Here is a 72,089-nt window from a genome sequence, read left to right on the forward strand (position 1 = left end):
TATCATAAATGTGGAATGAAAGCACACTACAATATCAGTGTGCACATAAGTGTTGTACGCATGCTGGCAAGCGTTGTTTTCCTCTTATATTTGATGTGTTTCCCTTAGTTTTAGTGTGTTATCCGGATTTGTTTCTTCTCAATCGATTTATGACTTTCGAACAGCGGTATAGTATTGTTGCCTTTATTTTTCGTTTTTGTAGAATTTTATATAATTTTGTTAATTAATACTACTCTTAACTGTGTGATCATAAACGTTTTAGAATGATTGTTTAAAAGACGCGAACACTGTTTAAACTTAAGAACTTTTGGTCCACAATGCTCTTAAACTTCGTACTTTTATTTACCTTTTTCCTTTTTTTTATTCTGGCGTCACTGATGAGTTTTTACAAAATTTCAATCCTGGTATCTTTGATGAATTTATTTGCTACCCTTTTCACTTGTTTTACCCCGAAAAGACTGACTATCATTATTGCATGAAGATTGGTTTTATGTTTGAATAATATAAAAAAAATACATGAATGTAAAATAATTAATCATAAGTATATAGTGCACCGTGATTAAAAATCTGATGTAGGTAAAACTGTTCCTTAATTTCGTTTTAAACAAATGATCATACTTTATATTAGTTAAGTCATTTATCTCTTTCTATCTCAAAGACCTACCTTGCAGTTTAAGATGTGTAAAATGGTATTCTTAAGTTGTTATATTTAGGTCATGTGAGTTTATTAAACCTTGACCAATGTGAGCTTTTTGTTCTTCATTATAAAAAAAAATCAGGAGTGATAGATAGACACAAACGGTTCAAGATCATTTCCTCTACAATTTATCACTATTCAACATTTTTGTTTTACTGAAAAGGTCATTTTAGGTCATTCGAAATACTAAGGATTTTCTTATCTCAGTCATAGATTACCTTAGTCGTTTTTGGCAAAACCTTTTGGAATTTTTGGTCCTAAATGCTTTTCAACTTTGTACTTGTTTGGCTTTCTAACTATTTTGATGAAGACGAAACACGTGTTTGGTTAACTAAATTATAAGACAGGTACCATGATTATTATTTACAGTATAGTTCTAAATTAGGATCAGTCTAAATAAACTCATCATAGATTCCAGGACTAAGTTTTATATATACGCCAGACGCGCATTTCGTCTACAAAAGACTCATCAGTGACGCTCGAATCCAAAAAAATGAAAAAAACCAAATAAAGTACGAAGTTGAAGAGCATTGAGATCCAAAATTCAAAAAATCCAAAAAGAGAGGCAAAATATACCAAAGGGATAATCAAGCTCGTATGTCGGAGACAAAGCTGTATATTTTCTTTTACTTTTTCCATTAGATGTTCTGTCTTTACATTTTAGTCACAAATATGATACTTGAAACGCAGTATAAGCAGAACTCCTCCAGTGAAATTCCTATGACATACTTTTAATTTATGTTGATATTTCTGAACTTTTTCATATTTGCCAACAATATACAAATCATATTAAACTCCTAGGTTATCCTTTAAATGTATAGTTGTTAATAAGCTTTTTTTGGCATCGCTTACATGATTCACTAGACATTTGAAAGCAAGAGTCAACATTGTTCTATAGAGATGACCTACTGAAAAACAAATGTTTTGTAAAAGACAAAACTTATTCTCACAAAAAATTCTCTAAAATGAGATCATAAAGATATTTGATTAATTTCAATAGGGTTTCAAATAAGCACCAACTGTTGTGTTGTTCACATGCATGTTCACACTATACGGGCTTCATTTGAACTTTGAATTTTTGAAATACGTATAAGGCTTTTCTATCTCAGGGCTAGATCCCCTTAGCTGTATTTTGCAAACTTTTAAGAATCTTTTGTCATCAATGCTCTTCAACTTTGTACTTTATTTGGGCTAATTTACGTGTCTGTCGTATATACTAAATTTAGTTCTGGTATCTATGATGAGTGTATTTACAACCACTGGGTCGATGCCACTGCTGGTGGAGATTTATTTCCCCGAGGGTATCACAAGCCCAGTAGTCAGCACTTTTTGTGCTGACATGAATTGTCATTGATATGGTTATATTTATAAATTTACTGTTTACAAATTTTTGATTTTGTTTTGAAATACTAAGGCTTTTCTACCTCAGGCATAGATTACCTTAGCTGTATTTGGCAAAACTTTTAGAAATTTTGGTCCTCAATGCTCTTCCACATCGTACTTTATTTGGCCTTTTTAACTTTTTTGGATTCGAGCGTCACTGATGAGTCTTTTGTAGACGAAACGCGCGTCTGGCGTATATACTAAATTTAGTCCTGGTATCTATGATGAGTTTATTTACTTATTTTGATTCGAAAGCCATGGATGAGTCTTTTGTAGACGAAAATACAAAAATACCCCACCAAAGTAATGAGGAAGAACGACTGGAATCGACACTACATAGGTTGCATGGTCGCAATAACGAATTGTTTGACCAATACGATATATATTTATTCGTAAACTCAATTGCGACATGTTTAAGCAGTTCTAGATCTTTAGATACTAGAATTTTATTATTTGTATTCCACCTAGTGTATCCTATTCCCGATTGCGATATTTGACTGAGTGAGGATTCACATTTTGGGGTATGTACGAATAGCAGGAAACACGTACTATGTCCACACACCCAGTATCGACCCTTCTTGACTATTCACTCTGTTTTGTTTATAGCTTTGGTTTGTCTTTTACTTTTGTTATTTTTTTACGTTTGTCCGGCATATTCAGTTGTAATCCTGGTATGTATGATGAGTTTATTAGTTCCTGTAACATCTGAACAATATAGAATTTTAAAAATAGGGTTTTTTATTTTTTATTCTGAGATGTTAGTGTACAAATAATCTTATCCTTGAAAAAATGAATTGTCAAACTAATGACAACAGATTCAACTGAGACATGTTCTTATTGTGAGTCACCTACGGGATTGGTTTCTATTCAACATTACATTCCACTGCTATTTGATTTCTGTAATTCGCAAGCTTCAAAGTTTTAACAACGTTTTTAACATTGTAAAGAATAAAAGGTCATTCTGTTTCAGCATTGCTTTCAATATAATGGAATTTCATACGATTGTCATACAAGTGAGAGGTTTACCTAGCTATAAAACCAGATTTCACCCCCCATTTTCGTCAAAAGGAAACAGTTGTTATTCATTTGTTTGACGTGTTTGCCCTTTTACTATTGCCATTTGATAAAGGACTTTTCGATTTGAGTTTCGTATTTTTGGGGGTTTTTTTTCTTTTTAACTAATTTGTGAGATTTGAACATCGTTAAACTATCGTTGCCTAAACACAGACAATGTCTTCTCACTCATTAGTTAACGGTTTTGAAACTTTTTTAATCGAATTTATCACATGAATTCGAAGCTTGGGTCCCCGCTTCATACCTTGCCTTCCAGATGAGTATTGAAAGATGTGTTGGTTAATAACTACTTTTATAAAATTTCAATCCTGGTATCTATGATCAGTTTATTGAGGTCAAAAGATATGACTTAAAGTCCCCATTTTTATGTTGGAACATCTCAGTAGCAACTGCACCTTAAGCATATGTATTTACGTTGATAAGATATCACAAGCCTAGAGTTTCCTATCGTTGACAAAGGATTGCTGCTAACATGTAACGAAGTTATTTCATCTAGAGTTTTGATGGTAACGGTGGAGTCGTTTCTTCAAAAGTTTATAAACGCCAGCATGAGCGTTTACTAAATTTCAGTGTCTTAACAACCTTCATGTTCTTCTTTGTCTCATAAAATAACTTACCGACCAGTTTATACTTCACATTACCAGCTTGATGGATACCTCTTAATGAATGAGATGGGAAGAACTTCAGTAGAATCAAATATAAAAAAGAAGATGTGGTATGATTGTCAATGAGACAAATCTCCACAAGATACCAAAATGACACAGAAATTAACAACTATAGGTCACCGTACGGACTTTTAAAATGAGCAAAGCCCAAACAGCATAGTCAGCTATAAAAGGCCAAAGTTCACACCAACTTTTAAGGTTGATCTGCTCAATCTTTGGTTTTGTGTTTTGCTTTGTGGATCTTATCTATGGTTTTGTTTAAGGTTCTTTTGGCAATATGTTTTCTGTCCTTCTCTAAAACAATTTATTGTGCTATGCATTCATTCAGGGAAATGAGCTGAATATAGTTAGAATATAAATTAACATCATTGTGAGTTGCAGAAAAGGGTTTATAGAAATTAGATGATCGATTATAATGGATAGATCCTCGAAACCGAAACAATTCCTAGTTTTTTTACAAACACACTTAGAAAAGTTACTATCATTAAATCAAACATTTCACAAGTTATGTGTAGAAAGAAGAAATTAAAAGCCATCATCTAAAGGGAACAGGAAGAACCATAAAAAGAACAGTACTCTATCGAAAACTTATTGATGATTGCAAATAAAATCAGATGCTATGAAATAGTTATTTATTCGAACAACGTACATTTCAATGAGTTAACAATATTGAAATCACTTAAATATTGAATGGGAAAAATAAAGGTTGGTTTATTTTAACTGCAGGATGAGCAAATATATGTTGATTTCTTGTGACTGAAATTTAAAATACGAAAAAGCAAAAACTGCATTAACTAATTTTTAAAAAAAATGGACACTGAAGTATAGTATACTAGCAAGTAAATAGTTCAGTTGTGGGTTTTGTGTTATGTTAAAATTTACTAAGATGTAACTGTGATGAAATTTGTTCAACTGAAATTCAATGTGCTTCATAAGAAAAAAGAAACAATTTTAAATTCTTGAATATCTCACTAAAAAGTAGAAACCTTAGTTCCTTAGTACCATATTCGATAATATGTTATCAAAGATTTTGTGTAAATTAAGCAGATGTGCATATAAAAACTAGTAACCATCAAGAATTCTGAAAAAATGAAAATCATCCTATCCATATTATCAGCCCTTGAAATAGAGAAAGTTACCAAAGGAATATTCAAAGTCAAGAACAAACTCGAAACACAACCACACAAAAAAAAACATAAAAAATTCATATTCAGAATGAATTTACGAAAGATTACTGATGCCTCTAAATTATGAACAATAAAAAGTCACGTAAGTTAATTGTTTTGAACATAAATTATACCGTCTGTTTTCTTGTTGGAATTGTTTCACATTTTATATTTCGAGGCCATTTTATAGCTGACTGTGCAGTATTGTGTAATGCAGTACGGTGACCTCAACTTGTTAATTTCTATGTCATTATGTCTCTGTTTGGCAATCACACCACATCTTCTTATTTTTACAATATATCTCACTGATTTATATTACAAAAATGGAACATAAAATGATGATGCACCAAAAACGACTCATGAACACAACTTTTGTTTATCCTGTTAATTTTAATACTACAAACATATATAAACGTTCATATCATTTTTGATAATTCAATTGGCTCATGTCATATATCTCTTTTAGAACAAAAAATAATTTGATTTAGTATATCATATGTGTCTTATTTATTGATAAACATACCGATATTGATGAAAACAATCAAAATGTTAATAAACATATACGTTAATCATAAACAATGGTATATTACTTTTGCCTTTATTAGTCCCGTGGTGTGTTTTGTCCCATAGTACATTAATATTTTAATTTTATTATATTATTTTAACATGTGTTGGGATACAAATTCGTATATAAAATGGTAAGAAATATTACTATTTTATTTATTTTTAAGACTATTAAAATTGTTAACAGATATTTATTTTCAATAATCAAGTAAAAGTTTTATTACAGTTGAAAAATCTCTGAAAATATTTATTATCTTCTTTACCTCTACCTATTAAAGTTTAAATCAATAAGAAAGAATAATAGAATTTATCAAATTTCAGTTTATAATTTCTTGAAGGTATTTCAATCAAGAATTACAATTGAAATCAAGAACGCTTCGAATATAATTTAGTTTTTAGAATTGTTTTCTTTTTGTCTTTTTCTGTATGGACAAAAACTTCATAGTTTGCGCAATTTTTCTGTATCCTTTAAAACAAATAAAAGTACCAGTTTGTACCATTATATTTTCAAAATGATAAATATATTCCGATACAAAAGAAACTGTTATATGATCAAACATTCTACTAGCTGGTAAAGATTTTTCATTCCTACATTTTCAGTGTGTAATTTTCTTTTTTACTATGCTTTTATTCTGTTTACGTCAAGAAAAGTGTCAGACAAAAAAGAGACACTTACAATAATAGTTAATTTGAGTATAAGACACAATACTGGAGTAAAACATCAATTTGCAGAATTTAAAATTACAACGACATTAGCATAAAAGACAAAAAGTTAAGATGTTTTAAGCATGGTATAGTAAATATGAATAATTAGTAAACTGTATGTGTTATATATGTATTATATGTGTGATAAATAATTATTACTAAAAGCAAAAACATTCTATATTCCATAAAACAGACTGTAGAATTCATCTTCCTAATCTACATTGGTATGGCATTCATTGTATTTTCTTCATTTAAGTTGACAGTAATGGTCAAAGTTTGTTCCACAATTAGCATGAGATTTAATTCTGGATTTACATAAAAACAAAATTTCTCCTAAAATTAAAATATGAAAGTTATATCATATTCATTTACATTTTAGATAGGACAGATATGATTTGCTAAGTATATTCAGTTATAAAAAGGTACGTACTCTTTCGTTTGGTTTGAAAACATTGTTTTTATAAATTCATATTGAAACACTTTAAACCTTGGTTTTTGTCCAAATGGTCTTTTTCTGCTGTATGTAATTTTGCAATTGTATTAAAATATACTTCAACGATTTTGTTCAGTCACTTATTTTAATAAATGAATAAACCAAAACGTTATAAATTGCGTATGTTCGAAGTGCATTTCTGGATTTACAACCATTGAAAAGGCTCAAAGCAGTATATTTGAAAACCCAAAATAAATAAGAACCGAAACAGTGTTGATGTTCAGAATTGTATATGTGGTGTAACATATTAATTACATTTTAGTTAAATTTCGTTTTAAAAGCTAATTTGAAATATCGATGATTATTTCATGGAAATCTTTCATATTCTCTTTCGATTATTTTATAATCAACTGAAAATAGTTTAGATATTTGTTATTAAATAAATACATGAAGTGGCGTTGAATTAGTTAAGATGCGTAAGATGGTACGTTTAAATTTAATTTCTGAACAAAAGCTTGAATTATTGAATATCTAAACTTGATTTTTTTCAAGTCTCATAAGCAAAACGCTTTCAATCTTAATATTTTCTCAGTGTTTCAATATCTTCTTTTTGTATATATCTTATATGTACATAATATAATTGATGAACGTCATCATACTCAACAAAATTTAGTTATTAATGTTGAAGGTCCGTGTTATTACAAAGAAATTTTTGTATATATTTCTACTTTTTGAAAATGAAGTTTTTAATTAATTAATAAAAACACATCTGAATTGATTGTACTTATTTATACGATTTGGCTGCAAACAAGTGATGCAAATTTCGTTACAAAAAAAAGTGTGCAATACATAACTTGATAATAATTTAGAAAAATATATAAACAATAAACAATCGAAAAAGATAGTAACAACTTCTGACATTTCTTCTTGTTTTGATTTTAGAATTAATAATATATAGGATATATTCCTTATTGCTATTTAATGTTATGGTATTTTGTTTTATTTATTAATCGCTATTTATTTTATTTACAATTTTCCAAATGGTGACCTTTAACTACTGTTAGGTTTGCAAATTAATATGAAATATATGAAATATATACTAGTGGAATTATGCTTTATTGTGGTTTTTGATATTTCATATATCTTTTGAGTAGACGTGTACACTGTTTTTGTTTAAGTATTGGATATATGTCGGTTTTTTTATTCAGATTTTATTTCTTCATTTTGATTAAACATCATTTACAGTTTATATGGTAAATTTTATAGCAATTATTTTATTTATATTTGATCAATATTGTTCGAACTAATTTATTGGCTTTAAACAAGCCCAAATGAATAATGTGTCATCAATTTCGAATAAAAACTCCATGTTTTAGCTGTTAACGTCAGTTTTAATAATGGCTGTTAAAATCTAATTTTTATATTTCTTTTATAGAGATTGAACTTTTGATTAAATAAAATTAATCTTAAAAGTTCTGTGTTCCTAATTCTTCTAAGAATGTTTATAATAAATAATTCCTTTTCGACAAATTCATCATAATGTAAAAGAGTAAAGTTTTAAAGCACCTTTATTTTATTTTTTTAAATTAATTAATAAAATAAGTTGAAAAGAATTTAAAACAAAAAATGTTAAAGGTAAGGAATACACAGAATACATATAAAAATTATAAACGGATAGAATTTTATGTCAATGTTTTGTTATTATTATTTCTTTTAACGTTTACAGATATAAAAATAAGATTACCATTTGTCTCTTATCCAATGTAGGTGGTCCCAAGATCTGTATTAAACTTTATAATAATCAAATTAGTGATTTATGTTAGAAAAACAAAGAAATAGCAAATGAATGTTTGCTTTGTTTATAACATTTATCTATGTTTTATTTGTAGAAAATTTTATGCGCGAGCGAACGAAGGCAATCACTGTTCCGTAGCGACGATAACTGTCAGTTGACCTCGCGTGAGGTCATGTATGTCTTTATATCGTCCGCCTGTTGTTACAGCTAACCAATCAATATCTAGATAGCAAGCTATCGATGTGTAGTATTATTTTAATAGGCACTGTCGCAAAAACAGAACTGGATACTTAATAAGATAGAATACTTGTCAACGCCATAAACATCTCAACTGATGAAATAGTATACCGTAAGACATACCGAATAGTTACGTTGATGAAATTGTTTTGTGTATCTTATATTAGAACGAGTTATTAACTGAGAAATAAGTGAGTTTAAGAAAACAGCCAAAGAAACATTTCTGGATGGCGGCTATGAATCCGTATGCCTTTCGTGGGTGGCATATACCCTCGTATGCCGATGGTGCTAATTGTGATAGAAACTATCCTCACATGTATGGGACTTGGCCCCATTCGGGGTATTTCACACCCGGATCAGTGTATTCCTTGCCCTCGGACACAGCAAAGCAGCATGCAAATCCAGACTGGAAACTGTGTACCCCAGCGACATCTGAAGGTATGTCCCCAAGGGATAATAATTCATTAATGAAAAGCGGATATGAGAATTTACTATATAAAAGTTCAAATATTCGAGGGGACAATGACACCCCTAGGGACGATTCTCAAAGAAGCTGCTGTGCCATATCTTGCAGTTGTAGCAGTCATCAACGACTAAATGTATTAGATAATTCATGGAGGGGGCCCGATGCTTTAGACCTCAATAAAGCTACTTCAATGTCAGCTTACTCATCTTTCTGCCAAAGAGGTAAGACACCATGATTTATTCTCAGAACTCAAATAGTTATTCTATATTAAAAAATATTAGAATTTGTTTTTAATGGACCATTTTTAAACTTTGAAAATATAAACTCACTTCTCTTCATTACAAACAATCAAAGTTTTGTATAGACATTTTTTTTTAAATTCCATCTTCATCATAGTTCATCATGTTATGTATCAGTTAATGATTGACAGAGATCTATATACCTTCATTGTTTTGGTAGATCAGTACTCTTTCTTTTAAACTGTTATTTACAATGTTAAGTGCTTAGTATTCTCAATGTCATTACATAGTAATTTCCTATACATTGGTAATAAATCAAAATATATTAACAAATGTAGATTCAAACGTCATTTATGCTAACCACAAATTTTATAAACATTAATGACAAACCTTTAATGAGCCACAAATCGGTTTCAGTTCGCTCATATTTTTCATCTTTATTAATATATTATAACTCCTACATGTTATGATTATTGTTTTTCAAGCTAAAAAAAAAAAGATCAAATGCAGCAATTTTGAATCTTTACAATTTTTTTGGCATGTTAAATTTTATGTAAAATTGAAAGCAATTTAAAATAGATATATATTTGTAAATGATTGAACGGTTATGGAATAATGAAAAAATAATGTTGTGCATTTCCCATTTTTATTTGTATCGTTGTAATTTTTTTAACTAAAAAATATTAAACACTTTTAGATTTGAAATATTATGTATCATTAACTTGTTTGTGTTTTTTTGGAAAAAAATTCATAATACAGACAATTAAAAATTATCCAGTAAAAGTGCTAAAAGGAATGAAAAAGTATTAATTATCGCAGGATATGTTAGCAATGGGCCTTCCAGAAGAAAGAAAAAAATATTCAACACTGGACCATGAAACCAGTAAAAAAAATCAAATAGAAAGAAAGAGTCGAGTCCCTTTTGAGAAACATTTTTTTCTTCATCACTTTTTCGTTTTATCGTCCGAGTTCACGTCCTGGATAAGGGTGACAAATATTCCAAAACAATTAAATCGCTCGTATAAAAAACAAATTTTTGTTTGGCGTCAATATTTCTCTTAGAAATGTTTTCTCTTAATTTAACTATAACATTAATGAGTATATAGATACATTTCAATCACCATTTACACAAAATCCATTATCACATATACATTATACTTGTTCAACCCGGATAAACTTTTAAATGAAGAAGATATATAAATGTGTTGACGAAAGAAAATGAAGCGTACACAATATATAGTCAATTGGACAACGAGCTTTAATGTATGAAATATCATACCCAAATGATTCTATGATTGACTATATTGTAAATGTTTCTAATATATTTCAAATTTTCCCCATCGTAGGTTAAGGTAACTGAATGCATTTACAAAAATAAAAATATAACGCCCCAGCGATCACATGTGTTAGTTATGGGAAAATTGTTTTATTTGTGCGAGTTACTCTTAGATGGTGTCATACATTTTGGTTATATAGTCATTTATTTACTAATTATGTCGCGACAGAAATAATATCTATATAACTGCAAAAGTGTGGGTCGATTTTTAATAATTATTCACTAAAACTAGTATAATTTGCACATTAAAGAAATAAACATAATTTACGACAATGTTTATGAATGTAAATTGTCTATTTAAGCTACATTTCCCTGTTTTTCATCTTACAAATGTATTTCAGTCCATTTTAGATATAAAGAGATGTTCAGTATAGAGAGATTCATATTACTTTAAAAAAAATTTAAGTATTCATAAATTATTTTCTTCAAGTATAGAAATGTCGAATTATTATATAAATTATATTTTTTGGAATAAATATTATAGAGTCTTTTGTCGTCCTTGAGTATACGTTCTCATAAAGTAAATTAATGTCATCATATTGAATTGAAGAGATAAGTCTTACACACATTAAAAATATGTAACAGTGTCAAAATGTAAATTACTGCTATAAAGTAATCAAAACAAAATAAACTGCAGTACAAATTTGTCACTTTTTCTACAAAAACTTCACCTTTGCAATAAAGTTTGAAAAAGGTTAAACACCACCCAATTGCACATTTTTATGAACTTTCTTTTGAAAATTGGGTAATTGTTCTCAGTAATTTAATAAATTAAATCTAAAATATAACAAGAAGGGTAATATAAAATGTTTAAATATAAATAAATTAATTTGGAAACTTATAATTATAACTTTGATATCAGGTCAGATCCCGGACTCTGATTTTAGGTTGTCCTTAATAAGAAAAAGAAATGAACGATTTGCTTTATTACGATTGTTGTTCATAAATTTGTACATTCTACATAATTTATTTATAATATCGGTCATTGAATGAATAATTGCATTTAAGAGTATGTATGTGTCAATTTTATTTTCTAATATGATATTTTTATTGAGGTTTGCAATATGTGAAACCATAAATAATATTGCTTTACAACTGCGTGTTCTGAAGTTGTCTTGGTCGGGTTGTTGTCTCTTTGACATATTCCCTATTTTCATTCCCAATTGTTTTAGCATAATAGTTTGGGAAATATCTTCAATGTTCCGACTTGAGGTCATTGTACGTTATAAAACCATTCGAAATCCTTTGTATAAAAAGGCTATAGAATATCTTTATTTGGATCAACTGATTTCGCCACATCAACAATGCAAAATGCAAAACAACGTGTAAATAGATAGAGCAAATACCGTTTGCATATTCTCTTTTCTCCTTTTTTTATATTTCCGATACTTGATGCTCGTATATCTCATAAAAGAAAAATTAATAAACAAAAAATGTCGTTTGAATTAATGACGAAATCCACACTTAACATAGACACTAAAGTCGAACAATGGGTTATAGCACCAGATTCACATTTCAGTGTTTTAGATGAATACAAATTAAAATCTAATAATGAAATAAATAAACCACAACGAATAAAATAATGTAAAGTATGATGTTAAATCTAACATGTACCGAGTAGCCGAAGGATGTAAACAAAGGTGTAAAGACAATCAAATGTTTATTTGTTTTAAATGCATTTGCAGTCGAATAATTTCATTTGTGTTCAATCTTGATCTTTATAACCCAAACTTAAACAATCATATTGAAACATCATCATCTTGCAACTCAATAATCTAGTTCTGTTAACAACTAACTTCCTTTTTCAAAAATATCACCACCTTAAATAATCTAGTTCTTTTGGTCAGCTCATATTAAAACTAACTTCCCTTTTTAAAAATATTTTGTAAATCAAGTAGCAACAAGTTAATCTTAATTCTTAAAATTTATAGACTACAAACTACAGTGACTGTCACTGTATTATTATTTAGTCGGAGACAAAATGTTTTCTCGGGTCATACGATGAGTTAGGGACCACCCATGCATTCATCAGTTCATTATCATACACTATACATTTATTATTATTTTTTGTCATAGTAAATGGATTAGTGTTATGTATTAGGTTGTGTGCAGTGTTTTGGTTTGTGATGGCAAGGAAATTGTCAAAGATGAAACGAATTTGCTGTTTTATTAATCGTTATATGTGTCATATTTTAATAATATATTACCAGACACTATCGATGCTATCGCTTTAAGCTACTGGTTACTTTTTTCACATTTATAAATGTGTTTAGAAAGTGAGGTCGTTTGCATATTTCTTAAAACGATTTTGAAATGCTTAGGAAACTGCATATTTATATGTGAATTATATATTAACTGACCATAAGAATGTATATTTAATATTCGTGTGTATATGTTGCACTGTACAAACTGCACCAGGAAAGGTGTAATAATTTTAGATCTAAGTGCATGTGCACATTTAAAAACATTATAAAAACAGAACAGGCTTACATCCTCTTCATTTGAACTCTGGTGGATAGTTGTCTCATTGGCAATCATACCACATCTCCTTACTATACGCGTTATACTTTTTATTGCATCTGTCACTGATTTATATTAAAATGTTTTGGTGAATAAACGAGGCAAAAGGACAGACAGAAAGGTCAAAAGAAAATAAGGGCTCCGTAAAAAAGTAGGCCATCCGGAACAAAATACGAAGTTGATTTTTAACTCGCACCGGACAAATAATACAGACAAAATGAAAACATGTCATGATAAGTTAATTTTAAGGAATAATTTAGATAACTTACATACGCTTATTAACCAGACATCAGCTTAGAAACTGAAGTCTAAGAAATGTCCTGGTACTTTTTGAATTACGGATTGACGTCACACAGACGACAGGACGTTTTAGTGTTAAGCATTTTATGTTTGTGACATTTAGCACAAAAATACAAATAAGCCGACAAAACTTATTGAGGAAAATAAATACCAAGCTGAAAATCTTAACTCGCCTGCCCAGATCAAGTTGTTCTTCTATGCAGTCGCACAGGATACGTTGCGTTATAGCACCACAAACACTTCAATTTAACGATGAAGATTTTGCAATATTCAAATTTATAAAAGGAAAAGTTTGTTACGTACCACTACTTCTTATTATTTTAAATAGATATAATTATATCAGACAAACTAAGAATGTTGGGCCTGAATTTTGTGTAAGTGAGAAATTACGATGACGCATATTGGTTCCTCCCATCTAAAACAATGGTTACAATTCGTGTCTCAAGTTTTATGACACAAAGAACATTTAAGATAACACCTTTAGTGTGTGTCTGTATATTTGTTTGTTTGTTTGTTGTTAATAGACCCTGTGATTCCCACTATGTAATTCCAACTATTCTTCAAATTATAAAAAAAAATAGGACACTGTATTAAAACACAGGTTTTATAGTATATATTAGATTGTTCGTCTGTTTACTAGAAAGAAGTCTGCAACATACCAATAGAACAAAATAATATGAACTCATAATTATGTGTAAAACATAAATATTAGAAGATCATAATAATTGGAATATGAAAATTTCATGATTCCATTAGTATCTAGTTATTATATCAATTTTTTTATTATTTAAATTGATCCTTAATGTAAATCGATGAGTTGCGAATGACAACATTATAAAATAATATTAAACGTACAGCATCTGTCTTTACAAGTGTTTTCCTTTTAATCTATGTAACAGTTGTTCTAAACAAAAAAACAACGGTATTCATGATAGTACTGCACTTTTTCAAGGTAATTTCGTAGTCTAGAACGGCAATGAAATACAAAGGCGATGGAATAAGTAGAGATTTGAAACCTCTTTGTACATATTGGTTTATATGAGATGCTATCACTTTTTTTTCTTCGCGTAAAATTACAATTTAACCTTTATTAGTATAAACAAATATCTTTATCAGAAACCTATTCATTTGATGTTTGCAATTGATTTTATAATATTTTTCCATGTTTGTTGTTTTTAATTGACCTCTTTCGCTTTGTTCTATGTGTGCATCTTTCTAGCCCTTGTACAAGATGTACTATTAAAACTAATTGATATAAAATTCGAGTTTCCCTAGATAAGATATTATTATTGAAAACATGTCAATATATGTATAGTAATGTATAATACGATATTCGTTGTATTGGTTATTTTTGTCTTATTAGGGAGCTACCATTTGATTTTTATTGGGGGGCTAGGTTGAAATTTGAAAAAAAATAGGTAGGACAGGAGTTTTGAGTAAAAAAAAAAGGCAGGATGAGACATTTGCAAAAAAAAAGAGTCAGGATGACAATTTATGTAAAAAAAAGTCAGGATAAACTAACAAAAAAAGCAGGACCGAATAGAGTGAAAAATAAAAAGGCAGGACAGAGATTACAACTAAAAAAAATGCAGGACAAAATTTTTCATCCTAGCCCCCCATAAAAATCAAATGGTAGCTCCCTTATGTTTACCTGAGGGTGTGGAATGTTTTTTGGTTTTTTTTACAAAATAGAGAAATGGACAAACAATTAATACAGTAATAAAGGCACCCCTCCCCCTTTCCCCTCTCATGCACACCCTCTAACAACTACATTGACCAAATTTAAAAAACTCGAATTGTCCCGCACATATATTATATTACTACGAGAAACGCTAGCGGAAAGAGGTCGCTGAACCTATTGCTGATTTCTTATTCAACTGATGCGTTTTCAAGCTAAGATGTTTGACACACAAATATTGAATAAAATAATAAAAACAAAAGTAAAACTGATAAAGGTTTTGTCATCAAGGAAATTTCACTACAGCTAAATCAAATAAAGTCGTAATACTACAAGTAAATCTCATTAATGAGTTGTAAACTATATCAATTATAAGCAAATAACAATTAAAACTAAATAATATAGAACTAATCTGTCCGAACCAGTTAATATTGAAACACATCATAACATATGGATATCTGTCTACAGCCCTGTGGTCAGTTTTATGGTCAATTGATCTGATAAATTATCACAAAATAAAAATGTTCAAAAGATCTCGACCTTTGATAGGGCCCACCTGGAAAATAAAATCACTTAGATATGCAGACAGTTAGAAAGTTGTGGCTTTCTTATCCATCTCAAAGTGACCATAATTCAGCTTCAATTTTTTTCTCTCGGTTCATTCAAGGCTTTAATACGATTTAAAATATAATTTAAATATCACATTTAGTTGTATATTTCTTTAATAACTGTTAATGAGCGCAAACATATGTCAATATAAGAGTCAAGTAGCAGATATGTTTACAAAGAGTATGTATTTAAGTTCTAGTTACAAATTTATGTATAAATATATAACTTCATACTGGTATATAGTCAGATCTTAACTCAGAGGTGGCCATTTTTGTTCCTACTCAATATTTCTAATGTTAACAATGCATAAAACCTTAAGAAAGCGGAATCAATTGTCAAGTTAGATTACTAGACATAATCTTATATTTGTTTCAGTCAACTTTTTCACAAGTATCGATTCAAGGTTGTCTGTAGTATTCAAGCTTTCCATATATAATTTACTTTTAACGTTTAATACGGTATAAGTGCTATTTCGATTGACCTCTACAAAATTTTAATTCCTATATTTGTTGCTTTTTATCCAGCGACCAATATCATAAAGTCGAGCATATAAAGAGCGACTGACATGATCGGTATATTAGCATGATCAAGTTTTAAAGAGAATGTATGGCATTTGGGCTCAAACTTTTCAGCCAGATATTCAGAAAGAACTCTGGGTTAAAAAATACAATACAAAACCAATGATCGTATTGAAGATCAAAATATTTTCCTTGTACTTCTATCTACACTTTCTCGAGGTATAACTGAACGAGATGTCATTGCCAATAATCAACAGATGGTCAACATGAAGTAGAGATGGAGCATACATTTTGTATGCACGTACACCAATACTTCGGTATGATAACTATCTCTGTCATTTGGTTTCGCAATGGATGGTAATGGAAGATTGAATTTCTAAAACATAACTGTACCACCGTGGATCGAACCCCAACAATAATTAAACTCGACAAAGCCATAAAGTTACAGTTTTCAGATTAAATATAAATGCATACCATCGCAAAATATTGGTCCGTTACAACCGAGTTGACTATATCAAAATGTCCAGTACACAAGTTCCCAGCAAAAGTACCATGCAAAAACAGCAAAATTTTATAACTCAGTTTTCTCTTCCATTTTTAAAGCCAGTTCACACAAAAAAATCATTCGCTTTATTATATATCTGACAAAAGAATAATTTGTGTTAGTATCATATTTGTTGTAATTCATGACTGTTTCGTTCATATGATTTATTTATTTCTTCTGAATGCGGAAAATTTTAACATTTTTTATATCTGATAAAGGAATTACTCATATTTTTTTTTTTAAACTTAAATGGATTTTGAATAAAAACTAAACCATTGATTACAAATTTATGATCAAAATATTATAACATTTTAATTGTTATGCTTGGCTTTAAATTTCGGAAATCCGTATTAGTTTGTCCTCAAATCAACACCTAATGATTTTCGGCAGATATTAAACCTATTTGACTTTTTAAATGACGTTTAGTCTATCGCCCACCGTTGGTGGCAACAACAATCATATAAATGATAAAAGATACAAAGACTTTGACAGAATCATTTACGGAAAAAACATGATAACATCTTGAAATTTACATCCGTCAAAAGAAAATGTTAAGATGAAATAAATGACATGAAAATCATTTATATATTTGTTGCATATAAATTGAATCATGATTCATATAAAAAGGAAGGGTATGTAAGAATACGGGAAAAAGTACACGATTATTTACGGAAATAAAGGAACGGTAAAAGTGCAGCTCGCTTCAATCATAGCCAACACACTCTGTTTAGAATATTTTAAAATATTTTATAACTGCCATATAGTCAATTGAATGAAGGATTTTCCGTCGTGCTTTAATAGAAGTTTCTGGTATGGACAGGGCTCGATTCAGACTGGGTTTTTAAGGGCCAGTGGTCATCAGCCAAGTCATGGTCTTTTATATACTAAGCAGTGGCGGATCCAGCCATTTTAAAAAGGGGGGTTTCCAACACAGAGTAAAGCGGGGTTCCAACTATATGCTCCCATTCAAATGCATTGATCGGCCAAAAAAAGGGGGGTTCCAGCCCCCGGAAACCCCCCCCCCCCCCCCCCCCCCCCTGGATCCGCCACTTCTAAGACTATTCGAGTTGGTATTTTTTTATCCACTTAACATAGTTCTATATCAAGGTGTTATACCCTTGAAACAAAAGTTTATTGTCGCATTAAATAAAGTGAAAAACTTCCGTTTTGCATTAAATCTAACATTATCTATATTGGTTTATTACAAACTATCAATATAACATGTCCTTTATCCTATTTCTTACTCACAATCTACCTTTCATTTAGTAGCCAACTTTACGATAAAAATCTTCTTAAATGGAAGCTTTACTTTGAAGATTTCATTTTGAGTCATATTAGAGTTCATCGTTATTATAATAAGTATCAAATATGTAAAAATACAATTTTTTGAAAGTGGGTGGTTCCGCTCTCTCTGTCGTTTGGAAAAGCGTTTGATTTCAAATGGGTTTTGAGTCTGTTTGGTTTTGTGTGGGGTAACCCAAAACCCCTAAATGTATCCTTAATGGATATACTTTCATTGTCTTATTTTACTTCCAATAGAACTTGATGTTACTTCTAGAGGACTATAAAAGTTCTTCTGTTATAACAAGTAGTAAGGGATAGCTTTATAGTGTATGCGATCGCTAGATATTGAATTGATTTTTAAAAGGGAGTATAACTTTTTTGAAAACACACATCTCACGTCAATCTGGCAAATGCAAGTACCAAATCATCGTCACAGCTTTCACTCGTCGGTCGTTTGGAATGTCGCTACTATATAAAGCTGCAATGTTTGGATGTTTTGATATTGTAAGCTCTTAGACGTTTTAATTGTAATCAAATTATCGTCTTCTATTAGAACAATAATGATAATTTCAAATGAAATACGTTTTCAAATTGTTTAGAGCTTCTAATGAACAGAAAACGTAAGAATATATTTGAACCTACCTCCTGCCAAAACGAATTGGCAACTAGGCAAATAACAACATCTGATGCTTATAAATTGCCAATAGTAATTTTAATAACACCAAAAAATATTCCATTAAATTCCTTAAATAGTACAGTTAAAATCCTATACAATAAGACAATAATAATAAAAGCATAAGCGATTGTTGATTGCATGTATATGTTGCATTATCGGCTAACATTCTTAATTGAATGGTTGCGTTTTAAATAGAGTAGCATGTGAGGTAATTGTTCACTTGATCTCAGACTCTGATATGCATATCATATAGTGAACCATTACTGAATATTTGACACACAAGTCATTTGCAATTCACCGAGTTTGAATATACTATTGAAAGTTCAACATTCGATGATAGGCAAGTTCTCTCTCTAGCAAGATATGGGTATCTAGGCACCTTTGTTGTTATATCTGTCGGAGCCAAACAAATAAAGGCCATAGGACCCTTGATTTGACTCATTTAGGGTTGCGTGTCCCCTATGAAAATTAAACCAGAAAAGCGATTCAGACTCTTAAGTCTTCAATTGTGTTGTGCACTTCTTCGCGTAGAATATCTATTGATCAATTATAGCCATTAGAACTTCGCCAAGTCTTACCTTGGAAATATGTGGCTATTTCTTTCAATTATATTAATTAAATAGAGAACTTTCAAGGTATTTTTCCTAGATCTATTTTGTTATTCTTTCGAATGTGGAACCTGTTTTTTGTTGAAGTCTGTACATTGCTTTCTTTTATACTATGGTTGCTGTGTGTCAACGTATACCCACATGTCATTTACTCTTATTTCATCGGTTTTTTGGTGAAATGTTCCAAAAGTTAAAATCAGCTCTTGTTTGTAGTACAAGAATGAGCTTATAATAAATTCTCAGCGTTTCATCCATCCAAATTATGTGGTAATCTTTAAATCAGTGGGTTAGACTAATTTTATAGTCTGGTAGTTTAACGTTATGGAGATACTAGTTTGACTTCATATAGTATACCTTTAGGTGAGATGATGTTTTAATTTCACACTTGTTTGTTGAACCATGTATTGACTAAATCATTGTCGTAAATCTTTGTCGTAAATCATAGTAAAAATGGAGGTAGATACTTTTTAGACATAATTTTTCTTAAAAAATCCAGCGGTGCCCCTTTAAAGAAAAGATTTTACCAGTGATAATCCTACGCAATAGTACAATAATGGGTACAAAATGAAATGTATTTTTGTTAATTTCTATAAATGAATCATATCCGTATTTGTGAGAAAAACAAGTCCTACCTTTATAATTATCATGTGTTTTTAATTTACATATATAGTTGTTTGAGGTATGATTACTACAATATCAAACAATTATATGTTTCAAGGCAAACGTAGAAACTAGTTTGAGAAAAGGGAGTGAAGGCATAACTTACATATATAAGTAAATTATTGAATATAAATAGCATTACATGATACAGTAGATCAATAATTATTAAACGTTTTACAATGTGTAGGTATATATAGTCTCTCTCAAGAGTAACAAAACACATTTTAAAGAATGGGGCCATATACTGCTCCAAAGTTTAACAAGACGATATCATGATTTGGTATGGGAACATTTGTGCCACAGATCATGCAACATCCCACATGATTTTTTTTCCCCACTGATTTCTTTTTCATAAGCAAATCGACAGGATCTGCATACCCTTCCAGACAACCTGAGTTTATCTCTAAATATTGGTGTGGTTGGTGTTGTTCAGTCTTTTGTTTCATATGTAAATGTTTTTGAGTTGTTATTTGTCTCTTGTGAAAGTTCGTTTTCTCACGCTATGTTGATAGTTTGTATTCTGTATTGTTTATATTAATCGATGTTCATCATGGACAGTTCTTACAGAAGTATTCCATGAGTCTACTTTATAATTTTAAACTTCCAATTAGGGAGATCTTTCCAATGAGACAACCCTGAGAGACAACCATCCACCACAGTAAAAAGGAAGTGCATATAAGCAACTGTAGGCCTTCAAAAAAGATCTATACCCATACCATAGTATTTAAAGCAAACATCTAAGGGATATTGTAATAGTTCTGATCTAATTGAAATATCAGAAAAAAGGGTAGTAAAGTTTGAAGCCAGTAAGTCATTGGTCATCATTTGACACAATTCGATTTTATTTCCTATATTTGTTACAAGATAAAAATGCTTGTGTGGCGAAAAAATAACAAAAAAAGCAGTACAGCTGTCAGGGCAGACGACACTTTTCTTTGATCTCGTGACGACTATCAGCAGACGACATATTTCTCCAACATACACCTACATCGATACGATGGGAAAACAATAGCTCTCTAATCAGGGTCAATCAGTACATTATGTCCATCGGGATAGATGGACATGATATTTTATTGCTTTATATCAATGATACTTTTTTTTAGAAAGATAAATCACAGATTAAAGATGGTCATCAAGCTGAAACTAAAACAATATTTATTTACTTGGTTACGGTGTGTAAGCACGATTACAACAAAATAATAGCTGGTAATGTCATTAATAAAGAAAACATCTCCTTTGATCGATTGCATTGCATTTCGTAGAAATGCACGCAAAGTGGGACCAAGTCGTACTAATTAATTTAGAAAGGGTCTATGTACCGAAGTTTTGTTCTACAAAGAACCATAGATGTTTCAAGACGTGTCCTTTATTTAAGTCGGCATACTCATTATAATCAACATAATTTTTTTGTTTAAACATTGTTTAAAAAAAACTATTGCTGCTGTATACGACTTTCTTTAATGTGAGTAATACCATCAGCCAGACCATCTAGAGAAGATCGAAATTTGTAAAGAGAAGATCGAAGTTTATATTGATTGAAAATTCCTACTAAAAAGTGTTGCAAAGATTTAATATTTGATAAAGCATAAATCCCAGACCACCGGCGACGGGAGATAGAAGCTCTACCAACTATGCAGAACACTCTTTTGTTAGCTTTTGCCTCTAGGGCTTGTATGTGAAAACTTGATCATAAGGGATAGGGCCTACTGCTTTATCAGAGGAAAAATATGATTAAGCTTTTAAGTGTGGAAAATTTGTGTTTTTATAAAATGTCGTAAACAAGTTTTTTTAATAATTTTAATGGATTTTTAACATTTTTATTTCAAATTTAAGAGGTTGATTTGAAAGTCAGACATACTAAACGAAATCACATATCCGTCAATATATAAATAGTAATACCGAAATGAAATTTTAAATAGCCATAAATATAATACAAGCTTCAATTGTGATAGTAAAGAATACGGAGATTGGTTGATACTTATCTACTTTCATGTGCATATTTTTAATGCAAATCAGCAAAGGCGTTCAAGGCTACTGGTATAAAATAGCCCTCATATTGATTAGGCAAACCAATCTCGCTTGTAAATAAACTAAATATTTAATTGAATACCTTGATGTCAAATATCATCATTTGCAACTTGGGAATTTCAAATTATGTTATTATTTTAACATCTTTGCAAATATGTTACAATTGTAAAGTTATATATTTTCATTTTTTCATTTTTTAAGTTAATTTGCGGGTGCGAAAAAGGGGGTGGGGGGTATAATTCATTTCCATTGTTTCTCTCGAATTGATAATCCGCTATATTTCATTTAAATAAACCACTCATGTTATTGCCCTTATTCAACTAACATGCGTATTCATTAATGTGTGTGTCATATATATCGTTGACCTTTTTCGTGTTTTGTTTTAAGGTAGTTCAGTAGTCAAAAAGTTCGAATTATTTCTTTCATCTATGGTATCGTTTTCCACGCTCTACTCGTTACACAAAATGTAAAATATATCTAGTTAAAACTTCTTGAATACAAATAGTGTTTGAATATTGTTATTAAACTGACCAGACTTTGTATTTCTTAGTCTTTGCGATTAATCAGATTAGTCCGACTCATTTTTGCATTTTTGTGTAAAACTTGTTGTGCAAATCAAAACCATATAACTTATTAGAATAATGTCAGAAACAGTAAAAATGGGTAATTTCAGGTTTTAAGACCTCTATGATAATACGAATTTAACCTTAAGAGTTTTATATGACGAAAGAAGTTTTAAAAAATCGACATAAAACATGTCTGAGACAAATAGTATAATGACAAATATATAATTAATATACATAACTGAAAACAAATATACCTCATATACGCCTTGGATTTGTTAATAGTAGCTAGATTCTTTCCCATGAAACAATAAAAATGGCTTTAGAGAAAATATATAAATTCCTCATCTATCTTGAATAATTTGTTCGAACGTATTCAGGCTCGTTCACTTCTAATTATTGTAAACCAACTATGATAGCTACCCACGGAAGTATTCAATATATTTGATAGTATAAAATGAAATTAGTTAAAAAAAAATAATATTTGATACTTAAAGATAAAACATGAATTTGTCGCCAGTCCGTAAATTACTTTTGTTACAAATACTAAGAATTATCATTTATTTTTCTATTCGCTATTAAAATCACATAATCAATATATATCTGTCTACTTCATCGAAGAAGCAGTAAATGAAAACGAATCGTTTGATTGGTCATGCTGTCGAAGTGGTGAATGATAAGAGATGGGGTGATTGGTTCCTAATTGTCAAAAAGTTTTTAATTTCACAAGATTATTTACTGATAAATTTGCGATATAAAATACTTAAATAACATCTGCAAGAAAGAAAACTGATTTTCAAATCAAAGGTTTGAATGGATAAACACCTGCCATGCAGCTTAAAAATACCAAAATAGAGTGATGACCTGTAAAACTTTATATGTGTAATTTGATTTTTATTTGTTTTTCTTTTTTTTCTTGGACTTGGGTAAAACATATTGTGAGTACAAAAGTCCCAGCTTGGATTGACAAGGAAGCAACCAATTGTTATAGTTTTTGCACACACAGAAACTTAGATACGTTTCCCTTTTTCTACGTTTTAAACTTTTTTCAATTGACATATCAAAATTAATAATTGAACCATTGTTTTACTCCCCCAACTTAATTTGATTAAATGTCAACTCTCGCCCATAGGTTATTTTTCTTGTCAGATCGAATGATCTAACGTAATAAACAAAAACGTATTTTGTTTGAAAGAAAGACATATCCTGTCATTGCAATTTGGTATATACGCCTATACGGTGCTTTGAATATATAAACGTTTTGACTTGTCTTTACTGTTTGTCTTTGTTTCCAATTTTTTTCTTCTTTCAGGTTTGACCCTTATATTTTGTTTTTATAATGATGTATTTGGATTTTATTTTATTTTTTTCGGCTTTAATCTTGGCTAGCAAGCCTACATGAATCACCAAAAAAACATTTAATTCTCGTTTATTTAAAGATACTTTGGAGTTTGAGAAATATTTAAATATTTTGGATGACAGGCAGATATCTTGATTTCTTAAATTTCGAACTTCGAACATGAGATTTCCAATAGAAACTGGAAGATGGCAAAATATAGGAAGAGAAAACAGAAAGTGTGTATATTGTGTAATTCATTTCCCATTGATGATGAATACCATTACATTTTTAATTGTTCAGCTTTTGATAACTGTAGAAAACAACACTTGTATTTCACTATAGAAATGGACCAAACACGTTGAAGTTTTATGACTTAATGAATTCCAAAAAATGTACAGAACTGAACGAACTATGTAAACTTATTAAGGAGATCAATAACAAATTGAACTTTTCTGGGTGAACAATTGTGAATGCCTCTATCTACTTTCGTACATTATTTATTTATGCAATTGTATTGCAATTTGTATAATTATCTCTATCACATTGTAATTTAGTTTGTGAGAATAAAGATATATATGTCTCGTACTCGTGAATAAAAGTTTGAATGCCAGTTTTGTTTGTCCACCATAGCAAGGAATCTTTAAAGCCAATCGTCGCTGTATGCTTCTAAAATGTCAAATGTGAAGTTGAACATTTTTGTAAATAGCAGTGAAATAAAAACTTTGACATTTGTGGATTACCTAAATTGTATCACAGAAAAAAGAAATGTACAAGTATTTGATTCACAAAGTAATTATACAACTATTTTCAAGTTTACATGCAACATTTTGGAAGCAAACTTAACAAACAATTGAGATAGTCAATTTTGTAACATGTCATATTTCAACGCTTTGATTAGCCTAACTGTATTTTGGAATATCAAAGATTTCCTTCCGCCAAGTCGACTTGTGTCAAACGGTAGTTTAATCACCCAAAAAAGTCATATACAACATTTTGCAAGCCCAGCGACGCAATTTGTAATTGTTTGGGCATGAAAAATCATCAACACAACTTGACATATTGTTTAGCGTCACACAACTTGCTTCTGTTTTGTTTTCCTATTCCTTGGTCGTCATTCAATATTTTCTTTATTTTTAATTGTCGAACCCAACGTCCTTCACACGCTTTTAAAATGATTCCTGTAAATAAACTTGTAAATCAAATCGGACGCTATAAATAATTCCGGAGGCGGCCTTGATGAGTAAATGATTAATTTATGATGATTTATTTGCATCCATTACCAATATGTTAATAACCGCATATATTGCACCGTTTGACCCTTTTACTATAACTCTTGTCATTTTCTAAATTCTAAATAATTCAAGGTTTATTGACTAAAACACAGAATCGATGACGATTTTTTTAGATTCCGAATGATAAGAGTCTGATTAGCATTGAATTGAATGATTTTGATAACTTCATTTTAGAGAGGTAAATTAGTTCAGATCAACAGATACTTCTGAAAAAAGGGCATATTTGTAAACAGCCGAGTTTGACCTAAGCAAATGCCATGTGTCAATGTCCTATACAAATTTGAGATGTGGTCTTTCTTAAAAAGGCCGTGTACCTTGCAGTTATTGATGGATGTCTTTTTACATAAATTGTTTTAGCCAAGCAAACAAACAAATTAAATATCTTACAAACAAATATGGTAAACCACAACAACATGTTTGCAGTACGATTTTCTGTATAAATTCTACGTTAAAAAGCTTATTAATAAATTTGGAGTAAATTAAGGCTTGGTTTTGGCCCAAGAAAATAAAATGCTTGATAACTTTTTCAAATTGGCACATAATGTTTAGAATGCATAGGGTCAAGAAATATAAATGATAAACATTAAGATTCTTATGTGATGATGTCACGATTATGTCATAATATGTACTGTTTTCACAAAAACGATGAAAACTACAGAATTTATGCAGTTTTCTATCTTTATTTCCATTGTGAAAACATCGTGCGCATCCAAGAAACAACAAATAATTTAACAGAAGCTTTGTTATAACTATTGACAAAATCTCACCAAATATAAAGTTGTTTCTTGGGTGCGCACACACTTTTTCAAACTATAATATACTTAAAAATTTGATGAAAAACCAGGAAAATCACGAAATTTTACAAAATATGCAAATTAAGTCATGATTTGTTGCCATGGTAACTTGTTCAAATGTCCAAAATTGTTTTGTTTTTCTGAATACCTTTTACCTTAGATACTTTTCAGTAATTTGAAAATATGTATGATAACTTTTAAATTTGCAGTAATTTTTGGGCCAAATAAGGGCCTTATTGTCCCTACTCCTTTGAATACATCTGTTTGAATACGGGTTTTTAAAAAAGGTTTTATATACAATAGTCCTGCTTGTCGATATCGTACGACAGTGAAAAATAACCAAACATCCTAAAACAAATTTTTGTATTGCATAGTTGCTCGAAGTATAAGATCGCGTCTTATTAGAATGTGTAAGGCAGAGGCGGATTTAGGGGGGCAGGGGGCCCGGGCCCCCCTTTTTGGGAAAAAAATTGGTTGCTTATATAGGGAATCAATGAAGCTGACTGGAGCGGGCCCCCTCTTAGGTCAGTCAGTGGGCCCCCACTTATGAAAATTTCTGGATCCGCCACTGTAAGTCGCAAATGTTTCTGATGATACAAAGTTTTGAGACAGGTTATACTTTTAAAATGGTTGGTATAGTTGAACACTTTGTATTAGTTAAATTATTCTGAAATCGGCTATTGAAAATAGATTAATACCTTTAATTTCTGTGGATACGACATTACAAAATTATTGGGTAGAGAAATTATTGTAATGTTTAAATAGGTATAATTGGGTAACAAATGATACTTTAATAAAGTCTGTGATTCTGGATGTTTTAATCGACATTATATTAACCCCCGCAAAGATCTCATTTGTAAATTGTGACTTCTGTAAGCTGTAAGAGAACAATATATGATTGCTTGACTGATTGATAGATTGATTATGGGGTAAACGCGACCACTTTTAGCACACTTGCCTACAAGTTGACAGTCAATTCTAATTGGTGAAGACGGAGTGCCTGTCGTAGGAAAACCTTCGGCTGGAAAACTGTTTATCATAGTCAGTTAATATCCGAGTCGATAGCACCTTGCCGCAAATAGGATTCTTAACAAACTTAAATTATGAAAAGCTATTGATTACTATAGACGAGATACTTAGACCAAACTTCAATGTATGCCACAAGATACCATACAAACGAGCTACTTAGACCAAACGGCAACTGATGCCACAAGATACTTTAAACTTCACCACGAGCTATTTAGACCAAACGGCAACTGATGCCACAAGATTCTATAAACTTCACCAAGAGCTATTTAGGCCAAACGGCAACTGATGTCATATGATACTATAAACCATGTGCTAATCCATGTGATCTAAATAACATAGATTAATCTATTTGAGTTGAATTTTAAAATTGAGCCGGAATGGATATAGGGAATTTGTTAAAGAGACAACAACACAACCAAAGAGCAGAAACATTAGGGATCACTATATCAAGAACACGACATTAAACAGTGATACCAAAGGATGGTTGATGTACCTTCTTGAATACTTTTCTCACCTGCACGTGTAATGAAAATAACAACTAATATATCTATTTTTGAATTGAAAAACAAATAGTATTAAATTTCATAGATGTTCAATTTGCTAGGCGCTATCTACATTAAATGCAAAACTTGTTTAAACTATCGTATTAGGTACACGCAGTTACATGTACATTATGGTAATGTGTAAATGTGCATTTATTGAAATTCACTGATTGATATCTAGATAAACGGAATAGAAACACACCCGTTCCTGATACGGATATAACCTCCTACCCAATATGCATTGCTTGTTTTATTAATAATCATAGATGTTATGTTATTTAATGAATGTTTTATAAACTATGTCCATATAGATTCTGATCTCGCCTTCAAATTCATTGAACGTGCTTAATATTAATATAGAATTATATGAACTTCCTATCAGATACCATCTTAATTTGTAGATCGCAAAATTGCTTGTTTAACAGGTAAATAAATTCTTGGTTTTCCAGATGTTCTGTAGACTGAAAAAAATGTTCTAGACGTCAACATCTATGAACGGTTTTCCACAGTTCATGGTATGTGTTCTACAGTTCATGGAACACAATTCCAGATCGACTTCCTTTCAAGGACAGTTGCACTACATTCTCTTATACTCATACAATATACGAAATCTTCAACATTTTGCGCAGGAGGGGTTCACTTTGCTAAACCTTTTTCTTTTACACATATCCAATACGAAGATGTTTGTTGTTTAGATGTTTCGTAAGTGGGTATATTGAATAATGTGTTTAACACCGTAGAAAATGCAGTAAGCACAATGTACGTTTTTGGAATCAAAAGCAGCATAAATAAGAAAGCACACCTTTTATGGCTGACTATGCGGTATTGGCTTTGCTCATTGTTGAAGGCCGTACGGTGACCTATAGTTGTTAATTTCTGTGCCGTTTGGTCTTATGTGGAGAGTTGTCTCATTTGCAAGTATACTACATCTTCTTTTTTATACAAACTGTTTCCCACCCCTATATCTAAAAATATTAAAAATACATAGTATATAAAAAGGAGACGAGTGTTCCTTATATTTTCTTTGAACAGTCGCTTATGTAATCCGAAACAATATATAGCTGACATGTTGTTTTGATTGCATTACTTACATTCATTTCCATATAGTGGTAGTAAATCTCTCCACGTGTCTCTCTCAATACCATATATCAATTACATGACGGAAATTTTTTTGACTAAAAGGCAATTTGATTCTATGTGAAAACAATGATTAAAAAAAATCTAAAAATAATGCAGGAAATATTACCTTTTATGTTACCATATTTTGACATGGGTTTTTATGTATTCAGTGGAAACCTCGATGATTTCCTAAGGCATTTTACGTATTTAGAAGGTAGTTGATACTTTTTGAATATTAAAATGTTGGCTGACTTTCAGGTAAACTCGATTCCGAAAAATGTTTGTTCATATTTTAATTTAAAGAGTGGTTTCTTTTCTTGTGCAATTTTAATGTCTTGGAATTACTGAATTATTTTTGTAATTAGACTTTTCCGTTTGAGTGAACTAATATGTTATTTTTGTGCAACAGATTTAAAATTCATGGATTAATCATGTTAATATCAATTTCATGAAGTAGTTTATACAATATTTTATCGACTTAATTTCAAAATTGATGAAATTTCAAACGGTTTGAAAAAATATAGTAAATTAATCTGTTTGTTTAAAAGAGGAAGTACATTTCAAGTCACCAGAGTGTAGAAAGATATATAATATTTGGTTTTTGCATTAAGTCATAAATAATCCACACGAGAGAAGTTTGTCTCTAAAAGTGATTTAGTGCCGCCATACTGCAAATAACACAACGGAGGCCTCCTTTGATTTTGTTCATAAAAATATACTTAGAAATATAAAAAGTGTGAATTAGTCTTTCAAAGTGTCGCTGGTTTCAAAGTAGACTTGATTGTTATAGACTTTGATCTGTTAATTTTATGTCTATTTTACAATAAACCGTACTAATAAACGCGACCGGGTAATATTCTGAGGCTATTTGAATTGTTTATTTTTATTTTGTGAATGTTTTGTTACATTTCACGATTGATTTCATTTTTCTTTAAGATGTTTATTTCATACATATTACCAAAACAAATATCCTTTTCCTTAGTGGCGCCTGTAAATGACCGGAAAAGAAAGAGAAAAATAAATTCTCTAAGGTTGTTTGATAGTTAAAAGTAATAAAAAATGAAATAAAATAAAGTTAAGGTTTAATTTTCTCACCTCTCAGTATAGTTTAAAGTTGGTTTGTGGGTGGTAACAGAGGTCATTCCTCATTGACAGGTAAAATACAGTGCTTATGAAAGTTTACTACCGTTGAGGTGTTATTGTGGTCAGAGGTTAAAGTCATTTGTCGAAAATAAATGTTTAAACTATTATATCAATTTTCATACGGAGTCCTAATTTGGAAAGCGACGGAAATCTTGTTTTTTTTCAAACAAAAGGAGATATATAGACAACAAAAAAATACAGTTATTTCAGCTATAATACTTTTATATATCATTTTACATGCTACCGTCATTTATTATTTGTTTTAAAAAATCTGGTTTGGTCAATTTTGTGTTTGGTTGTAACTTTTAAATTGATGGATACATGTTTACGGTTGAATTTAAAAGTTTCATGAACACACAATGCAAGTATAATGAATCACTGTTTTAATTAAAGGTTGCAGATTATTTATAATTTGATTTCATTATATTAGAATCTTTGAATGTTGCTGCTGGTGGCTATTTTCATTTAGCCCAGTAAATAATACTTAGCAACTGTAGGATTTTTTTCGCATACATGTCTTAGTTTTTAACTTCTTTAGCCAAATTTGACCTCAGATGGTTTGGCTATTTTCGAAGATCCCATTAAGTCGTATATAAGAAACTCTTGACAACACATCCCTGATTATTGTTAGCGTCCCTGCTGGAGTAAATTTTAAAAAAGCAAAAGCAACATTTTTTTAAAGTGTCTCGTTTGAATTGTTTTACTTTGTCATTTGATGGCCTTTTATAGCTGACTATATGCGGTATGGGCTTTGCTCATTGTTGAAGGCCGTACGGTGACCTATAGTTGTTAATTTCTGTGTCATTTTGGTATCTTGTGGAGAGTTGTCTCATTGGCAATCATACCACATTTTCTTTTTTTATATCATGTATTTGCTATATGGTTCCTGTTCCAACCTGGTAGCTATTTCAATATAAAGCCGCCCCTCTTATATGCTGGTCCATGTCTTTCGAAATAAAGCCGATAAAATTCAGTAAATTATACACATTTATACAAAGAGACAGACATTTAACGTGTCACCTATTACTTGACTTTTTCAAGATAATCTAAACAAGAGGGCGGAATTTTAAAGTAATTGTAGTGTACATTCATAAACGTTTAAATATGGTGTTAAATTTTTTTGAATGGAGTGCGAGAAGTGATTTATTAATACTTCAACTCGCATGAATAGTGATGATAATGTAATGTATAGTCTGGTTATATATATTTGTACTGGAGGTATTTTAGATTTTTTATGCATTTGACGTAAGGCTAACACGACTTACAAAATTTCTATACATGTGTAATCAAATTTCATGTTGTTACAAAAGATGTCTGATATGATATGACACGTCGATATACCTTCTCTAGATCGAATATTTATTTGCAATGATAAGGCCGATAGAAACACAAGAAATATAAGTGTTCATTTAGAAATGTCGACTTTTGCTGGTTTTAAAGGTTTTAAAGAACACGAGTTGCCCGACGAGTGACGTTTGCATGCATAATGCCATCATCAGATAGTTTATCCAATCAACGTGACATATAAGAGCTTACTAGTCTGAATAAAACGCTAGAAATGTAAGCTTTCTTTCAATTAACCAATTGCCCGCTATATATTTAAAGACAACTGATTTAGCTTACGTAAACGTTCAACATTTAGTTTACTTTAAAGTCACGTAATATCGCTATTTAATGCTTTTCCCACTGTGTATACATTTCTTCACACTATGACGGTAACTTAAACATATGTACGTCAACTTATACTTTTCAAATATATTTGAAAATTGCATGATCCATACTAGCATAGATTAAAAGCAAAAAAAAATGTATAATGATATTCTTTTTAAAAGTGTTTGAGAAAGAACGTTCATTCCGTATATTTTCCGCTAGAAATGGTGTCAATGTACCTTTTTTTAACGAAATTAATACAAAGTGGGATCACTGATGTCAAGTTCGTGTTTTGAACATTGACACACGCATGCAGTTTATACAATATTTGTTTATTTGTCTCTTTCAAAGTCTGTGAACATATCTATGAACACTACACACACACACCGAATACATTTACAGTTGTTGTTCATTGGAACTACCCATAAGTTTAAAAGCCAAATAATGTTACATTGGTGTAACATATAGGTTGTGAGTTGTTGGGTAGATTTATTGGACAAATCTTCATTCGATTGTCAATGGAAAACAGACTGCTAGTTTGTCTACAGTATATTTTGTTATGATATTTATTTATAAACGATTAAACTGAGAATGTCCAGACGCCTGCCGTGACCCTTTTACCACTTGCTTCATCAGTTACGTGCATATCCGAAAGTCAGTAGTGTTATTCAGTGGTTGTTGTTTGTTGCTCTATATATCATATTTGTTTTTCGTTTATTGTTTTGAACTGAATCAGGCCATTACTTTTCTCGTTTGAATTCTTTTTTACATTGGTTTTTTTCAGGTCCTTTTAAAGCTTACTATATGCGATACGAATTTTTCTCATTGTGCTTACATCATTTGATCCTTTGTGGAGAGTTGTCTCATTGGCAACCTTACCACATCTTTTTATTGTTACCAAATACACATAATTCTTACGCTTTTGACAAAGAAATCTTTGAGCGAATAAGGAGTCGAATGGCGGTTGGTACCTACATGGCGGTAGACGTTTACGTTGACTTTCCCTCTGGTATCGTTCGTCCCTCTTTTACCCTGTCGACGCACCTGTTCCGACTGTTGGAGTGCAGGTCATACAGTCATATTTTTCTCTCTCTCGTTATTTTATTGAGTTTTTAATATAAAAAAGAAGATGTGGTATGATTGCCAATGAGACAACTATCCACAAAAGACCAAAATGACACAGACATTAACAACTATAGGTCACCGTACGGCCTTTAACAATGAGCAAAGCCCATACCGCATAGTAAGCTATAAAAGGCCCCGATAAGACAATGTGAAACAATTCAAACGAGAAAACTAACGGCCTTATTTATGTAAAAAAATGAACGAAAAACAAATATGTAACACATAAACAAACGACAACCACTGAATATACAGGCTCCTGACTTGGGACAGGCTGTAAACTACTTTTGTTTCTAATTTCTGATAGAATATCGTATGCTATTCGCTATGTTGTTAGTTTCTATATTAGGAATTGCATTTGTTTTGTATTTTTAAATACAAGGAGTTCTACTTCATGGCGACATTGGAGAACAAAAAATCTGCAAACCCACAAATTCATAATATGCGATCTTATCATTGAAAGGCAATATTATAAGGGAATGATATTGTCGAGAAGAAAGCAGGCAAACGCCAATAAGACCATGTAAGTTCTTCAACAATGATATTATGTAATTTTTATTTTTTTTTCTGTTAGAATTTCAACCATTTGCACTTATTACAAAATGAAACGTATGATTGACACCTCTTAATTTAGACTACTGCATGACAAATGTTGTATGTCAAAGTTAGTTCACCTTTCTAATGCAGACGATCGTTTTCAATTAACAGGTACAAAGAAGTCAGCTTAATATTTATTACCCTAAAAAATATAAATACATGTAATATATTTTAGCTTTAAGTAAAGCACTAAAATCAAGCAAATTTTGTGAAAGCATCATTTATGTTCCTTTTCAACGAACGGTATATTTGTCATATTGTTTCAAGGAATGTCAACGTTGTTTGTTTTACAGGCGATGACCGAGTAGGTCTCATGTGAAACAGGGTATTACTGCAAACCTGGTACATAATATAGGCATCAGTGTCAATTTAGGATATAACTGTATTGTATTTTAAGCTCCGACGGCATCAATTGGGGATTTGATGGTCGCAAATTAAGTTTACTGGCGACGCGTTAGGGGAGACAGTAAACGGGTATTTGCGACCATCAAATCCCCAATTGATGCCGTCGGAGCTTAAAATACAATATTGTTATCTCCATTCTAATGAAACTGACAGAAAACAACGTTAAAACATGTAATGAAAATCTGGCATATGCCTTCTGCGCTTGCGTGTACGTCCCATAGCATCAATTGTCAATTGATGCCATGTACAAAAGTGATGTAATCCAATCAAAATGAACGTTACAAACGTTGTTGCATTAGAATAATCGTTCACTGACCTCAGTGACTATATGTTTGTATACATGTATTTCAAAGAAACCGTTTATTGTTCGGTTGCTGTCTCACTTGTGTCCCTTTATCTCTTATTCTTGGTGATTTTATGTTTTTTTAACTTTTGCCTTTTATTCATTCTTATTTGTTTAGCTTTAACTCACTTTCTCTTTTTATTATATTCTTGTTTCATTTTGAAAGTGACCTTAACTTTTTTTTCCTCCAGCCATCGTAGATGATTCAGAGTGATTGGCACAAACGATCCGTATAATTGTACAGAAGATCAATGACACCAGTATTGTTTCTTTTATTGACACAGAGTACGGTTTATAGTTATTTTATGAGTTACAGTTTTATGTGTGTGGTTGTTTATTTATTTTCGGTTATATTGTCCGGAACACTATCCCTCGACGTGTCAAGTCAGGATCATTTCGCAGACGTTTCCTAACAATTTACTTATCGTTAAAATGCTTTGGGGTTTCTTCTTCAGATAAATAAAAGTAATTTTTATTGAAAATGATTTTACCGAGTGTGTTATTTAAAACTCCTTTTACTCTGTATGGTGTCTGGTAGGCCTAATAAAAATACAATTAAAGAACCAATTAGGATTGATTATAAACGTATCTGCACACCTATCATCAATTTATAACCAATCAAAAAGCGCCTACCACGTCGATTCAATACCATGTGGTTTGTATTTAGTTTGATAAGTAGCACATTTTATCATAATTTTTTGCCTATGTTCTTCTTATTGGCGGAAATAAAACTATAAATCAAATTTGAACGATTACATTTGATTTAATTTGCATCCACAATTATTTGCAAGAGGGTCTATAAGGATTACATTTGTTTATTTTACATTTGATTTTTTCTAATAGGGTCTACAAGATCATTTATTCTTTTTCGATTTTTAATCCTAAACATTGATTGTTGAAGGTTATGAATTCATAAAAGTGTGATAAAAGTATTATATAAGAATTGTTTATTTGATTATTGAAAAGGGAGACAAAATCCGACACAATTTAAAAATTAATATAAAACTTTTGTAAAACTTTTATTAGGAATCGCTATGAAATTTATTTGCACTCGCTTCAAAACACACGAAAAGTTCGACGAGCCTTACATTTTTCTCTGTTTCCATATAAAGCTCATCAAATATATTTTATATTTTCTTACACTGTACGAATATTCTATATTATATATTGATACTTATAATAAATAAAATTACTTTAGAAATGTTACGCAAATACATATATTGTGTAGATAGAAAAAAAACATTAATAAATCTTATCATTTTAATATAAAAGATGGTGGAGTTCTATTCATTTATTTTGTGTCGTTTGATTGCTGTCTCATCTTCTCCTTTTATTCACATCTACAATATAATTTTAAGATTAATACTCTATTTGGGAGTGTTGCAAAATGACATTTCGACAAGGACCATGAGATTATGAGTCTTAAGAGAGCCGTAAACCAATCTCGATACTATGTTTCATATAACTCTGTAATTAGACTAGTGTTCCAGATCAGGTTTGAATACAGTATAATGAGGTTCAATGTCAATGCGTAGTAATTGCTTGTATCATGAAGTATATTGAAGTCAACACAGTACTACCTTATGCAATTCCCTTCCTATATATAACAAATTAGAAGATACCTAGGGGAAAATTATAAAGTTGAACTTGAACAAGAACAGACAACCCCATGGTCAAAAAGGGATCATGAAATGACCAAAACAAATCAGCCCACAAAACACTAAAAATATTTTTGAGCAACATGAACTCCACTCAAAAATGTTGGTGAACTCAAGTGTTTCGGAATAGTAAGCATCTTGTGTTCCAGTAGTGGCACCCGATGCCATTAAGTTTAAAGCTGCTTTATGAGAAATTAGTCAACAGTTAATAAATACATGAACTTGTTCGTGTATGTACATATGCAATGCCTTAAAGGCCATGTAATATTTAAATACACTTCGTAATTTAATACTTTTTCAATTAGATTATGGCTTGTCATGTTTTAATCCATTAATGCTTTGCTGGAATGCTCCAGAGAGCTATGAAAATCGTGATAACAACAACCCTGCAGATTCATTGTAAGAACCAGATTAACAGTTTTAAGAATGTTTCTCTTTTAACCCTAAACTACGAGATAGCGTTGAATGTACTCATACTCCAACCAAACTTCCTCAAATGAGTAAGGCACTGAAAACCACAGCTTTCTGTATCTTATAGTGATCGTTTAAACAAAATGAAATTGGGGCTTTTGCCTCTTTATAAATAGATTGCAACCCTCTTTGTTTATTTTTCTGTGGACTATTTTGTACATCATCAGTTGTTTTTTTTTATCGCCGTCGGCCTTTTTATTCATATTTTCAAAGTTAGCGTATATATCCAGATTTGGTAAGCTTTAAAAAAAATTTAATTCAAAATAAACAATTGCGTTTTTATCCGAAATAAAATTAAGGCTTACTGTTAGAAAATACAATTGCTTAACACATTAATTTGAAATGTTTAACCTATTTCATACAGATGTTTTATCACAGCTTTCGAAACAAGTTTATTTGGTCACCAAAACATCCATCATATACTATGAAGAATTACACCAATGATTAAATGTCATTGAGCTTTAATTAAGTTTATGTACATGTAAGCACCCTCCCTAATATTTTGATGGATCTTCTGGTAACTCTTTTTTTCAAACATGAAAAGAAAACATTTTTTTCTTCTCTTCGTTAAATATGTTAATGAAAAGAAACTTAATTGTTTTCATATTTTTTTACCATTGTTACTGGCCGTGTGTGTCTAGTGTTTAAAATGTCTGTTTTTGTTGTTGCGGTGTTTGATTTGATTGTTTTAGGGGGAGGGGTTGTTTTCTTTACTGTAGTCTTGGTTGTGTTAATCTAAGTTGGTATCGTCTTTCAATTTGAAATAAAGTGAAAACAATGTAATGTGTAATAAACGTGCGTTCCAAATTTTCTGGGAAACTTTAACTCAAATGTTCCAACATATTTTGGATGAGATATGGATAAGAAAAGACAAAGTTCATAATAAGTTTGAAAATCATGTTTTTATTTAGAAAATGACGGATCCCTTTTACAATTTTTTAGTAAAGTTATCGCAACAGTTAAGAAAAAGGAGACATTTTCAGTTTGAAGAAAATGTCTTGTGCATTGACTATATTCATGATAAAAAATTATGGTAATTCAGATTTTCACCAGACGATGTCAGACGTTGCTCCGTATGCTACTGGAGATCTGACCGTGAATACAAATCAGTTTTAAAATCAGAAAACCTTGATACACTAAACATATAAAAATTTAATACTGTTTGTTTTAGCTTTCATACTGTAATAAAATGTATTTATCGCTACGGCAATATGGCTGCCCTTCTTTGATGTTCAGCAATTCTGTAAACATGGTGGCAATAAAAATCTCGTGAATTCACGTTTCTTGGGTGATCTGAATGAGAGTGGGTAGATTCTGATGACTTTTCAGACACAGTAATGCAATTGTTGTCACATTTTATTTTAGCATATTTAAAATGAAAACAACATAACTTTTTATATTGTTCATTTGATTTGAACTTTTATTTACATTCTACAAAACAGATATACAGCATGGAGTTAATAAAATACCTCATTAAATTAATATTTAAACAAAGAATGTTGTTGGATATAACAAACATACTTGGTCATGTTTTTACTATGAAACCCTATCTCTCTCGACCTGAACTCTAAGTCTCTCTCTTGGTCTCTCTTTCGATCTCCGCCTCTCGACCCGAACTAATCCAGCCCAAAAAAATACTGTTTAGGTTGTCGCTCACATGCCTGTCTTAACAAGTTTTTATATGAACTTACAGGATTACAAATGTAGTCTGGGTTTGGCTCTTAAATGGTGTTTGACTTTTTTCCAAGGTTATACAAATTTTGTGTCATTCTATTCCTGGTCCAATCCTCGTTCACCTAGTACATTACATCAAAATTGTAATCTTGCCTTTCATAATTATACGAGGAGTTCCATCGCTATATTGCAATGTTAAGTAATCCTCGTGACACGCTCATGGTTTTATGCTTAACTCAAAGGAAACCAATTTCAATATTCCTGTGAACATGAATTTAAACAAGATGGATAAAAACGATAATTTGTTTTTATCCATTTTATCTAACAATATATTTGATTTATAACATTGTATTTTTAAGATCTTTTAATATTTCATGTCTTACTTATTAGTGTGAAACGATGTGGCAGACACGGCCATATTCAATTTATTCAACGTTTTTATTATTCTAGCGTGAAAAGTGACAATTTTTTATCAAAGCATTTGATTTTAAACGATCAATACACGCATTTAGTATTTGCTTTGGATTTTTCTCTAATTCTATAATATCTGTGTATTTAGTAAACATTCGTTTATAATAGGAATTCTATCAGCATTTGTTTTAATTATTAATTGCAAATCAAAATTAACATCAGTAACACATAATGTAAATATTGAAATGAGTGCTTTTAATTTTTTCTAGAACCTGATGACCCCATGGTTCCCTTTCAATCAGTGAATATGTATAACCGAGGTTAAAGCAAGACCAGTTATCGGCAAAGCAGTATACCAAATAACAAAAAATGCGCTCCGTCTCTGTAAAGTTAAATGTTACATATTAATGTTATCAATATTCAAAACACTAAACAAATTTATTATAAACCAGATTTAGCATTACTACTCTGAATGTTTCTGTTTTAATGCCCTCTAACTTAAAAATTATTTGGTTTTCAAACTGTCTTAGTTGGATCGCCACTGTTTTTTTTTTAACTACATGAAAAATGTAACTGGTATCTTTAATGGCTTAACAAAACTATTACCGAACACAAAACATGTCATGGGCACGTATCATCCTGGCAATGGGTTGTTTTTGCTCTTTCGTTTGGAAGTTTTCACCGAGATATTTCGGAATCTAAGAATTAAGATTAATTTTCTAAAAAAAAAAACTGTATCACTCCCTGGGTATGGTCTGTGGTGCTTTTTGTATCATCGCTTGTGGATCGTTAAATCCCCGTTGAAAAATCACTTCGAACGCACGAAAGTTATCATAGTTTTTTTAATTTCCTAATGCACATTCAATTATTCAGGGAGGAATACTTTATATTATAACCATTCAAATAAGCTTTAAAGGATGTAGCCAAAAAGAATTAAGATATGGGCCAAATTGAGTCAATCAAAATTATCTCGTTAGGTTTTGGTTTTCTGTTCTTTGTTTGCATTTTTTTTGTGTTTTTGACATTTTTGCTTGCTTTCGGGGTTTTTATGCAGGCGAATTTGTCCCGTTTGACCTGCTCTTAAAGTTTGTAAACGGTACTATTCTTCATTATCAAATAAATTCACATAAAGCTAAAGATAGTTTTATTCTGTATGGTCCAGTTGAAAATGGCAAAGTGTACAATTGTTGTCAAATAATCTGTTTTCATTAGGCAGTTAAAAGTATGAATTACAGGGATCCAGAAGTTGTTCTGTTATAATTATCGTCATAGGTAAATTACGTTATAATTTGAGTTGGTTATAATTCTTTCTTTATATTTATTACTAGCAACTCTTTATTTCGTTTGGTGTCGCGTTCCACGAAAACGATATGATGAATTTTAAAACTATTCCTAAAACAGTATATGCCATCTTTGGAAATACTTAAAAGTTCAACTCTTCCTTAAACTCCGTCAAGTTTGAGTCTTTATTGTTCTCATTATTAAATAATTTAGACCGAAAAAATGTTTATAATTAATATCGCCATATTTCAACCAGCTGTATGTAAAGTACATTTGTGATGTATAAGACACGATGATAAAAAATATAGTTTTAAATTCTTCACCTTTTATTGTACAATACCTATAACAATATAGTATTTACATGAACATATGTAACCTAAAGGACCACACACACGTTTATTAATGACTCTGTAAGGAAACAAGGACTGTTTCAATATTTATATAAAATGATGGAACGACGACGTCATGGCGGCATCCATTTGTCTAAGTGTGACAGAAAATAGCTTTGTACAAGGTTGAAATTGAGATAACAATTATAAATTTGGTGCGACTGAAACACCTTTGTAGTTTCAACGCCCAAACTTTAATACCAGAACTAAAAAAATCGAAATCAGTGATGTTTAAATACGTGAAATGAAACTAAATGAATGAATACTCAGCGCCAACAATATATATATTTATATATATATATATTCGAATGTTGATGAAGGGGTTGGTTACAAGTCTACTTTTCCTCCCCAATTTCGGAAATCCCAAAGAATTGGCAACCCAACAAATAACACCATTCGTCTTTCAATTATTACCAAAAAAATTGTGCAAACCAATAGCTTGTCTTTAGTTTAATCAAACAGTTATTGCTTTTGGGGGAAATTAAGTCAAATTGTTGCGTTTTTGAGGTCTTTATGACCAGGTTGTTGGTCACCTCTGTCATATTAGTTAGTTTCTGGGGGAAACTAGCGGTAGTTGAGATAAAGTCCAAGTCGCTGGAAAGTTTACATATTTATTTCACATCCATATATTTCAAATATTAAAACATAACTGAATAACAACATAAACACAAATATAAAATACAAATTCCAAAGACTCTTTGACCTACTGAAAATGAACCAATCAAATATCTTTTTATTAAATAATATTAATTCGCGTTTTGCCGAAAGCGGGGATTACGGATTAAAAACATGCTTCGTATAAGTTTGTCAAGAATGGCTTTCGGCAGTTATCACTTAGTGTCAAATTATCTATATTCTTTGTTACAGAACCTTTTATCTTAAAGACAGATATAAATGTTTGATAATTAATCTGAATGAAAGGATTATAGCTAAGTGTAAAATACAAGTAACTTTTGAATAGCGTAAAATACAATAAACTAATAAATTATTAAAACGCAATGAGGACTCGGAATAATAATAAAAAGCATAGATTAAAGAAATATACAAAATCCTAAATGTGAACTTTGAACGAACAATTGTCGGGTCATATTACCCCGTCGGTCCCTATCTGATACTCCTGTATCAGCATGTGTAAATTATGACATATACTTTTTCAAGATGCATAGTGGAAAAATGAAAAAGAGCAAATTTTATTTACATTATGTACAAGCGCGCTATTACGAACATTTGTCGTCTAAAATTTTCTCTCTCAAAATATCTTTAAAGTACATGTAATAAAATCTAAGTGTGTCTAAATACCAACACGAATAAATCACGAATCAATAAATATAAACGAACAGTCTGTAATATTTGCCACCATGCAAATAATATATGAACATGCACTGTGTCTCTCTCACAGAAATTCGATACTTGAATCTATATTGGAATATAAAATAAATCAGTAAATATATATATATAAGCATTGTCATTGCATAAAGTCATTGTTCTGTCAAATAAATCTGTTTTCATCACCAACTCTATTTCGTCCTGAAATAAACACTAAAAATATCACGGAGATTCTCTTCAATCTGAACTTTGATTCTACCTGTTTTAAGTTTCAGGAACATTTGTCCGAACTATTTCTGTAGCACTATACGAATATTTATGTACACATCTTTGTACTAATACAGTCAATACATCTATGTGAATGTAACCATTTATCAAAATGTCGCTTATACCTGATAACTATTATAAACAAAAACGCAAAGTGTAGATCATTTCGGTATTTGAAAAGGCATTGTATGAAACATCGCTATACTGATTGTAAAGTTAAAAATATAAATTTGCAAGTAAATAAAATCTCAACATACTTATCTAAAAATATTATGTCAACTTGGCTACGGATACAAAATACTGGTAAGAAATAAAGGGGGGGGTCAAACTGTTGAACTTCAAATTGAGAATATTAGAAAATAGAACATAAGAACGAAATAAGTATAAAACTCAAGTGTAAAAATCTTTCTGATTGTAAACATGCTGTGTGTTTTAAAACTAAACAGGTACTGATGGAAATTTTTTTAAGACACTCTATTGTCTGAATAAAGAAGTTCCTTTCTATACTCTGATATATACAAATGACATTGTGTTGTGGTGTTGTTTAAAAAAATTGCATGTTTTGAAATAAAATAAAAGTTTAACAATGATTTCTTTGAATGCAAAAAGCAATTAAAATATTTTCCAAGGTTTGATCGTTTCAGCATAGGATAGTCACTCCTATATTGAAACTCCTTTGAACACGAATTGGGTGACTAGTCCAAGTCATGATCGAAAGGGGTCGAAAGAAATGCCAAAAAGTTTGGTACGACTGTACCCGTTATACCATTGTTAAAACATGAAAATAACACCAATTTTGTAAAAATTGCAGTTACTTGATGTATGAACTGTCACTGATGTTTGTTTGATTATACGACCATTAACTTGTGTAAAAAAAAACACTAGGTCCAAATTTACGACAAACATACTATGACAACCCAATATAAATTTAAATGTTGTTATATTAGAAGCATTCCCGTTTGAGGTAAAAAAAAAATATGTCTATTTTTTTTGTATATGAAGTACTTGATTATGTTACTATCTATCAAATACTATGTAAAAAAAAAACGAGCTTGTACATTGTATGTAAGTTAACTTTTGCTATTTAACTTGAAAAATGATGTGTAATTGTAATGTATAATTCTACAGAAGAATAAGGTGGGGGGGGGGGGCATTTTTATCTCTTTGTTTTACGTGCTTTTATACGTTTAGTCTGATCCTTGCGAACTTTATAATCATGTCTTAATTCTTGGGGAATATTTTCTTCCGGTTCATATGTATTATGTCTATGACTATATCCTAACCATTTTATTTTGTAATGCATTTTTTTGTTTATACGTTTTGCGTGAATTATCCGTTCTACTTGGTACATATCTGGATCATCGTTAGTTCGGTTATCATCGTTATTTCGTTGTACTTCGTTCGCTGGCTGTATATCGTTTTGAACAATTTCGTCGGTATCCTGGGTATTTTCCTCTTCATCTTCATCGTCCGACATTTCGTCGTCAGTTGGAACATCTACATTGTTTGTAGGCCTATCTTGTGGATCGTGATGTTGTTTTAACCTGTTTGCGTTAACGGGTCCTTTGATTGGTACATCGTCTGAACAGCGCCGTAGTTTGTATGTATTCTTTCCGGTTACCTCAGTTATGTAATATGGACCTTGCCATTTGTTACAAAGTTTTCTTGAGTATCCAACTGGCGTAGTCTTTGTATCCATCCAAACTTTATCTCTAATTTTAAAAGTTGCCTCTCTCGCATTTTTATCATGCTGCGCCTTGTATTTCTGCTGTGCTTCAAGTGAATTTTCTTTAGCTATCTCTCTGGCTAATAAGACACTGCTATGTAGTCCATCGATGAACAGTCTTGCGTCTGGTCCAACATTTGTGGGTGCTGTCAAAACTGTATCAATCGGCGTTCTGCATTCTCTACTAAACACCATGTAATACGGGGTATACCGTGTAGATTCTGTACATACGCTTGTGTTCATTGCATGAGCAATACTGGACAATTTATCCGGCCAATCTAATTGGTTTGCTGCTATATATGTACGAAGTTTCTCGGCTATTGTTTTATTGTTCCTCTCACAAGTACTATTTGTTTGAGGTCTGTAGCTACTGGTTCTCATCTTTTTGATCTCAAATATATTACAAACCTCTTTTAATATATTAGACATGAAATTTTGTCCTTTATCTGTAAGAATTGCATCTGGCGCGGAATAACGGCATATCCATTGGTTGTAAAATATGTTGGCTACGTCTTTTGCACCTGTATTCTTCATAGGAAAGATTTCTACATATTTCGAAAACGAGTCTACGACAAGTAAGACATGTGAATATCCATCTGGACTCTTTCTAAATGGTCCTAAAATGTCCATATGAACCCGTCTGAAAACGTCTAGTATTGGAAGTGGCTGTAAAGGTGTCGGGCGTTTGTGCGCATCCGGCTTAGCTCTTTGACACTGTATACACGTCTGTACGTATTGTTGAATGTCACTGTACATACCAGGCCAATAGTACTTATATCTTATGGTATGATAAGTTCTTTCAATGCCACCGTGTCCACCAAGTAAACTATCATGGTATGATTTCAGGATATCGTCTCGTAGAGTTAAGGGTACTGCTAACCGTTTGACTATTCTATCCGCTCTGTGACCTTTTCCTTTCGGGTAGTATAAATGATATAATACGTCATCGTCTATGATATAATCTTGGGATTCAATAACAGTTTTTCTCGCTTGTCTGGTCTTGTCGGGTAGTTCTTTATCCAATATATATTTAATGACATCTTTGAAATTTTCATCTGTCCGTTGATCGTTTACGACTTTTTCTTTTGGACTTGTGGTTATTTCGCAAATAGACGCATATGGGTCTAACTCGATGAAAGAGGCTTCTGTTTGTGTTGACGATTCGGCTGTAGCTGTTGTAATAGTAGCTATCTCGTTGTCATATGGTCTTCTACTTAATGCATCAGCGTTACCATTAGCCGTTCCCTTTTTGTAAATTATTTCATAATCGTAGCTTTGTAGAAACATAGCCCATCTTGCAAGTCGGCCTGTGATTTTGTCCTTCGTGAGCTTCTGGATGTGTATAAGTGCTTCATGATCTGTATATATTCTGAATTTTCGGCTAGCCAAATAAACATGATATTGTTTAACTCCTTCAACCAAAGCTAAATATTCAAGATCCCTGATACAGTAGTTCTTTTCGGCTCCTCTTAATGATCGTCCACCATAAGCAATGACTTGTTCTCTGCCTTTATGATCTTTTTGTCCAAGTATGTAACCAATAGCGATCTGTGAAGCGTCCGTGTAGAGAATAAAATCTTTTGAAAAGTCTGGAAATGCGAGTATTGGAGATGAAATTAAAAGTTTCTTTATTTCTTCGAATGACTGTTGGCAGCTCTTGTCCCAAATAAATTTAGCTCCCTTTACAAGCTGTCTGTGTAACGGGTTAGCAATTTCAGAAAAACCTTTAACGAACTTCCTGTAGTAATTTGCCAGTCCTAAAAATGCTCTGACATCTGTTGTATTTTGGGGAACTGGAAACGTTTTTACTGCATCTGTCTTGGTTGTGTCAACAGCAATTCCATCTTTTGATAAAACGTGGCCTAAAAACTTTACTTCTTTTGCAGCGAAAGTACATTTTGTTGGTTTAAGTTTTAGATTGGTTTCCCGTAGCTTTTGAAATAGAATCGTAAGGTGTTGAAGATGATCTTCAAATGTTCTTGAAAAAACGAGTACATCATCCATGTAGACTAGTGCACTTTTCCAGTTTATACCACGTAAAGCTTCGGACATGACTAATTGAAAAGTGTGCGGACTGTTAGAGAGGCCGAATGGTAGTCGGTTGAATTCGAAGACTCCTTCGTGACATGTGAATGCGGTTTTATGTTTAGTTTCCGGATCTAACTTTATTTGATGAAATCCATTGAACATATCGACGGTACTATAGAATTTCGCCTTCGCCTCGCCTAACATATCAACAATATCGTCCATTTGAACGATCGGATGCACTTTTTTAGTCGTCAAAGTATTCAGTAGACGAAAATCAACGCAAAACCTATACTGGGGCGTGTTGGGTGTTGAAGATGCTGACTTTGGACTCTTCTTTTGGACTAAACAAATGGGACTGGCCCATTCACTTTGTGACGGTTCTATGATATCGTATTTTAACATCTCTTCTACATGTTTGCTGGCTTCTCCTTTAACGGCTGGTGATTGCCTGTAAAACCTTTGTCTTACAGGTTGTGCGTCGCCTGTTTCAATACGATGGGGATGGAGATCTGTACAACCAAGTTCGGATAAATTCATAGCAAAAACGTCCCTATTTGTACCTAACATCACCATTAATTTTCGTTTTTGTTCTGTTGTTAAATCAGAGTCAGAAAAATTGAAATTTAAACTTTTAGCTATTTCGATGTTCTTTGCTTCATTATATTTATTTTGTGTACCCTTATCTATTGAATTTATTTCTATTGTGTCATCAGTGATTTCACTTGAAATTGAGTTCTCTATAATTTCACTGAACTTGCCTATATTTGTGTGCTTTGATAACCGTACTTTGGCATTTGTAGGATTAAGAACTTGTAAAAATGTTTTATTGTTTCTTATTTGTACTAGACATGTGGCACCTACAATATTCTGTTTACCAACCAAGGCTGGGTTCGGTTCAATAATACCTAATTTAGATTTTATACTTTTGTCAACAGTTTGAACGGGGATAATGACTTCTGACCTACTGGGAATTACTTCATCGTTAACTAAAGAAATAAAGCATATGCTATTGTCATTATTATCACCATTAGTAAGGGGAACTTCAGTAATACCAGACTGTAGAACAAGGGTTTTGTCATCAAAATTAAGCCTAGCTTTTTGTTGATCTAGGAAATCTAAACCAAGAATAATTGAATGTGCGAAATTTTCAAAAATATGAAAAGTTTGTTGCATTGTTAAACGACCTATTTCTATAGGGACATCAATTGTTCCTATTCCTCTTAAAGATGCTCCGCTTGCTCCAGTTGCAAGAAGAGATGCCTTTTTAAGTGTAACCTTCTTATGCAAATTTGCATAATAAAAATCTGCCGAAATTGCGCTAATAGTAGCTCCAGAATCAACCATAGCCATACCAAAATGATTTGCAACCCGAATTTTAATTAAATTTGATGCTTTTGTGTTATTAAAACCTGTTGCCGAAATAAATTTTGTTGGTTGCGCCGAAAAATGTTTTTGTTTTGATCTACACATTTTTGCTTTGTGGCCTATGGATTTGCATTTATTACATTTTATTCTAATAAAGCGACATTGAGATGGTATATGGTCACACTCACCGCATCTGTGGCATGGGTTACGTCTGCGTTGTCGTCTTGGCGTTCTTGTACGTTGTTCAACTTGGGCCTTGCGATCAGCATCCGGATAAAGAAGTGGCTCCACCATTGTAGGGCTGGTTGTAAGTTGTTTTATTGTATTGCTGTGAACGGCACTAATTTGTTGAAACATCATATCTATTTTAGGTTTCAGTTCTGACATAATTTTGTCTTCGGTTTCCTTCTTCTCACATTTTTCTAAATAGTTAGAGTTTGCTTCTACTGACCGCAAGCGCACTTCTGCCTCTTCGACTGTTTCCGGCCATTTACCTAGGGACATAAGTGTAACAAGTTCTGGTTTACATCTATACTGCAGTTTCGTCAATTTGAATTGTTGTCCCACATCTTGGTCTTCAGACAAAGCGTTAACTCGGTTAATAAATTCTGCAACAGATTCTGTCTCTTTTTGTTTTAAATCTATAAAGTCCGAAAGTTTTTGAAAGTTCTGTCCGTATGAAATCTGATATTTCTTCAGAAATTCGCATTTTAAATTTTCACGAGTGTTTGTTAAATCTTCCGGTAATCCATTAAACCATATTTGTGCGTTTTCTTCTAGAAATAGTGGAAATGCATTACACAATTTAGATTCATCGTAATATAACGAAACGAAGTTCTCAAATAATTTCCACCAACGAGTTGGGTTTTCGGTAAAGTCACCTTTGAATTTAGCTAATAATTTAGTAGGATCCATTTGAAATCAGTTGTACAGATCTATATTTACATCAAAAGTTCATCATAGTTGTGATAGGAATATGTCCAATGGAAACGGAAAACACATTTTTCTCTTCTTTCGTCGTTTCATTTCCTCGCAAAAAGTTTGTCAATAGCACTTATAACAAAATATTGGTAATATTAAAAGTACATTTTGTCACTCGCTTGGCTTTTGAGGTACACTTCTGAGATCACGGGTATTAATCCACCACATATGACCAGGTTGTTGGTCACCTCTGTCATATTAGTTAGTTTCTGGGGGAAACTAGCGGTAGTTGAGATAAAGTCCAAGTCGCTGGAAAGTTTACATATTTATTTCACATCCATATATTTCAAATATTAAAACATAACTGAATAACAACATAAACACAAATATAAAATACAAATTCCAAAGACTCTTTGACCTACTGAAAATGAACCAATCAAATATCTTTTTATTAAATAATATTAATTCGCGTTTTGCCGAAAGCGGGGATTACGGATTAAAAACATGCTTCGTATAAGTTTGTCAAGAATGGCTTTCGGCAGTTATCACTTAGTGTCAAATTATCTATATTCTTTGTTACAGAACCTTTTATCTTAAAGACAGATATAAATGTTTGATAATTAATCTGAATGAAAGGATTATAGCTAAGTGTAAAATACAAGTAACTTTTGAATAGCGTAAAATACAATAAACTAATAAATTATTAAAACGCAATGAGGACTCGGAATAATAATAAAAAGCATAGATTAAAGAAATATACAAAATCCTAAATGTGAACTTTGAACGAACAATTGTCGGGTCATATCTTATTGACAACATAAATATTAGACACTGAAATAACAAGTCTATATCTTACTATTTGTGTAGTCTGAAAATTAACCTCAGTTTGAAAGGATCTAATAATTTACTTGTTTGCAATTACAGGAGACAAATAATGGCTCTTGTCTCCTCCTCCTCTTTTCAGAATGTTTTATAAAGGCAACAGTAGTATTCCGCTATACAAAAATTATAAATTGATTGAGAGAAAACAAATCCGGGTTACAAACTAAAATCGAGGGAAACACATCAACTAAAAGAGGAAAACAACGGAACAAACAGAAATACAATTACTTTTTATTGGTAATTTGAGCAGCAATACCGTATTGTTCTTTTAATTAACAGATATTTATTTTTTGATTTCAGACATGCAACAGATTCATCTTCCATCAACTACACTTGCTCCCACCACAGTAACGTTACGGAAGCGACGGCGGCCATATTCTAAATTTCAAATAGCAGAACTTGAAAGGGAGTACAACAACTCCACATATATTTCAAAGTCTCGCAGATGGGAACTTTCACAGCTCATAAACTTGTCTGAACGACAAATCAAAATATGGTTTCAAAACAGGCGTATTAAAGCTAAGAAAGTTGTAAAAAGGGACGATACTCCGACTAAATCTCAGGTACCGTGTATGCCTCAGTCTATAAATCAGTGATTTGAAGAATGGAATTGAGTATTGTCCAATGAAATGGTTGCTTACATCAGGAAAAGCACTTAAAAGGATAAACCAATCATCTTCTTTCAGAGGAGGACATAGGCAGTGATGCAAGTGAAACTGGACGCCTCAAATGGTGCATTATTATTGTGTAATATTAGTTGTCTCAATTTTAAGGTCCCATTATTGTTTTGGTGTTATATTTTTATGTTTTATATTTTTTCTGGTAATGAGATTACCATGACTATAATCAAATTTGAAAATCCTTTGTATTTATGTAAATAGACCCGACCACATGCAGTTACACATTTTTCTTGTGTTATTATTTCAAACTCTGAAATGTATGGAATTATTTATTTAATTCTTACTGAACTTTTTACATAGGATTTTCTCATTTGATAAATTTGCATAATTTGTCGCATTTGCAATAAGGTGTCATTACGGGAATTTTAAAAGAGATTTTAGAGGAAGTAAAGTGCACTTTTAGCGATTCTCAGAGATGCCAATATCTTGCCCAATATATAGATTTATATACTTGCAACCGAAGATTATTGTCTACTTTACATGTATGTCTTGATGAAATTCTTATTCAATTTTCCTCAATCGATGACAGGCTGTTTCCACAGACAATATGCTATCAGAACGGCTATTTATTTTTAAGATACCGCTATTTTTATAAAATAAAGATCCCCTTAAAGGTATTTTGTATCTTAATTCGACTTTGACAAAGTCCTAAAAAATAATAGTGGTGCTTGTTTAACAGGAATTATAAATAACAAATTGATTTTTATTTGAAGCAAATTAGTATTCGTATTGTATGATTTTAAAACTATACATATGAAAAAAGTTGATTAGTATTTAACAATCTGGAAGCTCGGGGTAAATGCTCAATTTCTTCCCATGTTTAGGTATGTGAATAATGTGTTTTGCTGATGAGGATTTAAGGCCACGAAACCATGGTTAAATTTGAAATGACACTAGCTCAAAAGTTCAATTCAGAAAAGGTTTTTTTTTTAGACCGTTTTGGTTTGGTTTCAATGACGCTGTGACTACACCCCATATCGTATTAGGGAGATAGAAGTTGAATTTCTGATTGAGTGTTAGCATCGCCAAGAGTATAAAACCAATATTTTCAATCAAAGTAGTTCCATCAAACCGAACTTAAATAAAATGCTATCAAGGAGAGATAACGAATTATATCCTTCAGCTTCCTAATATTTAAATTACCTCCCCTTTTAGTTTTTATTGACAAATTACATAACTTACCTAAAATTACATTAACTTACATATAGTTCTTTCTTTTTTTGTATGCACATTTTGTAAACTGTTAGACATAGGTAAATGATATTGTTTCTTGGTTATTTTAGTTTTTTGGTTCTTTGTACGTACAGTGTTAAAAACTTTGTTGTTCACGACAATATAACATGTCGACATTTTACATGAAACTAGGTTATATAGGTTATCAAAAATATTTTCATGCGTCTTGGTATTATTTTTTATGATTTGTATATGAAACATTATGTATTAAATTAATACATTTTGGGCAATTTTCGTTTCCTGAAAATAAGAGAACCACCGCAATGATAAATAGCAATCGGATATGTTATTGATAACATCGAAAAAAAACTTTATGGTTTAAATCATCACGCCACACGTGAAAATTCATTTAATGCTAAGTTTTTTCATTTCAAAAACAATTTATTGCTACATATTTTGTTTTATTTTTCTCTTCAGGGGCGAAGGTTCCAATGTTTCTAGACAATTCGATTTGCTTGTTTGATATAGAAATATAAGTTGTCAGATTTACATACGATATTTACACTTAGGTGATTTTTATATTATGGCGGACGTACATGTCACAGACAAATGCGATATAGTGTTCACTCTTCAAAGATGATCAAATCTATAGAAAGATAGGAAATCTTAATTAACTCCCGCTTCATAGATATATATTTTGTTTCCTGGTTTCTGTTTTAAATACCTAACAATGATTTACTCTTGAAATGACTTAGTGGACAGCAGTTTTACAAGATGTATTTGAAAGAATTTGTATTACTTCAGACGTTTTGAGCCCTTATCAAACTTGTGTCGATGAAAATTGTTTTACTCTTTTGAGTTTATAAAAGTCTATCTCATCACTTTTTATCTATTACCGAATAAAGCAGAGATTTCTGATGATTTTCAGTTTTCTTTCTTAAAAATCATTTTTTAAATTGAATATATCATTTTTAGTACATTTATTTATTTTTTATGTATATATTTGAATTATATGAAAAAGGTTGTTTTTGAATAATTTTTGCTGTAATTCTCATTGAACAACAGAGTTAAGAGGGAAATAATTATTTAGATTTTGAGTGCAGAAAGGAATAAGTCGCTCTAGTATACGCTGTAGTTGGCGAAATTTTGAAAAGTTAAATTTGTGCGATTCTGGGCTTCTTTTCCCGGTTTCAAATTCTATTACAATTCTGAGTTTCATCCTTCGTGCAAATGCAGGGATGTGTTACATCGTTGGCTCAAATGCATTGCTTTGGAAGGTTTGAACTATCAAAAGATATTATTTTTGTACTTTTGGAGATGATTCTGAAATGCTGAAATAAATTCATCAATCCAAATTAACGATTTGTATATGGATTATGCATATATAATTAATGTTTGTAAGTTTAATCGTTAGATTGTGTTTAGTCTGTAATTTAAGCCAAAGCCATTTTATCGACGAATTTCTGCAAATGCGATTTACTAAGTAATGAAAGTAGATATGTAATAAATTTTATAGATGTTTAATTTATTTATTTGAGTTTCCTATTCACAACATGAACCATAAAGCTTAAGAGATGAGGCGTGTTAACGTCTAGTTAGACAGAACCTAAACAAAGAAAAAACATCAAGAACTGAACATCTAGTCGTTACAACAAATAGTTTGTAACACCAATGAGCATAAAAGGAGATGCAGAAGACAATAAGACACCATCTAAAAGACAAATAGACATTTAAAAGCAATACGCGGTCTTCAGCAACAGACGCGCGTATAGACAATATGTGGAGACTCCTACCTGTCCTACGTATGTTAAAGTATTGAACAGAAACGCTCAAAGATATCCCATCAGATTCTGATCAATTGTTAAAATGACTAAATAGGTATAGGAAGATGTGGAATGAGTGCCAATGAGACAGCTCTCCATCCAAGTCACAATTTGTAAAAGTAAACTATTATAGGTCAACGTACGGTCTTCAATAGTTATCAAAGGTATCATAAGGATTATAATTTAGTACGCCAGACGCGCGTTTCGTCTACATAAGACTCATCAGTGACGCTCAAATCAAAATATTTATAAAGCCAAACAAGTACAAAGTTGAAGAGCTTTGAGGATCCAAAATTCCCAAAAGTTGTGCCAAATACGGCCAAGGTAACTAGCATCGACTCACACCAAATAGCAAGCTATTAAGGGTCCCAACAATAACTCATTTAAAACAATTTAAACGAAAAAACCAACGGTCTAATCTATATAAAAAAAACGAGAAACATTTATGAACCATATCAACAAACGACAACCACGGAACATGACTAAAAATCAAAAACGATGTAACAGAGTGGCTTTCTTTTCTTGAGAAGTTTTTTTGTGACGATTGTTTATAACTGACAGTTGGCATTCCTGTGCGAACCAACTGTGCTCTCATCATCGTCGACATGTTCCATGAGTCGCATGAGACATCCTTTAAACATGAGCTTTTCAAGAAGAAGAAAAAAGAAGTTAGCAGTATTGATAAACCTCATGTTCAGTTATAAAGATGAAGTCCTCACGCTGGTAAAAACTTTAAAGTTGGTGACGTTTTGATCGGTCTTATTCAGTAAATATATTGAAATAAAAGACACCACATTCACAAATGGATATGCTTCAGAGATAATTCTATACGACAAAAGAGATAACTTTCATTTTAGTCCGTTTTTATTCAAAGATGGTAACTGCTTGGAAGGAAGAAATAAACTTCACCATTGAGAACCATAACATATCTTCCTTGAAAGTACAACATAACTAACGAAAACCAAATGTGACAACTATTACAAAGCTTAAAACACGAAGAATCAAACAATTTAAGAAATACAAGATCCTAACTGAACAATCACCAAAAGAACAAATCAAATCACGCAAATTTAAAAAGGATGAGCTAAACAATACCTATACAAGAACCAGTTGAAAAAAGAAACAAAAGAGAGAAAATCCAGATCATATGAACTCTTATTCAATAAGTAGACAAAAGTACATATACTCTTCATATGAAACAAAATGATGCATCAATAACGTTACCAGACAAACACAAAGACAATTTCAAAAGATAAAGCAACCACAGAGAATTCAACATGTCTAGTAAATACACGCAATATTCTTCACACCATGTAAAACAAATTAACATAGAAGATGTATACAATGAACATATAAAGAGTTTCGCAATATATAAAGGAGTTACATGGTGAGATATGAAATTGAAAACATGCAAAATAGCATTGCGATTGACAACGAAATAAACAGCTTTACTTTAACAACATACTACATCGAGTCGTGTATTTACAAGCAATAATCGATCGTCAAAACAAGTAAAACAACATGAGACAAAAATTGTACAATAAAAAAAAAATACATACAGATCACAATATGCTAAGGGAGTAATAACGTTTACAATGAAAATTGATAAAAATTCTGAAAAAATAACACTTCTTCCGAGAGTGTAAGCCGTTAGTTTTCTCGTTTGAATTGTTTTACATTTGTCCTTCGGGAAAGCTGACTATGCGGTATCATTGTTGAAGGCCGTACGTTGACCCACAGTTGTTAATTTCTGTGTCATTTGGTTCTGTTGTGGAGAGTTGTCTCATTGGCAATTATACCACATCTTCTTTTTATACTTAGACAGTTATACTTTCATACCATTTAAAATGTATTTCTACAAAATGTATAGCTTGGAATATATTAGAGTAAGTCATCAAAATTCACCGTAAGCATAACAATTTTCTTTTTTATGCTGAAATATTAAACATCGAAGCATCTAAATACCGGTATTCAAAGACAGTCCATTTTAGGGATATATCCCTAATATATCCTGATATAGCAACAAAATTTGCCTGAATTGCGAATGACAAATATCCCTTCAATTGAACTAAATTTCGCATAATGAATAGACCTAAAATTTGATGGAATTTCGTATTATGAATATCTCTTATATTGGACTGGATTTCGTATGATGAATATCACTAAAATTGGCCTGAATTCCTTATAATGAATATCTCTAACATTGGACCGAATTTCGTATGATGAATTTGGACTGAATTTCGTATGATGGATTTGGACTGAATATCGTATGACGAGTTTGGACTGAATTTCGTATGATGAAAATCACTGATATTGGACTTGATATCGTATGATGAATATCCCTATAATAAGACTGAATTTCGTATGATGAATATCACTAAAATTGGACTGCATTTCGTATGATGAATTTGGACTGAATTTCGTGTAATGAATTTCGACTGAATTTCGCATGATGAATATCCCTAAATTTTGACTGATTTTCGTATGATAAATTTGGACTGAGTATAGCCCTTTATTTGGAATGAGTATCGTAGAATGAATTTGGACTGAATTTCGTATGATGAATTTGGACTGAATTTTGTTTGATGAATTTGGACTGAATTTCGTATGATGAATTAGGACTGAATTTCGTATGATGAATTTGGAATGAATTTCGTATGATTAATATCATAAAAATTAGACTGAATTTCGTATGATGAAATTCCCTAAATTTGACTGAATTTCGTATGATAAATATTCTCAACTGTCTTTGCATACTATATTGTAAAGCCCTTGTTGCTCATCTTTTGTTTGAACATATAAAAAAGAAGATGTGGTATGATTGCCAATTAGACAACTATCCACAAAAGACCAAAATGACACAGACATTAACAACTATAGGTCACCGTACGGCCTTCAACAATTAGCAAAGCCCATACCGCATAGTCAGCTATAAAAGGACTCGATAAGACAATGTAAAACAATTCAAACGAGAAAACTAACGGCCTTATTTATGTTAAAAAATGAACGAAAAACAAATATGTAACACATGAACAAACGACAACCACTGAATTACAGGCTCCTGATCTAAGTTTTTGGAAGTCGGTGATAGTCTGCGGTACATAGATGTTAATTGTTATATCGAACAAACAAAAAATGTCATTTATTACAGTTGACCTCAGTCTAGATTTCTCTTGTTTTTCAATGAATTCCAATGCTGTTTCTTTTTGCGTATATTTATAACTTTTCTTCTTTCAATATATGAATACAAAAAACTAACAGGTGTAAGAAAAAAGAACTTTTATTAAGATAACAAGTAAATACTGCAGGAAAGTTCAATATGATGAATTTAATTGTATATCATAGAAATATGTACCTTTTCCCCCCCAACATGACACAAGTGTGGACACAGATGAGTATGGATAGTATGTTTGAATGTTTGACAGTGTTTTGTGACATAAACTTTTTTTAAATGTTATTTCCCAAGTGTTCAATGTAAAACTGTGACCTGTAATAATCAGACCTGAACTAAATGAATAGCAGACCAGTACCAAACACTCAGAATTAACCTTTTTTTATTCAAGTTTAGTTTTGTGTTTATGGAGGAGAAACTATTGATACATATTGTATGGATTGCCAAATAGTTCTATTAAAATATGTTCAACTCATTAGCCTTAGGATAGAAGGTAAAACTGAAAATGAGTAGAGGAACATATTGTGTGCATTTCTACATCTTGTGATTTTGATATGGAATATGGTTTATGAGTCAGAACCTGTATGTACAATAAAAGAAGATGTGGTATGTTTGCCAATAAGAAAACTCTTCACAAGAGACCAAAATTTAATGACAAAGAAATTGACAGCTATAGGTCACCGTTCAGCCTTCAACCATGAGAAAATCCCATATCGCATAATCGGCTATATGTATGTTTTTTTCGTATGTTTCTATGTTGTCCCTTGTGGTTGTCATTTCTTATCGGTACTGTTAATAAGTTGAAGATCATCCCAGTATCGTTTATAGTATAGATTTCATTTAAATGTTCGAAATTGAGTTTTTTTCATATCAAAGTGATGATAATACCTGGCATGCACATTGGGTTATATAATTACCAGTATGAAATAATTTTTAAGAACCTGTTAAATCTAGTTTACAAATAGAGTTCCCCAAAAAAAATCAACATAACATTAGGGAGTCATTGAATTCGGTTTTTTTTCTTCTTCTTTTAAATATTTACCAAATTCTGTTACATAAGCTCGAACAATCAAATTTTATTTGAACTATTAGTTTACTACAGTCACATATTCAGTATATGCAGTCTTAACAATGCTTTACCGCGCCAGTATCTCAATATGTATGTTCCAAGCCAAGATGTTGAAGTCCAGAAGATGTGGTTGGTTGATGTCTACCGTAATGTTTTTCGAGGAATGTGACTAGCTCAAATCAGATCGTTAGTGTTTTTTTCTTTTGATTGGTTTGGTATTGCTCATTGTAAAAGGTCGTACATAAATCTAGTTGTTTACATCGTTGTCCTTTTGCCTTCGTTGGATAGTTGTCTCATTTGAAATCATGTGACATCGCCTCATTTCATAATGTGTAAATATTCTGGTCATAATCCAAAGTGTACAAAGTATAGATTGAAAAGGTTTCACAAAGCCTGTATACCCGTACTGTATATTAAAGTCCGAATCCAAAGTTTGCATAAGACCCATCCACGGAAATTCTATGAACACGATTTGTTAGTTCGGCTCATATTAGCTATTTCGAACGATTAATTAGTTTGAGAGGTTCAGCGACCAATGTACTCAATTAATACCCCTCATGGACACATGTTGAATGGTTTTTATAAAACGATAAAATTACATGATATAGAGGAGCTTGCAAAACATGTGCCTCCACATAAAACACGATGCAAATTGTGATCTCATACCAAATGGACACATGAAATACACATATACATGATTAACGCATCATGGATTGTTTTAAAGTCCAAGTTTAAGACAAACAGTCCTCAAATATTCAACACTAACCATAACTGCCACTTGTCAACGTTCAAACAAAAATCATTCAATCGTTCTTTTACATAGACATAATTTCCAGTGTACCGAGGATTAATCGTTATTTATCATGTGCCCTATGTGACCGGGTATGTCTATTTCACAGCATTCCCTTTTTGGTATATTTATTTCACGCATTTCTTTGGTCAATCTTAATTTCTTAGTGTTCTAGTGATATTTTCAGTGAGTACGTATTTCCTAGTATTCCCTTCTTAAAATGTTTATTTCTAAGTGTTGTTTTGACTTAATACATGTATGTACACAGAGCAGGACTTTGCATCTACTGTGCAGAACTTTACATCTTCACAGCTAGACTTAAAAAACACAACTCTTTACCTACATGAGACCGATATATTCTATTCTCCGAGAGTTAAAAGTCATGATAACCTTTTTTTTTTAAAGTCCAGTCTATCTTGAAATCTAAATTTCTTACAAATAAAACATGTATTTAAAGAAAAAAAATATTCCGATCAACGCTTCCAAAGCGCTTCTAAGATCAAGGCCTCTGAATCAACGTAACAAGCATAAAAAACTGAAATCTTTTTTTTTATCATTTTGGCCGTAAATGTGTCCATGTAGATATGAAAAAATACACCTGATTTTATAATGTCATAAATCCCTTTCATCTGATCACCGGTACATAAATATGTCAGGGTCAAGCTACACGTATGTTTTACAATAAATACAGGTGGGTATAATAGACCAAGTGGGCGTGTCTCCAAAGCTCAAACTAATATTTAAAATCAGACCTTATTTACCTATTTTGAAAATGAAATTATCAATGCTCATCATGGAAGTTAGAGAATAAGAAAGATAATGTGAACTTTCGGCCTTATAAATTAAGAAATTCATTTGTTTATGTTATTTTTTTGTTTGATTTTTTAAATAAATCTCGACGTTTTTTTCTTTCCTGAGACCCCTTCATTGTCGTATCTCCTAGCCCGATTTACTCTTTCGTTCACTTTTAAACTTTTGTTTCTTTCTTCTTTAAAAGTGCGATTTATTCAATGTTTTCACAGAATACTGAAACCATTCATTTCATAGAAAATTTAACTATAATAAACATATCTAAGGGGACGACCATTTGATATTCTGGGGAGGAAAGGGGGGAGGAGGATTTGTTTTTTGATCGGTTATTTATTTTTGTAAACTAAGAGGACAGATTATTCATTTTCTGCACTATTGAAGCAAGATTTTTCATTTTCATTAACGCAAAGGATTGATTATTCACAACTATATTTATGATATTTGAATTTGAATTTTTAAATGATTTGTTTATTATAAATAATACATGTATAGTCGAGTCATTATGTCACCATTTAATCAGAATTATTCATCATCCTCTGCAGAAATGAATCTTTTATATTCCCAACTGTATATACATGTATTGCATACATACAAATTATTAAAGTTTGGTTGTAACTAGCCTCTTTTAAAAGTATTGGCAAACATAAATCGCGGAGCGGAGCGAGGCAAAAACAATTTTGAAGGGTTTTGGAGCCACTAAAGGCCCAAGGAGCTATAGAAAAAATGATGCAAAGTCGTGCTTTCTGGGTGTTCCGAAGACACTTTCATAATCTAAAAATGCAAGTTTTGTTTTAATAATTTTTTGACAATATTTTGGTCTCAAAGCATAATGTATAAATTCAGTGTAAGACTTAAGTTTCTAGGAACAACATCAAAAGACCAATGTGCATGATAAAGCAAAAATGGAATTCACATAATTAAGTCTGTGGCTGCTGGTTTTTTTTAACTCATGATCAAGTTCATAACAAAATTACTAGATTACAAAAGGAATGCAACACTAACAAAATACAGAATTAATGAACAAAAGAAAAATAAATAAGAAACATTGATCCCGAAAAATCAGGGCTACGTCTGAGGGAAAACAGAACTTGTTTCTTGAAAGGCACTCACTGTGAACACAATTTGATATGGAGACAAGCGTTTGGTTTTGAAATTTCCTACATGAGGCATTTGCCTCAATATAGTTACGGCCCTGTTAAAATAAAAGTGAGGTAAGGTTTCAAAAACCAATTTTCAGACATTTCAAGTATATTTTAATAGAATGAAGTTCAAAACAGTGTGGCTGTGGCCATTGATTGACACATTAAATTCATCCATCGACTGGGACAATTTACGTGAACGTTTGTATGTAACGACCATTGCTCACTGTGTACTTTTTAAAGACACTTAACCAAAGGTTCTCAACACCTTAATAAAGTAATTCGAAAAAATAATCAGAAATAACACGATGTTTTGATTTATATCAATTATATAAATCAAAACATAAAGGTTATTCCTGATTATTTTTTCGAATTATTTTATAATTAAAGGCGTTAAGAAACCTTTGGTAACCCCACAGTTTAAATGTCTATCGTAGGTACGTCGTGAACAACGGTCGTTACAGACAAACGTTCACGTAAATTGTTCCAGTCAATGGATGAATTTAATGTGTCAATCAATGGCCACAGCCACACTGTTTTGAATTTCATTCTAATATTTATACTTTTATTCTTAAAAAAATTGGGAAGTGTTTCCCGATTTTTTTTTGGAAAAAAGATGAATTTATGAAGAATCTAGTGCCATCTCATACTTTCGATTATACCTGATGAGTTATTTATTTTCAATACATTGCAAGTCAGGTAATTTATTTTCAAATTACCACAGAACAAACCATTTATTTTTGTGATTATCAAGGATGAGTTATTTATTTTCAAAATCCGCCTGCACCCCCCCCCCCCTCCCCAGAATATCAAATGGTTGTCCCCTAACTAATTATGTGGATTTTTTTTAAATTTTTATTCGTAAATTGATTTTCATTAACGTTTCTGAAATTTCCATTTCTTTGTCTCAAAAGCCTATCTTTTATGCTCAAGAATATTTCATTTATGTCTTGATGCTATGACAAAATTTAAAACCATTCAAAGACAAAGATAATGAAAATATTCTATTCCTAAATGTATAGTTTAAAAATGTCTTCGTCTTCATAGTATTTTGGTTCTACCATTTGTTTTTTACAATTTGTGTGTCCAGTGGTGCCTTGGGTGTTATTTTGTCAGTGACTTCAAACAATAAAGACATTTTTGATTGTTCATGTACTGAATAACACACAGGCAATGCGAGAAGCAATTTGTCCAACTGACCATTTTTCGACAAGTTTAAACATAAAGTATCAAAAGTTGTCACATTTCTTGCGACATTTTTATAATGTTCGACTGAACATTCTTTTTCTTACGACTTTTTCGGCGTCAGGTGTCTGGGACAGACCGCGGTTACCTGCCAAAGACTCGAGTTCACCTGGTTTGACTGAATCTAACAACTCTATCATCCATATGGCTGATAATTCTGATCTCTATATTTGATTGATTATATATTGGTAAAATAGATATTTATTGCCGCAGTAGTCCATACTAGCCATCACAGGTTGACAATTTTGTGTCAAGTTAAAACGCAACTTCTGTCAATCATTCATTGCACCTCCCTCGCGATACCAATAAAATGGTCATTAATAGCATGACATTTGGGCATTTATTGGGAGAGAGAAAGATAAACTTTCCCATGGAGTCAATATCAAAACACTTGGTAATATATCGCTATGTCCTTATCATGGTCGAATTTCACGGATAAAACAGACCCCAAATTAGCTCCGTCATTAGCAGACGTCTTTATCCGTATGTGAGGCATTAAGTGTCCCGCAAAGCGCATTCCTATTACTTTATTATCTTTAAATTGTTAAATCCTAACACGTCCCGGCCATGAAATCGAGAGAAAATTGAAATAATTTGAGAAATTGAATACTTATTTGAAATTTTCGACATATGCCACCCAATTGTAATATTTTAAAGTAAAAAGCGACATCTCACAATAAAGCAAAATAAAATGTCTTTATAATCGCAAGCAATATTTATTAGTTGTTTATAAAGAAAAGACATTGGATTGGTAATTTCACATTGTAGAAAGTTATTAGCAGCTCATTACATTTTTTTTTAAAGTAAAATTAGCAAGAATTATCAACATTCGGTTTAAATCATTGTTTTAAAAAAAGTTAAGTGTTATTTTTGTTCATAATTCATATTTTACTATAACAGCCAATAGGCTCTACTAATATTTACCCAAAAAATCCACAATTAGCACATGGAGTCGACAAATTAATAAATCTCAAATCTTCCAAATGTATAGTAAAACTATGATGGATGTTGAGGTAGGATTATTTTTAACGTTAATAGAGATTTCTCTCCCTTGTGGAGATCCTGAATTTCTGACAATTCAATGCGTAAAACAACATTAGGACCTATGAAGGTGGTTTCGTTTAAATGTTCTTACTTTAGAATTATAAAATTATTCAATAAAACTGCATCTATGCATGTAGCTGTGTGGGTTAACATCGGAAATGTTGTTGATTTATTCATTTCTGGTATAGTCCCTAGTGTAAACAGTGTATAACTTGCATGTTTTATTTAATACACTTTCCCTATTTATTTCTTGATATTAAATGCATGAAATATTAAGTAAGGTGATGTAATTACATGCTAAGAAAATTTGGGTGCTGAATCTTTATGTTAAGTAGTGATTTGGTCCAGTTCAAAAAGGTTAAATTCTATCACGTCTGAAGCTGTCAAACTGAATTTTACACCCCATTAACACAGAATTGTCAATATTTTGAGTTCGAGCTGGTAGAAGTTTCTATTATTTTGATATTATTTGTCTTACTGGTAGTACACTACACTGTAAAAATCTTTTTGAGAAAGAGCAGGTGCGATTTGTTTAATTTGAATTTATTATCTAAAAGAAATGCACTACGAAATAACTGTGTTCTCGGGCCTTCTATGACAATAGCAAGTATTTTCCAATCCCTTGGTATCCATAAGGTATAATTGTTTAAAGATACGTATAAATACAGAAACGAGAAAGGTACACCATTAAGTCTACACATGCATTTATATTTGTCATCTGTTTTTACGATCAAGGATTGTTTCTTTATATTTGTTAATACATTTTTTTGTAATAAGCTTTTATAGGAAATAAATCAAATATTTATCCCTGCAACAAGTTTTTGTCACTGTTTCGTTTATGTTATAATTAAACGTGATATTTTTCTAATTTTTTTTATGGTGGTAATTATTGTTCGAAAGCAACGGACAAAAAGCAAAAGTGTCGGACAAAAAGTAAAATTACCGGACAAAAAGCATAAACGGACAAAAAGCAGATCCCGGACCAAAAGTACCGTATCAAACGCCTATATATCATTGCAACTAATCATGCTTTGCATGAACACAACACTATTGTGTCCTATTTAGAACCAGTCTGTGAATCCACAGACGGAAACAGTTTGTGTGTAAAAGTTAAAAGTATGTAATATATGATTATTATTAATATATCAGAATTAATGTATAAAATTTCTTTAAAGGTTAATTTTGTTCGGTGTTTTTACAATAAATGCATTCATGATTTCGAAATTGACATTATGTTTCGAACAATGCCATTTGAGACATCATGAAGAAAAGACAAGAGAAGATATCAATGGTGCAATAACACAGAAAATACCAAGGCCAAGATACAAAACATCAAAATACAAAGGACAGCAAAACACTTCATGTAAAACTCAAAATTGAGCAACAAGTACCCCTATAAAAACCCGGGGTTGACCACGGTATTCCTTAATACAGAATTATAAAAAATGCAAAAGGATCAAATTAAATTGAGAATGGAAATGTGGAATATGTCAAAGAGACACCAACCCAACCAAAGAGCATCTGAAGGCCACCAATAGTCCAGTCGATTTGTGAAACAATTGTTCAGATTGTGGTAAAAGCATGAAACTTTGCTCAGTGTTAGTTTATGTCATAACTAACATTTATAGCTATGGACCCAATCACAAAATCAAAATGGCGGCTCTTGGTGGTCATTTTTAAATCATCTCCAAAACAAATAATAAAAATTATTTAAAAAAATGTGAACTATTACTTTACCAATTATGATAACCTTTCGTATATTCTAATGACAAAGACTATCAACTGAGGACACTTGAGGTATTAGTGGCCATCTTGAAGGGTGGCCATTTTGAAAACGAAAATTTTCAATATGTCATTATTCGCTATCATAAATTGTTATTTGAATTTATACTAAGTTTTTTTTATGCATTTACAACTAATGTTGCTAATCATTTATTTATGACTGTTAATTGCTTATTCAATAAGTGCTCAAATAAGGCATGCATATGTTGACAAAATAAATGTATCTAAAGAAATACATAAATTCTTTTACTTGCAGTTTAGCATGTAAAGCTTAGTTACTTTTTACCACAAAAAATGCGTATACAAAATATGAGCTATGACCATATATGTCGAAAAGGAAAAAAAGGTAGGTATTGAAATCACTGGAGTTGAAAAACCTAATAAACAAATAGACTGGAAAAATTCCGAAACGCCAAGAGAGGACACTTGAGGATGTATAATGCCAAGCAAATACAAAAAGAGCAGACGTAAACATTTGAGCTGGAAATCAGTTATTTTTTTGTAAGCATACAACTGTTACAAGTTGATGAAGGCCATGTAATGGGAGAAACACTCCAGAATCACAAGGCAAAAGGTACTAACCCTGATAAAGGAAATCTTCAGATCAAAATATATTTTGTCAGGAAAAACGAAAAAAGTCTAAGATGAGTCACTGATTGAAAATACCAGTAAAATAACCAGACACAGTTGTGATGAATCAACATGAACAATGATTGCAGGATTTAAAAAAAAAATGTGATGAGGTATCTGACTAAAAACAAATAATTATGATCGACAATAGAGTATGTAAATATTACTTGAACTACTAACCATTGTTTTTTTAGCCAGACTCAGTGCTGGAGATTAATATTTCAGGAGGAGTAGACACCATGCTAAATGTTTGTTAAAACTGCACGACAAGGCAATAAGACAGAATTCAAAGACACAGAAAGAAAGTCAGGAATCTGTTATCCATGAAATGGGGCTTGCCAAAATGATATAAAACAATGACGGCTCACAGTCTGGAAAAGATATTGTTTTAATATTTGAAATTGCTGATATCGGTAAATTGTACAGTAAACGTTCTTAGTAAATATGAGTTGTCATGGAAAAAATTATTAATACAACACTTCTGAAAAATTTAATACTACCTGCCATAGATGATATGCCAGCACACATGAAAGGTTGCGTCTTCTCCTGATTTTCAACGAATATACATGTATTAGGGAAGTTCTGAAACAGGTCATGTCTTATAGTCGTGCCGATGAAGGCCTCATCACAGTCAAAGTACTAGTAACTAGAATAGTTTGAAGAGTTAGGCTTGCTACTATAAACAAAGGTTTACAGGGACATTCAATGTAGGCTTTCAAAATGAATCAGTTCCACAAACATTGAGACATGTTACTCTCTATCTGAGGACTGATAAGTTGCAGTGGTATCCTTTCGACGACGAGTTGCTCAATTGAACTACTATAGCTGAGAAATAATAAGTGTCATCTGCCAATCAACGATAATACTGGACTGTGTCTCGATGTTTGGCCATACTGTGTCATTCTTACTAAGGAAACTTTTGTCTGTTGAAATGATTCATGTTAACCGCTGTTATTGAGTGTCCCTGTAAAGCTATTCTTATTATAAAGCATATATATTTTGCCTGCTATGGGTATGCCTATGCCTTCATTTTAAATCTTTTAATATGAGGTCTGTTTTAGAACTTCACGAATACCTTCGTTGAAGATAAAGAGAACTAATTAACCTTGCTTGTATGCTTGCAGATACTATGACAGCTACATTCCTATTCTGTTAGATGCTTTGTATCAGTTCTTCCTTCCATGATAACTCCAAGTTGTCCAAGGCGATAACTGTACAATTTTGCGTGACCTGCAAGCTTGGAGATTGGTACAATATCTCTTCCAGACCGACTGCAGTCAATGGTTTTTTTTTATTGTTTTGGAAAGCACAATTCCAAGGATAAAAGATTCTTGGCTTTCTTTCTGTAGCTTTATCCTGCCTGTTTGCTATGTTATCAATGCCTCTGCTGGTGGACTGTTAGTCCCCGAGGGTATCACAAGCCCAGTAGCCAGTACTCCGGTACTGGCATGAAAATACGGATTTTTTTGTGTTATTAAATTTACTGTTACAAAATATCAAAAATTATTATAAATTAAGGAATGTATCTCCCTCATCCAAATCTCTGATTCCTTTCACGGATTTGGCTATACTTTTGGAACTTTTGGATTATAGCTCTTCATCTTTTATATAAGCTTTGGATTTTACATAATTTGGCCACAAGCATCACTGAAGAGACATGTATTGTCGAAATGCGCATCTGGTGCAGAAAAATTGGTACAGTTAATTTTATTATCAAGTTTTATCACTCATTAAGCAAGATACTAGTGTCTTGACTTCTCCAGCACTTACTTTGGCTCAGAGAACATTGTCTTGTAGTACAGTTGCACAGTCATGTCCTATATAAAAATGTCGATGCATCATGGAGATCTTCAGATACATCACCACAGAAAAAATACAATGCAATCATTGTTTTTGTTGATCCAGTACCACTTTACAGTGCCTGGTTGCTTATTGTTTTCTTTCAATTGGCAACTTATCTTCAAAATCAGAAGTATGTTTTCACTTTTACCGATGAAATATTTTGAGATCTGAAAATTTGTTTGACAGGATTTGTTCCATTTTGTCTTGTGATTCTGGAGTGCTTTTGCAGTTCCATAGCCTTCATTCAACTGTTTCAAATTAAGCGAAAGGAAAATCAATGAAAGCCCAAACATCTTCGTATGCTTGTATCAAAGGAGTGGTTGCCAGCTCAAATGTCTACGTCAGTTCTGTTCGTATCTGCTTGGCCTTGCAAACCCTCACATGTCCTCTCTTGTCGTTATACACATTCTTTCCAGTCTATTCGTTCATTAGGTTCTTCTGATATCTGGCTTCAGTGTTTTCGAAATTTACAATTTTGATCCTTTTCAACAACAACTTTTGGTCATAAATCATATCATATATACGTAATTTCTGTTTTAAAAAGTTACTTAGGCAAACGAATAACAGCAAGCGCTTAACTAATTAGTCAAAGTGAACACGGTTACTAAGGAAATGCAAATCTGTAAAGGCAGTATTAAGTTGTACTTCTCTGTGTAAATGTGGAGGACAATGTGATAGAATATGATAGACAGAGACAGCTATTGTGTGGTTATTGTGAGATATTTTTAACGTCAATTGGGATCATTTGATTTTCTTATAACATTACTTGTATGATATGAAACGCATTATGTCTGCAATCAAGGTTTTTAAAAGTTGTTCCAAATGAACAATATCAACAAAACGAGTTATCATGTAATCAGCCAACTATTATATATGACATGTATACACATTTTGTTTTGCTTTATTTGTACTTGTAAAATAAAATGCTCCTGTTATTCTATGTTGAACAAGCGGTAGTATGAATATTTCATTTTAGGATCATCTTCGTGGTCCACGTTTTTAACTATGTCGATTACTTTTGAACATTAGAGACAAAGATTCAGATTTTAACAAGTTTCAAGCGTTGGGTGTGACCTACTAGATAAAAATAATAATGTACATTTTCGGAAAATATAAAGTAATTTGTACCCGCTACGAAACAGGAGGAAAAACTCGAGGAAAGGGGGGGGGGGGGGGTTTCGTTTTTGTCCTGTTTTTCTAGCTTATACAAATACATTTGTATATTTTCAACAATGTACATATAATGCATATTTATTTTTTATCGACTTATGACTTTAGAGCTCTACCTATTTTGCCTTAAAAATTTTAAGATTTTTCAAGATGACCGCCATTAAATTTTCAAATATTTCAAAAATTTTGTTCAACAAGGCAATTGGTATCAGCACTGTCATTCTATTTAACAGGTTTCATGTCAATATCTTCTCTTTATTAATTTTCATGATTTTTTTTAATTAATTTATAGAGAAAAAAACGTCCACCATTTAAAAAATGGCCGCCTCTTCCGCCAATTTAGACTTTCAGAGTGGGTCCATTGCTTAAAATGTTGTCCATGACATATACTACTACTGTACCAAATTTCATGCTTTTACCACAATCTGAGCAATTTTGTCAAAAATCTGCACAAATCGACTGGACTACAATGGGTCTTTAATGCAGCGAGAAAATCCTTTACCCGAAGGTGGGCTTTAGATTGCCTTAAATAAAAATGTTTACTAGTTCAGTGAAAAAAGTTCTTATTCCGCTAATGGCATTAACAGTGTTGTTACTTTTGATGAGCCATGTTTATTGAAAAAGCATCTTTCAGTAGTGGACTTAAATTGTCTCCCGTCTTACTCTCACCAAACGGTAACATCACTCGATTCACACACCATTGGTTCTTATAATTCTTCAACTTAAAACTTGTGAAAACTTGTTTGATAGAAAGCAGCGTTTTGTAAACAACAACGCATAAACAATACGTTCAGCAATTAAGACACTAACACTAAAAACACTTTAAAATAAACTGTAAAATGGTCTTCCCAATAAAGCATGCATCTTTAACCACTACATGACTCGTTATACCACCATTCCTCATGTGCAATTTAAAACGCCCAAAAGAAATAATCTACAATGATTTTTAATATAAAAATGGTAGCATATGCTATTAATTTACTACTTAGGGATTCCATAAGGGATTATTTTAACAGTGAACAAAAAAGTAATACACACTACATAAATGAACAAGAGATCAGTATGTTGGAGTTTTTTATTGACAACATATTTGTCGAATTTTGAGGTAGAATTTTTCAACAAGTTGTAAAGCCTTACTATAGGAACGACCTGTGTGCCTCTCCTTTCCTTACCGACCTCTTTTTATTTTCATATGAGTCGGAGTTCCTTCAGATATTTGTAAAAGTAAACTGTTATTACAGAGATCTGTCTTGCTTTTTGGTAATTTTGATAATGCAAATGTTGAAATTAAATTAGCAACACTTTAACAATTGTTTTTTGCAAATATTCAAAGTCAACAGATCATGACTGAAGGTACATGGCTAAACAATCTCCATGGAAATGAGATGTGCCAATGCTAATACAGCTGTATACCAAATACCATTGACTTATCATAATTAGTTCACTTTAAACAAACCTTAACACAAACTAATACATGTAAACTAAGCAAAATTTAAATCAATAAACCGTATCCGAGGGGGCGGGGTTAAATAATCTCCATGGTAATGAGATGTGCCAATGCTAATACAACTAAAATTGAGAAAGGAAATGGGGAATGTGTCAAAGCGACAACAACCCGACCAAAGAGCAGACAACAGCCGAAGGCCACCAATGGGTCTTCAATGTAGCAAGAAACTCCCGCACCCGGAGGCGTCCTTCAGCTGGCCCCTTAAAAATATGTATACTAGTTCAGTGATAATGGACGTCATACTAAACTCCGAATTATACACAAGAAACTAAAATTAAAAATCATACAAGACTAACAAAGGCCAGAGGCTCCTGACTTGGGACAGTCGCAAAATTGCGGCGGGGTTAAACATGTTTATGAGATCTCAACCCTCCCCCTATACCTCTAGATTATGTAGAAAAGTAAACGCATAACAATACGCACATTAAAATTCAGTTGATGTCCGAGCCCGATGTCAGAAGATGTACCAAAAGAAAATAAACAAAATGACAATAATACATAAATAACAACAGACTACTAGCAGTTAACTGACATGGCAGCTCCAGACCTCAATTAAACTGATTGAAAGATTATGTCTTCATCATATGAATACCAGGCACAATCCCTCCAAACTGCATACCGAATATCATTGACCTACCACTAATGGTTCCCCACAAAGCGACCTAATCACAAACTAATACTTGAAAACTCAGCAAACTTTTCAAAGTCTATAGACCATGAAAGATGGAGCGGGGCCAAATTATCTTCGTGGAAATGAAACATGCCAATACTAATACAACTGCATACCAAATATCTTTGACTTACCACTAGTGGTTCACCATAAACTAGACCTAATCACAAACTAATGCATTGATGACGTGCCGTCGCCGCCGACGCCAGAAACAGCATACCTATGTCTCGCATTTTGACTCCGTCAAGCGAGATAAAAAAAACCAAAAAGATCAAAGAAGTGAGATAATCTAATTTCACATTCAGATATATTGATAATGTTCTTTCAATTAGCAATCCAATTTTTCTGATTGGGTTACATCAATATATTCAAGAACTAGAAATTAAAGAAACCACAGATATGGCTTCCTTCGCCTCATTTTATATCCCACCAACGATAGTAGAGGGACATAGTGTTTTTCGGTCTGTGTTTCCGTTCGTCCGTCTGTCCCGCTTCAGTTGAAAGATTTTGGTCACGGTAGTGTTTGATGAAGTCAAGTCCAAATAACGTGAAGCTTATTAAACGTGTTTCTTATGCTAGTAATATGATCTTTCAAATTTTAATGCAAAATTAGAGTTTTTACCCTAATTTCACGGTCCAATGAACATAGATAATGATAGTGCGAATACTATGGACACATTCTTGTTAAACTTGTAACTCGAATTTGACATAAGCGATCATCACCCCCACCTCATTTGCAATATACAAACTTCACCTGTATATATGGGATATACATTCACCTGTATATATGGGATATACAGCCCGTAACAGAGTAGTGATCGAATTCGCGTTTCTTTACCGTCAGAATAAGTTACGTTATCGACAAACTTATTTCAGAAGTGACATAATTTAATTTTCTTCATCGACAAAATATTTCATGTCCAACGTGTAAGTTTTAATTGTTTAAGTCGAAGTTTTTTTAACACAGTAAAACATTTTTTTATAATCAACCTCTGTCATTGGCATTTTCATTTTAACGGTAAAGGATCAAATACTGGATCTCCGAAATTTCTATCATTTGTTACGAGAAAATCATTATTCAATCGAACATATGTCTTTGTTCATGACACATATTATGAAATACAAAGGAGTTGAAATGATCAAATACTTTCGAACTGACGGAAACAAAAATACACAACCTAGAATGTGTGTTCTGTCATAAACAATGGCTTCGTCCGAATTGACGAGATCATGTTACATGTAACTGATCTTAGCTGTAAAAACAGTTGGTGCGACCTCGATAAAATCTTTATCAATTTAATATAAGAGATAAATATTACTACAATGATAATAAATTTATTGGAGTCACATCCACTGTTTCTACTGTAAACATGAACTCGCCGGTTAGTGCAATGAAGACACTTTTAAAGATTGAGATTGTTGGTTTATTCTTTACACCTTCGAGGTATTAAAATTATTTCAGTGTTTATTTAAAGTAAAATTTATTTTCAAATCTCTTCTGTTTAAAATTGTCGAAACTTCCGTTTAAGATTTCTGTGGTAAACTATCTGTTCTATAGTTAGGACCATTTTATAATAAATACCCTTGTGTACAAGAATACTTTCTTTATAGAAGTATAGATCTGCTGGTTATAGATTTTTTTTTATAACTTTCATTATTGTGACGATGCGCTATGAAATTCAGATTAATTTATAAATGAAGTTGTATATAAATTTTTGGTCATAAACACAAATCTTTTAAACAGTTCGACGAGTGCGTCAATGTTACAGTAGTCTGTTTACTTTGGCCCGATTCATCTGTCATTTATGGAAACTAATTCACCACTTTCTGAGACATTCATTTTTATTTCACCATCAGACATGGAGCTACATTTGTACATGTAACCAAAGGAAAACTCTCAAATTAAAGAAATTTGACATGATATACTGAAACTTTTTTCTTATAATCAATTAAACGACTGCTTTTCTTAGATATGTGATTTTTCATGGTCAAACTTTTTCATTGTTAATGCGGGGTTCACACATTGCCGATTATTGCTCCCGGTTGAGATCAGACAGCGATACGACACGAAAAGTGAAAAAGTCGGATTAGTATCCTCAATTATCTGGAATGTCCTATTATTGTCTGAACGCAGTCGTTTTAGTTCGTAACAGATTCCTACTGATCGGGAAGGGTCCGAATAGTTCGGCAAAGCACCCCGACAGTTAGGTGCGTCCCGTAACATTCGGGGAAACTCAGCCGATTTTGTCTAGTCGGATTACAATCGTGCCTATGTCGTGACAGATTCTGCTGTATCGGATCGAATTCCTAACAATGTTCTGTGTATTCGGGACGGTGTCCTGTTGAACGGGAATGATCTGGAGAAGTCCCGACAATAACAGAATACAATACGACTGAGACCAGACAAAGCCGTTTGCAATGCGATAGAGCGGACCGTGATAGGATTACGTTCCGACAGTACCTGATCATCCCGATTATGCCGACAGTTTTCGAACGGATAACTTCCGTCAGCGTCGGTTCACTGTCTTGTCACTATCTGATCTCTGTCGGATTACATTCGGTAGAATCGGGACGCAGTCGTGACAGACTCGGTCGAATTTTACCTGGCGAAAGATACAAATCTAATTTCCATCCACGATTCACAGGATCTTGATCAGACTTTTGACAAATTTTAATCGGGAATGGTCCTGTCAAGGACGGCAGTACAAATCGTGAATGTGTGACCCCAGCTTAACGGACATTTTGAGATTTTTTTTTGTAAAAAAATGGTGTTTCTTAAAGAAATCAACATTCAAAATTTAGAACTTCATGAACATGTACAGGAAGCTGAATTATTGCACATCTATGTACTACTTGAAATTGTACTTCGATCTGTTGCGTCCTTAAAATGTTCTGACCGTCCTAAGATTTAATGTACGGAAATGTTTCGGTAAATTAAATTCAAATCCGAATTGAATGTTTATGACACACAAAAAGAGAAACCAGAATCTCTTAATGACCAAACGTATGTACAAGTTGGGG

The 72,089-nt window shown here is 31.8% G+C and overlaps 1 protein-coding gene across 1 annotated transcript; it reads left to right on the plus strand.

Moving 5' to 3' along the window:
- Nucleotides 1–6,614: 6,614 nt before the first annotated feature.
- Nucleotides 6,615–51,899, plus strand: LOC139511967 (homeobox protein Hox-D11a-like). The gene is made up of 3 exons (XM_071299208.1): nucleotides 6,615–6,676; nucleotides 8,577–9,406; nucleotides 48,823–51,899. The coding sequence occupies exons 2-3, from the start codon at nucleotides 8,947–8,949 to the stop codon at nucleotides 49,116–49,118; spliced, it is 756 nt and encodes a 251-aa protein (XP_071155309.1). The 5' UTR covers nucleotides 6,615–6,676; nucleotides 8,577–8,946; the 3' UTR covers nucleotides 49,119–51,899.
- The last annotated feature ends 20,190 nt before the right edge of the window (nucleotides 51,900–72,089 follow it).

This window comes from Mytilus edulis, chromosome 2 (genome assembly GCF_963676685.1).
Source record: "Mytilus edulis chromosome 2, xbMytEdul2.2, whole genome shotgun sequence".
NCBI lineage: Eukaryota > Metazoa > Mollusca > Bivalvia > Mytilida > Mytilidae > Mytilus > Mytilus edulis.

What these genes read in the sequence shown, in the direction of transcription:
- LOC139511967 (XM_071299208.1), top strand. Translation starts at nt 8,947, where the DNA reads ATGGCGGCTATGAATCCGTATGCCTTTCGTGGGTGGCATATACCCTCG. An exon ending in CTCATCTTTCTGCCAAAGAG is followed by an intron (nt 9,407 to 48,822) that starts GTAAGACACCAT and finishes TTTTGATTTCAG; the next exon opens with ACATGCAACAGATTCATCTT.